The sequence below is a fragment of the Pholcus phalangioides genome, unplaced genomic scaffold (assembly GCF_987345545.1).
Source record: "Pholcus phalangioides strain wild (caught in Gottingen) unplaced genomic scaffold, Ppha-v1.0 ptg000024l_1, whole genome shotgun sequence".
NCBI lineage: Eukaryota > Metazoa > Arthropoda > Arachnida > Araneae > Pholcidae > Pholcus > Pholcus phalangioides.
The window spans coordinates 12,385,350-12,457,438 of NW_028301616.1; the positions used below are offsets into that span (position 1 = coordinate 12,385,350).

The 72,089-nt window shown below is 37.9% G+C and overlaps 2 protein-coding genes across 3 annotated transcripts; both read left to right on the forward strand.

Annotated features, from left to right (window-relative positions):
* The first annotated feature begins 2,899 nt into the window (after positions 1-2,899).
* On the forward strand, positions 2,900-40,810 carry stmA (Protein EFR3 homolog stmA). 2 transcript variants are annotated; one of them, XM_089251348.1, is made up of 18 exons: positions 2,900-3,112; positions 10,746-10,822; positions 11,611-11,738; positions 12,043-12,193; positions 14,985-15,106; positions 19,816-19,953; positions 20,611-20,745; positions 22,108-22,186; positions 23,858-24,026; positions 25,632-25,760; positions 27,237-27,376; positions 28,518-28,690; positions 29,794-30,031; positions 30,819-30,944; positions 32,366-32,561; positions 32,880-32,971; positions 33,320-33,478; positions 35,450-40,810. In XM_089251348.1, exons 1-18 carry the CDS (start codon positions 3,106-3,108, stop codon positions 35,633-35,635), a joined length of 2,445 nt encoding a protein of 814 aa, XP_089107474.1. In that variant the 5' UTR covers positions 2,900-3,105; the 3' UTR covers positions 35,636-40,810. The 2 variants fall into 2 exon arrangements, with proteins under 2 accessions (XP_089107474.1, XP_089107473.1); XM_089251347.1 differs by lacking the exon at positions 2,900-3,112 and adding an exon at positions 9,884-10,048.
* A 10,116-nt stretch (positions 40,811-50,926) lies between these two features.
* RpS29 (ribosomal protein S29) lies at positions 50,927-60,948 on the forward strand. Its single transcript, XM_089250956.1, has 3 exons — positions 50,927-51,109; positions 56,996-57,095; positions 60,835-60,948. Exons 1-3 carry the CDS (start codon positions 51,048-51,050, stop codon positions 60,841-60,843), a joined length of 171 nt encoding a protein of 56 aa, XP_089107082.1. The 5' UTR covers positions 50,927-51,047; the 3' UTR covers positions 60,844-60,948.
* The last annotated feature ends 11,141 nt before the right edge of the window (positions 60,949-72,089 follow it).

The following is a 72,089-nucleotide window of genomic DNA, read 5'->3' on the forward strand; positions in this document are numbered from 1 at the left end:
GAAAGAAATGGGAAAAGGAAAGTCTTTTGTAGGCAAATTACCAGGAGGGCAGAGATATTCCATTACGCATGTCTCGAGAGACATCAAGGCAGTCTAATAAGAGGGAACAGTTGGTGGTTGTTCCAAGCTTCGCAACTGTTACGGGTCTCGAGCTCTAAGAGCCGAGAATTGGTGGCGTGCCATGTTTCTCGACGCGGAAAATGGGGGTTGCCAATTTCCCTAGCCGCAAGAAATGTGAAAAGGAAAGTCTTTTGTAGGCAAACTATCAGGAGGGCAGGGATATTCCATTACGCATGTCTCGAGAGACATCATTGCAGTCTAATAAGAGGGAACAGTTGGTGGTTGTGGCAAGCTTCGCAACTGTTACGGGTCTCGAGCTCTAAGAGCCGAGAATTGGTGGCGTGCCATGTTTCTCGACGCGGAAAACAGGGTTGCCATTTTCCCTAGCCGCAAGAAATGTGAAAAGGAAAGTCTTTTGTAGGCAAATTATCCGGAGGGCAGAGATATTCCATTACGCATGTCTCGAGAGACATCAAGGCAGTCTAATAAGAGGTAACAGTTGGTGGTTGTGGCAAGCTTCGCAACTGTTACGGGTCTCGAGCTCTAAGAGCCGAGAATTGGTGGCGTGCCATGTTTCTCGACGCGGAAAATAAGGTTGCCATTTTCCCTAGCCGCAAGAAATGTGAAAAGGAAAGTCTTTTGTATGCAAATTATCAGGAGGGAAGAGATATTCCATTACGCATGTCTCGAGAGACATCAAGGCAGTCTAACAAGAGGGAACAGTTGGTGGTTGTGGCAAGCTTCGCAACTGTTACGGGTCTCCAGTTCTAAGAGCCGAGAATTGGTGGCGTGCCATGTTTCTCGACGCGGAAAAGAGGGTTGCCATTTTCCCTAGCCGCAAGAAATGTGAAAAGGAAAGTCTTTTGTAGGCAAATTATCAGGAGGGAAGAGATATTCCATTACGCATGTCTCGAGAGACATCAAGGCAGTCTAATAAGAGGGAACAGTTGGTGGTTGTGGCAAGCTTTGCAACTGTTACGGGTCTCGAGCTCTAAGAGCCGAGAATTGGTGGCGTGCCAAGTTTCTCGACGCGGAAAATAGGGTTGCCATTTTCCCTAGCCGCAAGAAATGTGAAAAGGAAAGTCTTTTGTAGGAAAATTACCAAGAGGGCAGAGATATTCCATTACGCATGTCTCGAGAGACATCAAGGCAGTCTAATAAGAGGGAACAGTTGGTGGTTGTGGCAAGCTTCGCAACTGTTACGGGTCTCGAGCTCTAAGAGCCGAGAATTGGTGGCGTGCCATGTTTCTCGACGCGGAAAATAGGGTTTTCATTTTCCCTAGCCGCAAGAAATGTGAAAAAGAAAGTCTTTTGTATGCAAATTATCAGGAGGGAAGAGATATTCCATTACGCATGTCTCGAGAGACATCAAGGCAGTCTAATAAGAGGGAACACTTGGTGGTTGTGGCAAGCTTCGCAACTGTTACGGGTCTCGAGCTCTAAGAGCCGAGAATTGGTGGCGTGCCATGTTTCTGGACGCGGAAAATAGGGTTGCCATTTTCCCTAGCCGCAAGAAATGTGAAAAGGAAAGTCTTTTGTAGGCAAATTATCAGGAGGGCAGAGATATTCCATTACGCCTGTCTCTAGAGACATCAAGGCAGTCTAATAAGAGGGAACAGTTGGTGGTTGTGGCAAGCTTCGCAACTGTTACGGGTCTCGAGCTATGAGAGCCGAGAATTGGTGGAGTGCCAAGTTTCTCGACGCGGAAAATAGGGTTGTCATTTTCCCTAGCCGAAAGAAATGGGAAAAGGAAAGTCTTTTGTAGGCAAATTACCAGGAGGGCAGAGATATTCCATTACGCAAGTCTCGAGAGACATCAAGGCAGTCTAATAAGAGGGAACAGTTGGTGGTTGTGGCAAGCTTCGCAACTGTTACGGGTCTCGAGCTCTAAGAGCCGAGAATTGGTGGCGTGCCATGTTTCTCGACGCGGAAAATGGGGGTTGCCAATTTCCCTAGCCGCAAGAAATGTGAAAAGGAAAGTCTTTTGTAGGCAAACTATCAGGAGGGCAGGGATATTCCATTACGCATGTCTCGAGAGACATCATTGCAGTCTAATAAGAGGGAACAGTTGGTGGTTGTGGCAAGCTTCGCAACTGTTACGGGTCTCGAGCTCTAAGAGCCGAGAATTGGTGGCGTGCCATGTTTCTCGACGCGGAAAACAGGGTTGCCATTTTCCCTAGCCGCAAGAAATGTGAAAAGGAAAGTCTGGGGGGGGGGGACCAGACCCCCAAGTCCCCCCCCCCCGAAGTGTGAGAAAATGACCGAAAAAGGGGAAAAAGATGGCCAAATCCATTGTTCTGTCACTTTGGTCCCCCCCATCCCCGAACGAAATTTCTGGCTACGCCCCTGGATCTGTCTATATTGATTCCCTCAAGCTTTCTCAACATGTCGTGGATGACAAAAGTGAATTTTCGCTGTGTGAAACTTTTAACAATTTTGGAGTCTTAAGTAAGTCAACGCTGCCGCCCGATTGCACCGCACCCTTTGCACCCTCGATTAAGCCGCCGCCCCTCCTCCGGGGCCGTGGCGGCCCCCATGAGTAAAGACGGTACCCTTCTTGGTGACTCATAGGAATTTTGGAGATAGGGACAATACCCGAATTTTCACATTTTCATTGATGTCGATTTCATAAAGAAATTTACAACTTTACAACTGTTTTGCATTTTAGTTTATTTCCTCTTCCCTTCCCACCCCCCTCCTTTTAACGAAACTCAAAAACCACGCCTTGTTTGTGACGTCACAGCGAATTTGAACGAATCAAAATCCGATGAATGACGTAACTCTTCTCTACGATCTAGGATCAGAATTGTAAGCCAAAAAGGGCGCCCTGGTGTCTTTTATTGGCAACCTTTTTCAGCTTTGCTATGGGAGTGTCACTTGTCTAGCTTGAGCGAACGGGTGTTATTTTCTCGCTCACCTAACCACCCGTGATGTTGTTGGTATCGGTGATGGGCGATTTTAATAATAATTATCATTGATTATTCCTCGTCCGCCGATCGGCGCCCCTCAACAAACGCTGGCAACGATCTCGGGCACATAGCGGAAATGGCTGGTAAGATGATTATACGTATTATGTATAACTTTATATATAAAATTAGTTTTGTTTTGATTTCAAATATTGTTTTGTGCATCGAGTTTATTAACAATTGACTTCTTGACTTCCTCCTCCACCGCCCCCCCCATTCCTCAGCAATTAAATACTTCGTTTGAATGTATAGTATAAGTAAAATGTACGGGTGTGGGTGTGTGTTTGTAAATATTACATTGCGTGTAGGTATGTCACAGATCACTGACCTCCATTCTGTAATAGATATGTAATCGTTGTTTTTATGGGCTTAGGGGGAAGCCCAGGGTCGTCCTACCCAGGACAGTCTTAAAAGCATCGTGGGGTCCCCGGATCAAGTGATTTTTCCGAGTCCCTTGCCCAGGGGCAGTTCAAGCGAGGGTGAAAGGCGTAGACTTTAGTTTAGTCCAAAATTTAAAAAAAAATTCACATCACACTTTTGAGCCATACCTCGGCAACGGATATTTTGTTGAACAGATATATGTTGAGAAAACTTGAGGGAATAGACGGTGCCTGAGACCGTGACACCAGAAACAAGGAAGTAATCTACCAGGAGTGGTTCGAGACAGAATCTCTACCCGTTGTGGACTTTTTGCGCTTCCTCCTTATCCCCCTCCTTATGGCCCACACATTCTGTGTCAGGGCTCCTAGGCTGGAATTGTTTGCAGGCTATATTTTTCATGGGGGGCTCCTTCCACTGTTAGTTTATAGTGTGGAAAAAAAGAATAGTCCCAGGCTGAATCCCTGTCAGTCCCACCCTCACAACTTAACCCAACAATTCCTAACAAAAGAAACTTTTTAAATTTTTTTTTTTTTACCTTTTATTTTGGATTTAGTCCCTCCAGAGCAGATAGAAATCATTTTCTTTGATTTTTTTAAATTTAATGAAACTTTTTTTCACCCATTCACCTCATAATTAGCACACATCTTGAGCGACCACAACGTGTGGTATGGTCCAAGAGCCGCCCCTGTACTCTATCGTAAGTGTGCATTTTGGAACCCTCACCCAGTATTTTTTCCAGAACGATCAAATGAAGGCGGAAGGAAAAATTCTGCTTCTCACTTGTCTGGTTTCTAGAGCCCAGAAACCACCTTTTGAAATAAATTTCTTAATGCTAAAAATCAACCTTGTTATATATATCATCTTTAAAGGATAGGCGCAAGTGATGATGGCTTATCATTAAGTGCTGTTTCGAGGATTAAGTTATCTGCCATTATTAAGAACAATAAAATGATACTGTACCAAAAAAAGCAAGAAATTCAGCTATAAAAGTAGGTCGCGAACATGTTGCACGTTCAGCAATGGTGGGCGGCTTTCATCTGGAAAAAACAAACAGATTTATCTTGAGGTCTCCCGCTTTAGGGGCGGCATATGAGGTTTTGCACCCGGTGGCAAGTAATCCAGAACTGCCCTTGCCTGGCTATTCATGCCTGCCCACCAATTTACAGGTTTGCTGTCGAAAATTATAACCAGATCTTATTATCATGCTTCCTGAGCACTCGAGGCCTCCAGGCCAAGACAGCACTGGTCCTACCTCATAGGGGCCCACTCAGGCATGGAAAGTTGGCCTCATGATAATGAGCAGATGCAGATTTATGGTTTTGTTGCCAACACAAATCTCACTTCCATTCTATCCTAATTTTCCTCTGTCACTCATTCCTCAAATTTGTCACTTTGGGCTATAGCCTGCTTAGGCCCCCACCCTGTAAATATGCCTGTGTCTCTAAGTTGTTCTTTTCACTTACATATTTACACGCTCTCTAGATCACTCTTTTGATTGCTCACTGACCTACTACTTCGTCACACACCAACTCCGGCCATATTACTATAGTGCAATTTACTGGTCGTAATGAGTTGGGCTGGAAATGATGATGACCATCTATCATAGGTCACCTCAAGCTTGTTAGGGAAAATGCTTTCTTACTCATTAGTGTCTTACTGTATTCTTACTGTAACCATGAGATAGCAGGTTCTAGTGAAGGGCCATAGGGACAAATTTAACCCTTCAGCATTACAAGGAGGCACCAATGCTTGCGTGTGCATACTTACCCCAGCAGACCAAGCATCTAGTTGCGCCCCTGCCTGCTCCAGGTAACCCTTTTGGTCACTCACTGACCTGGATTCTTGATTTCTAGGTCACTTTTTTTTGTTCAGTCACCTGCTTGGCCTATCACCAGGTTGCTAGTTTGATTTAGTCCCTTGCTCTCTATGCAGAGGTTGATCCATTCTTTCGTTATAGTGGAATTCTTGTTATAAGCCCATTATGTCAAAATTTTACTATATTGCTATTATAATATGGTTGGGCAGTCTTGGCAGAGCACGGAGGACAAAGGTTCTGAGAGATTCCTACTCTTCTAATCACATGCTTGCACACTTTTCTAATCGCATGTTTGCACACTTTTCTGATCATCCACTGACAAGGTTCCTTGCTTTAGAGGTCACTCTTTTGGTCATTTACACGTTTTCCGGTATCTGTCCAGCCGAAATTCTGGCCCACTTTTCTAGTCACATGTTTGCACACTTTTTCGGTCACTCATTGACAAGGTTCATTGCTTTATAGGTCACTGACACGTTTTCCAGGGGAAATGTCGTTCCATTTTCCAGATCCTTTAGAATTCCAGATCTGAAAAATGAACCCTTCACAAAATACAAATTAATGAAAACATACATTTGGTATTTCTTTTGTGATAAATTAACTAGATTATTTCGCTTCCTACAAAATTTTCACAAAATGAGCTAAATTTTTGCAAAACAGGACCCTGTCAAAAAGTCTGTACAGGTCCCTGTTTACACATATTAGGACATTCTTTTGGTTACTAACATCTTGCACATGCCCTAGGTCATTCTTTTAGTCACTCGATGACATGGTTGCCTTATACGTCGTTTGGTCCTTTACATGTTTACACCTGTTGGGTCTTTATATTTTGGTCATTCACATACCTGCGCACGCTCTAAGTTACGGCTTTGGTCATTCACAAGCTTGCGCACACTCTAGATCACTCTTTTGCTCACTCCCTAACCTAGTCCCTTGTCTGAGCAGAGAAAGATTTATTGAGGTTTACTATTATTACTATACTTAACTGTACATGCACCTCGTACACATTCCTCCACGGAATTTCTAATGAATCAGCACATACCGGAATGTGTGTTCTGAGTGTACGTGTGGCCCTAACTAACGTATTTATGTTGTCGAGATGTGCTCATTTTGTGTTCTTGCTGCCATCTAACTTCCATTTTCTGAAGTAAAGATGGGAAATGCTTGAATCTTCATGTTATGTCAGTATCGTGTTGTAGATCTGCCTGCTCTCTGCGGAGAAACTTTTCAGGAGACCAGCTCGCATTTGTGCCATGAAGCTGAAAAACCGCAGAAAACCAAAAAAGGGACTATATAGTAAATACTCTATACTATATATATTCCATATGAAGGTCTTATCTGTGATGGGTGTTGGCTCCTTCTGGATGTGTAGAAATGGAAAATATCACTGCATGTTTCTGCATGTGTCCGTTGCTTAGGGAAAAAAACAATTAAGAACAATATCCTGTATTGTAACCCATCCACCCATAGCATCAGTCCAGTCTTTGCTTTGATTCCCAGTCTCCTTCATTTGTGCCCGAGTGGCATGGTGGTAAGATGCTCGTCTACCATCGTGAAGTTTGTTGTCAGGGTCCCAGGTTCGAACCCAAGGGAGGATATCGATAAGATATTTTCCCTAACGAACTCGAGGTGACCACCGATAGACAGCGCCTTCACTTCCAACCCATCTCACTAATGGCAGTAAATTGCAATATAGCGATGTGGCCAGAGTTGGTGTTTGGTGAAGTAGTCTCCTTCATTTGTGACAATGAGGCTTTTTGGATCATGTGATATTTCCTTTTTTTTTTAGGGACATACAAGGTAACCAATTTGGCGACTTCCTGTGCAATTTATGAAAGAAACAAATATAAATTAAAGAAACATAGAAATGAATAGTTTTTCTTTTTAATGGGAGCTAGAAATTTCAATTTTTTTTTTAACTTCAAGTTATCAATCTGCCTGTTTGTCCTTCAAAACATGCTTGATTAAAGCTGCGGAATTTCTTCAATGTAATTTACATGGACCCATAATTAATTTCAAAACATCCTAAACTATATGGATTGATGCAATTGGATAATATAAGACAATATGGAGACATTAATTCTCATATTCCTGCTTGAGAAGATATAAATAAAAATTTGAAATCAATGTTATTGCATGGATATCTACCTCAAAAGTGGGTCTGGCTCATTATATTTAATATTCTAGGCTTTGTATCTCTAAGGGAGCTCAATATTTTGAAAACCGAAGATTCAATTCAAGTTTAAAAATTATTGATGTGGTGGGAAACTCCAGTGAATTTCTGCATTTCTATGCTAAAATCAGCAATTTCAACATCGATCTCCATGTGGATCATCCAGTGTATGGCCCTCATGAGTGATGCTGATGATGATGTCTATTCAAAAAGCCTCATGTCTTGTCCGCATCTCTGTTGTTTTGTGTGTGCAATGTTGTTGCAGTCAAAACGAAAGCATAAAACATTAACTCCTGTTAAAAAAATTATATAATTAAAAAGCTTGAGAAGAAAGAAGTTGGGTTGAGTTTACTTCTCCCACTCCCCCCTAGTTTTTTTTTCTTCTCCAAATGGAATAATACAATTAACAGAGGTATAATTTTTTTTTTTTTTTTTTTTTTTTGCGAGAAAGTATTATACACATTTATTATATGCAGTAAAAAATATTTACAAAATAATATTATTATATTATTTACATAATCTATATTAATTCTTATTGAAAGTTCAATTCATTTGTGACTTTAAATGACATTTTGTTAACAAAAATCTGGCGTACAATAATTTTAATAATTAAAATACATTGTTTTTTCAAAGACCTTCCAGTAGTCTGCTTTTTTCCGTAATCCTGCTTACCACTGGTATGATATGTGCCGGATTACTGAATTGTAGGTCCCACTGGACCTACTTTCCCTGAGGTCCTTAATATGAACAACGTGTTTGCCAATCAAATAAGATTCTTCGACTCTTGTTGGGAGGGGACTACTTCAGCCCTGCTTTTCCCACAGTTGTGACGTCCTCTCACTTGCTGGGCTAGGACACTCACCCAGCAAGTGAGAGGATGTGTGTTTGATTCCCACAAGAGCAGTTGAATTTTCTCTTTCCTGAATTCATCTTTATGGATAGTGATGAGTGACATCATCATTAGATTGAAAAAATATTTTCACTCCAGTTTTGACCACTCCAAGTGGCCAAAACTGATATAGACTAGATTGGTTAAAACCACCCATGGTCAAAACTGACTTGAGGTATGTTTTAAGGGTGCCCAACTCAAATCGCAATAGTAAAAATATCGATCAAAATCTGTTAATTTTTATTTTTAAAGGGCATTCTGGCATACAATAAACACAAAAAAAAATTTTTTTAATGTTTAATTTTGGCTCAGGTTTGAAGAGGCTATACACCCAAATATACTTTATCTTCAAAGTAGCAAAATTTGCATCTGTGTGGATTATACACAGGAAAATATGGTACTTTTAAAAGGGAGGAAAAATACCTTTTGGAACAAAATAGAATGTATTTTGCACATTTTCTTTTAAAGTTTTATCAAATACAATTTTTTTTTAAACTTTATTTTGTTGTCAAAACACGTTAAAAGTGAAAGTACCCAGGTCCATTTAAATTTTATTCATGCATGAATGCAGGATGGATCAACAGCAAGTTATTGAAAGTTATCAAAATACTGTCCATTAAGACACACATACAAATAAAAAAAAAACTTAAGCAAAAAAATAAAATTATGGTCATTTGAAGTTTTCCTCCCCACCTGATTATATTTCATAATCCAGGAAATTCCCCGTCTTTTTTTTTTGTTTCCTTCATCTTTTTTCCCTCACATCCATTTGTTCCCACCCCTATGTTGAAATGGCTCCTACCCAAGGACCAATCAATAAAATCCTTGCTACTGTTTGAATATTGGAGAGGCATGACACAGAAGCCCTCCAAGGTGAACCCATTAGCAGCTCTGCTCTCTAGGAAGAAATCTTCCTCTGCTCGGTTAAAAGAGGGAAATTTTTTTTAAAGAAAACATATATAAAAATGGAGTGTGACTTAAATTTCTAAAACAGCAGGAAGGAAAAAAAGAATTCTTTTTTATATACACAGATGAATATCAGATAAGATTGAGAAACTGGTTATTCAGAAGTTCCAGGAACATCTGATTGGGAGACTGGAAGCCTCTCTCTGCCTCGCAATACTGGCTCGAAATTCCCAAGTGCTTTGGATCGTACAGCAGAGGGGAGCAGTCTGTGTCCATTTGGTAGCAGCTGTACCGTGAAGGAAAGCATGAAAAAAGTGAAAATGCCAAGGTGCAGAGCAGAAAATATCCCTAATAGAACGACGAGGCCACAAGCATTATCTTTTATTGATTCTCTGAGAGCGGCATGGAAACTTGGCAGCCTCTTGCATTAGCCATGTAAATACCAGTTTTAATAGGTTAAATACCATAATGTCCATTTAGAGAAGAATTTTCATAGGAATATATATATATATATATATATACATACATACATCTAATGTTATATATCCGTATACAAAAAAATAAGTACCTGCACAAGAGGAGTATAGGGGAAATATATTCTATCTTAGCCACACATTGTGTCTTCCAATATTTTTTCTTCGGGGAAGACACCAGTTGTCTAGGATACAGTAATTTCTAAAGATAATCAAATTATTTATCAAAGATAATCACCGTTATATATAATCGAGAATATATATATATACACAAATAGTCTTGCAAATTTGTTGATGGAATCATGGAAGTTGTTGTTCAAAGTTTGAATTGTTGTGTGCATCCTAGTTGGTTTACTTCGTTTCTTCCTAAGTGTGAACCTCCTGATTGTAAGTATTGTGATTAATTTATTATGTTTTGTTTTTTTTTAACTATTTTATATGGTCTTTCATTATTTTCAGATTTTAACTAAGCCTAGGTCAAGGCCTCAGCAATTCCAGGTGCCAGGTCACCATAGCAAATAAAATATTAGTATTGCCATTTAAAATTTTCCCTATGTCTAGTCACTGAGTGTCCAAGTCTGAGGGAAACACAAAATTTTTAAAATTTATGTTAGCATGTCAAAACCGACATGGTAAGGGTCACTATGTCCCGAAATATTGCAAAAAGAACTTTGGACTGTTTTTCCTGGGAAAAAAGGGAATGCTTAGCTCTTAAAAATTTGCTTGGCCATTAATTTCTTTTTGAGTTGTCAAGTCCTGATCTAGGTACATTTCGGTTTAATTTGGATCAGGAGCAATGCCAGTTATTAGTTACATTGTGAACTATATAGTTTTCGATTTTACTTTTCAGACTTTACTCAAAAGTGTGTTGGTCTTGAAATCATTAATCTCTCTGTGACTGAGTCTAGCATTTTTTATTTGGCTTTGTATGATCCTAACGTATTTGTTCTTGGACCTTAAGAATATTGAAAACTCTTTTTAATACCTTGCACACCAGATAAATTTCTTTTTTGTATTGTAAATGTCTGAAAATAATCAACATTCTCCATTATTTACAACTCCTTGTCACTTTTAAAATTAACAGGTTGTTGTGGTTGTTGTTCTGCTCTTCGGCCTCGTTATAAACGGCTTGTTGATAACATATTTCCAGCTGTGCCACAGGTATGTAGATCCATCCGGTTATAAGTTTGTTATTCAAGATTCAATCTCTCTTCTTGATAATATGTCACTGTCTTTTCATAAAAGTATGGAGTTTAAAGAGGGAAAAAAATCTTAAAGTCTGTTCAACTGTATATTATATACGGGTGAAAAATAAAAATTTTAGAATAATTACTGTCTGTAAATAAAATTATTTACAATTTACTTATCTACAATTGACTTTATGTGATGGGAATCAAGACACCCAGGCTCTGTCACACTAGGTGATGTAAGCACATTGCATCGGGTAAACTTGAGTGCCTTCAGGAGAGATGTCGCTTGAACAAAATATATGTACATGGGGGAGGGGGAATGCATAAACCATTCATGCACATCTCCAGTAAACAAGCTTAAAAATTAATTTATGATTGCAAAAATTATGATGGGGGTGGGGGGTAAATGAATCTTCATAATCGGGAATAGTTCTTAGTAATCGATATGATTTGATAAGGTTTCCAAGGCTTAATAACAATCTTCTTTTCTGAGATCACGCTACATAGTGAAGAGGCGTGCCAATTGCCGAGCATGCACATTTATCACTGGGAATAGGTTTGAACATATGAAGGTTAGCGGGAAACGGCCATAATCATCTCACGTGCCCACTTATGGTTCTGTGGTTCAACAATTAACTTTATGTGAATCAACTGATTATAATTTAACATTTCTTCAAATTAGTTTAGTTTATTTTAGTTATCTTTCTATTGTAGTTTTAATTGTTACTAATCTCACAATTCTCATGCTTTTCCCTTAAGGATGGACTTGTACGTAATAACATGGAAAAACTCACTTTCTATGCTCTGTCTTCACCAGAGAAACTTGATAGAATCGGCGAGTATTTGGCTTTGAAGGTATCCCGTGATATTTCCAGGCATAAGCACGGGTAATTGTTAATTGAACATTTTGTGCTCACATTGTAATTTTAAAAAAATGTTTTTTAAATATGCAATATAGCAAACATTTTTTTATTAATTGTGACACTTATTTTGAGAAATACTGCATCATATTTCATTTTAATTAGGATATGATATTGCAATATTTTGACAATTTGTATTTTTTTAGTCATTTTTTAACTTTAAGATATTTCAACTTTTTCAATTTTTGCAGTTTTTTTTATAGCAATTGCAATTTAAAAATTTTGTGATTTTTGTGAAAATTTTATTTTTTCCCCTCAATCTATTTATCAGGTTTGTTGTGATAGCAATGGAAGCCATGGATCAGTTACTTGTTGCGTGTCATGCTCAAAGTCTTAATCTGTTTGTGGAGAGCTTTTTAAAAGTGGTGCAGAAGCTTTTAGAGTGTCATGAGGCAGAAATGCAGCTATTGGCAACCCAGTCTGTAAGTAGGCTATACTAAGTCTGGTCTTGTTGGTCGGTTTGATCTACTGTGTTTCACTATAAAATGTTAAAACTCTACATCCACCTTGTAAACATGCCTCTGGGGAATTTCAAATAAATTGGTACATGCCAGAAATGTGTTCTGAGTGTATATTAATGTGGCCCTAACATATTTATGTCATCAGAGTACATAGGTGTAAATTTTTATCTGGTATTTGGGTCCGAGCCCTCCCCATTCAATATTTTTGTTCTCCTATAATACAGTGATGCTTTGGCTAATGAATGTGGATGCGGGTAATAGACATTTTCCTTGATGTGGATGCACATGCTAATAAAAAACAGCATCGTCGTGAGCTGAATTTTTCTGCGAATCATCACATTAGAATTACTCTCACTTGAGTGCAATTAACTCATGTCCACCTCTGGATCTTTTTCCGGGTGTAAGTACACTTCTCTTTCTGAATGTTTTATAACCATTTCATATGGAAATGGTTATAAAACATTCTTATAAACATTCCATATAAAATGGAAGATTCAGCTGATAGAAAATGCATTAAAGAAATAGAAACTTATGTTTGCAGAGCATACTTTCTTTCAGTGCAAGACTGAGCATCAAGCTGAACAGTTTGTATACACTCTACAATCTTTTTCATCTGCATGTGCGAGACACAGAAATGAGCTGAACAAATCAGAAATGAATGAAGAAACCAGACTGGGTTGTGTCAATGCCAACTTTAGTCTATTAAAGCTTGGTGTTGGTTGTGTGTACACTAGTATAAAAATAAAAAGATCTTCAATATCTCTCATCTTCCTGTAGATTTTCATTTTTTTCTAATTTTAAAGCTTCATTTTAGACTTCAGTCAGTTTTTGTCTTTTTATTGCATTCCTCCATGTTTTAAGAAACTTGTCTTCATATTTTGGGCTGAACCTGGAATAAATCAAACAATTTTTCATAGAAACCTATGAGAAATAGATTTTCGGCTTATGAAGATTTTGGTTATAACGAATGTGATTCAAGAACGAATTATCTTTTGTTAGCCGAGGTATCACTATGTTTCCAAATAACTTTGTGCCAGAGTTTTGAATTTTTTATATTCTTTGTCACCCATATTTTAAAGGAACAGTGGCGGATGTCAAAATGTTATGTAGGTATCCTGTTGAAGGTCTGCCTGCTCTATCGGCAGACCTCTATAGGCCACCTCATTGGGCATTTTGCCTGTTGTGGCATTGTATTTGTATACAGAGACTTTTTCAAATGGACGGTTGGCTCACACATCAGTGCCTCGAAGAACTAACTACTAACTGTTTAAAAATTTGAGATACTTCTAAAAATAGGGCCAGAGAGATGAGATTTCATCTATTGGAATTTATAGTTTAAAAAATGAATGCAATTTTCTTATGCTCATTATTTTTCTTTCACAAAGTATGATGAGCTCTAAATGATTTTTTTTCTCATTATACTGAGCAGAAAAATTGCAAATTTTAAAAATATGAGTGTGATTTGATTATTTAGCAAAAGAAGCATGCATAATAATCAAAATATCAAGTTATGTGTATAAATGTAGGTAGGGATAGGGGATATCTATTTTGAATTTGAAATTAGAATTACACAAACTAAGTGTGAAAAGCTTAATTCAGGCACTAAATTTCAAAAACCCATCACATGGAAAAATTGTCAGGGGAAAAACATCCTGGCGTTATCTTTAGAGGCTGGTGATAAATGTGATTTCTCTCGAAGTAGAGTGGTTTTATATCTTCGGTTTCCCTGGAATCCAGATTGTTGGCGGGTCTTTAAAGAGTATTAGACTGTGTCATTCGCAAGTTATACTTTCACATGTCCTTTTCCAAAACCCCACGTATGTGACGTGCTATAACATGTCAGTAACATCACTGGATTCAGATGAAAACATTAGAATAATCGGGGTAGGGGGATTACTTTTTGCATCAGTTGAAATTCATGTTTCTGATTTTGTAAGTTTTGTGAGAACTTTAGTTGTATACATACAACTGATGCTACTTATAGAGCATCTCTCGTCGTCCCAAGAAAAATGATGATAGCTATGTTGATATAAATGTTGAAAACTATGACACCTATGTTGTTCAACAATAGACAGTTATGTTAAATGAATGTGAGCAATAAAATATTCATTTTCAGCATGAAAGTCCACTTGTCTATATATTCTTCTCTTATCTAAAAGAAAGTGATTCATCATGAATGTCTATTGAACAACATGCACTTATTCATGGTCAGAACCTTTCATACTCATTCTTTTCATTCAAAATTCTGAGAAACCCCAACCTTTAAAAATGAAGGGGGTCAGTCTTGCAACAGTCACATATGGGTATTAAACATCCAATTGTGTTTTTGTATTTTTTTCGATTGTGCTTGTAAGCATATTATACCGAATTTGACATTATCGAATACAAAGGGTAACAGACAAATGCCCAATGAGGTGGTTGAAAGATGCCTAAAAGTCAAGGTCAAACACACTAAAGGACAACATTCATTTTTTTGCAAAACAGGGAGGGGAAAGAGCACGGTTCAGACATTCTATTGGATTGAATGATCTTTGTAGGTCCTTATATTAGACACAAAATAACATTGGATGGATAGGAAAGCATTTGGAACTTATTGTACCTGCCATTATATTAGAACGGTCGCAGTAACGCAAGCTGATTATAATGAGCTTTGACTGCATGTATTGATATTCTTTTATTGAGAAATTATACAAAAATTGAGGTATATTATACTTCATTAGATAATAATGATGGTGTATTTGTTTTGCTACAGTTTGTAAAATTTGCAAACATCGAAGAAGATACTCCCTCATACCATAGAAGATATGATTTCTTTGTTTCAAAATTTTCCTCCCTTTGCCACAACTGTCACGATGATTTAGAAACTCGTAAAAAGTAAGTCTTCCTTAAATATTCTTTTTAAATTTTTGCTAAAGTTCTGAGCATTTTTTATTTAGCCATGGAAAGGTCTTAAACCACTTTTCATTTGGGTACATTTAATATTATAGCATTATTGTATAGGCTTGTGATGGCTGTGTTGTTTATACTCAGGCGACTGATTTTACCTCTATTCTTCAAAGTATCCTCTGTTTCCCCTACACATAACCTTGAGGTGTTTTTCAGGTATTTTCTCAAAACCTAGTCCCTGTTAAGTTTAGCTGTTTTGGAGGCAAAAAACCATCTACGTAGGTTTTTAATAATTATGCACTTCAGCATATGATTGTCCATATAATGAATATTCATGGGAAAGCAACAAATTGCGATGGTGGAGAAGTTGGGTCAGTTAGGGGTAGATGCAATAAAGCAGTTGATTTGATTAAATGGGCGGAAATATCCAATGATAACAAACGTAATTGGACAGTATCAATCTGGAATATTTTTAATGAATGTTGATTGAACTTTTTAAAGGACATCCAGGATCCCACTATACTTGACAAATATATCCCACAAATACTCAGAGTTCTCTTGTGACCAAAGTATACAATATGATTATTCATACATTTATTTGTATGTATTTATTGTATTCATACATTTATTTGTATGTATTTATTGTATTCATACATTTATTTGTATGTATTTATTGTATTCATACATTTATTTGTATGTATTTATTGTATTCATACATTTATTTGTATGTATTTATTGTATTCATACATTTATTTGTATGTATTTATTGTATTCATACATTTATTTGTATGTATTTATTGTATTCATACATTTATTTGTATGTATTTATTGTATTCATGCATTTATTTGTATGTATTCATACATTTATTTGAGTTACTTCCCAGTATTAAATCCTCAAACAAGATTTCTGTGTTGATAAATATTTAAAATGCCATAAAAATTTAAAATCTAAGAGAATTTATGCACAGTTATGGCTAGGATTAAACAGAATATACATCCGCAGTAATACAGTGAGTAAACTTTTCCATCAATGCAGTATACATTTTGTAATGAAAATGCTTTTATTACAAAACAAGCTTTCATTACAAAGCCCTGGAAACTTGGGAACATATCTTCCTTTATTGTCAATCTTATAACTTCCATAAATTAAAATATTTTGATTTAAATGCCCATTCACAAACAATGACAGAGAATTTCTTAAATACTGCGACTAAAGAACTAATTATGAAAAATATTTTTCTTTCTGTCAGGTATTGTAAGATATAGAAATTTATTTGAATTGCGAGAGATTTGATTTGTGTAATGTGCATTGCTGGTCCATATACTTGGTAAAGTCAGTGCATATATGTGATTTGTATATCATTTGTACATAATGTGAGCGCAACCTACTGAAGAGCTCAAACCATTCCCAAAATGGTCTCTATAGATGGTCAGTGGTCATGTCTGCCTGTCTGTACATATAATTGAACTAATATGTGAAATTTATGAATGTGTGTTATAAATGGTTTTGAAGTTTTGCCACATGGTTGCTTTGCGAATGGTATCAAACCAAGAAATAAATATTCTAGATGCATTAAACCATCCCAGTTCCTATTTCACATAATTTGTTTCAGGTGATAAAAAAAATATTAGAGATAGACATCTTTTTCTCAGCCCAATATATCAAGGGAACTGGATTTTATGCCGAGGTGAACTCTGAAAGAAAAGTCATCTGGTGTCCCCGGAACGTGTTTCTAGTGGTGTAAATGGTAGCATGCTTGACCAGAATGGAAGAGGATCTGGGTTTGAGTCCCGGCAGAGATCCTATGACTTTTCTTTCCAAGTTCACCTCGGCATAAAATCCAGAGAATGTGTTTCCTTGAAAAAAAAATTGTTTTGAAAAAATGTATTTTTGCATTAAAAAAATATATATATCACCCACTAAATATTGATCTACACTGTTTTTCTCAAACTATGATTGTGAACTGCTCTTTTATTATAAGGACCCCCAAATTATGGTAGCTTTGGGTAAATATTCCACTTTTCTACTTGCAAATCATACGTGGATTACATTATAAAAAAAAAACACACAACAAAAAAAATGCCACAACAGGCAAAATGCTCAATCTGGAAAAAATATGGATGTCAAATATATCTAAAGAATGCATTGACCCAAAATAAGAGCAATTGTCATGGAAGACTATGAAAAAAAAATACACTACCTATGTAATGAAAAAATTATGATTTTCATCTAAGTGTGGATAGCTTCTCAATTGATTCCAATATGAATTCTCCCTACCACACTATAATTTACAGTTGTTGCTTACCAATAGCATAGGTGTCAATGCTTCGATTTAACCGGAAACCTTCCAATTTTTTTGCTTTAAAATCTTCCAGTTGGAAACTCAATTCTTCTGATTTTTTTGTATCTTTATAAAAAGTTCCTTGGCAACAAAATCCCATAACATCCCTCAGTTTTTGTAATTTATGCTGACCATGTCCCCTTGATAAAAAAAAAAATACAGGAAATTTTGGATTTAAAAAAATTGGAAATCGTCGATTGTTGCCAAATATGATGCAAAGTTGCAAATTGTTGCTATAATCTGCAAGGGTGGGAAATAAAGTGCTATTGCAAAATCACAGTGATTGAAATGAATTCAAAAAAAAAAAATTCACATGATAAATATGTGAGGATAATTATTCGTATTTATAGTCATAATTATCATGATACAAGTTGAAAAATAATTTTAATCCTTGATTTTAGTAAAGAATAAAAATTCAAATGGGTTTCATTGAAAATGCAGGGAAAAACAAAACATCTCAAAATAATAATAAGGATAATGTCGGGAAAGCAATGATTAGGGAAATACCGAATTGTCCCAGAAAAACAAATCTGGCAAAACTTACGTAGCAAAATAAATTATCCAACCAGCTAATAAACTCAAAATGTGAAAATGTGTGCACATTTATAGTTTATAGCGGAAGGGGTTTTTCAAGTATTTCACCAGCAGATTTTATTTTTAGCTATTTTTTACCCCCCCCCCCTCCCCCTTTCTTTGTCAGCAAAAAAAATGTCTACCCTCCATCTCTTACTGCATATTGAGATCAGAGGCGTATGCAGGGGAGCTCGTGTCTCGTGTCTCCCCCAAAGCCAATCAAAAATGTATTTTTCATGCCAAAAAACATTTTCCAAAAGCATTAAAATATTGAAAGAAAATGCCTTTGTATACTGTTGTCAATTTTTGTTCATTTCAATGTTATTTGAAGGCTAATAACTAAAAAATGTTTTTCTATAAATCATTGTGCCCCACCCTCTAAGCCTTTTGTGCCCAAAGATTGATCTTATTCAATGATTATTCCCCCCTGATCGGGATTGCTGTTTGAGAATATACATAGTGAGTCCAACCACCACTGTCTCACACTCTGTAGTGAACTTTGCTATGAATGTACAAGAATCATTTTTCACATGGTGATAAACTAAACAGTTAACTCACTATAGTTTTTGCTTGTGTTTTAAGATTTGAGTATTAATTAATGGAGTGGTATAGATTGTCATTGCTAATTTGTAACGAATTACAGTTTTTGCTTAAAAACAACCATTTGAGTGATTTTTTGGATAATTCCTTCCTGTTAGCTATCGATGCAATTTGATGAATTATTGTAGATGTGATGTTTCTGGTCTTGACTGTAGAAGGCTTTGAAGGTTGGCCTGCACCAGTGTGGTCAAGTTTTGCAGGGGAATGGTGAATAAATACACACAAATTATAAAGATATCATTAAGAATATTTTATATTTTCATAAAGGGTGGTTGAATGGCCTCTTAAGATGATACAAAGCTAATTTTAATTTTTTTCATTGATGAATTGCAGGGCTTGCAGCAAGAAAGGGTTAGCTCCACTTTTTTTTTCATTGGGCCAAGAAGGAATCTGCCTTTTTTTTTTCCCATTAAGCTGATTGCAAAGATACAAAACTATGTGTTTATAATGAATCACAAAATTTGGAAGCATTGGCTGTTACTAAAGTCTCAAATGCCAGATTCTTTTAATGTCCCCTACGAGTTATACTAATGAGATGAATTGCACTGCAACTATAGCTACACATGTTACTCTTAAATATTTCACACCAATTTGCAAACAAAACAGGTAATACTCACATTTCGGCTTCATTACATTTAGATTTTATTCATTTCCAGTGTCTGACAAGGTGCATTCATCTTTCACTAGCCAGGATATTTCACCAGAAGTTAACTTATGGTTTAGAGTCGTTTCTGAATAGTTGAAGGCAATCAAATGCAAAAAAACCATTGTGATGAAACTTTTTCAGATGGGCAGAAAGATGTTGATGAGTTCATGGACTCTGAATTGAGCAGAGAGCTGATTATTGAAAATTTGAATTTTTCAGACGGTTGAATATACATTTTCAGAATACAAAATTCCAGAGGAAAGCGTTTTGTAAAATAAGCTGCTTATTATTAGCATCCTGTTAAATTGCAAATATTAGAGTGATATGATCTAAAATAACATAAATTGTAGAGCATATTTGCTTTATCTAAATTATTACACTTGACGAAGCAAAAATATTTGAATTCGCTTATATATGAGAAGTCTTTTACAGTGAAAATTGTTCTGGCAATCATAAGCTCTCAATATACTGAACTTTTAAAGTGTTTTGTTGTTTATAAGTGAACTAAAAAAACTTTTCCCTTGTATCTTATTCAGGTTGAGAGTTGCTGGTTTGAAGGGGATCCAAGGAGTGGTAAGGAAGACAGTGAGCGATGATTTGCAAGTCAATATATGGGATGAAACTCATATGGAGAAGATCATCCCTTCATTGCTGTTCAATATGCAAGGTCATTGGTAAGATACTCATCACTGCATTGAGATAAAATTGTTTTGGGTTTTGCTGGTATTTTTGCTTCTCATATAGTTAACTATCAAAGAAATTCAAATTCTTCTTCAGTAAACTTAACTTTTACTTTTCTCTTCAAGTGGTTCTCAAGCTGTGAAACCCCAGCTCTCTGGGGAAAAAGTTTTGTTAAGGATTTTGTGCTAAACCGAGGATATCAATTTGTGCCTACTTGGGCAAACTCAATTTTCTTTTAAATCAACCAACTTTATCAAAATTGTTCTTGTTATAAGGGCTTCCACACATCCACAGGTGTATTAACCCTAGGGTAGTGTTTTTAAGCCTGTGCTCTGCAGACTCCTGGGAGAGGGGTATGTTAGTACATAAAGGGTCTGCTGGATCATTTTCATTTATTTCCATTGCAAGAATAAGGCATTTAATGCATTTAGCAAATTATGCATTAACAAATGGCGGTGCCATTAAATTCTTTCTACAGTGGGATTTGGGGTGCATTGACATTCACCAGAGGTCCACAACATCAAAAAAATTTGGAAACACTGCACTAAGGCAACGGGCTGTGAATTTCAACAGTTTGAGAACTTACTTTATACTTTTGTTTGACAAATAATTGTTTCGAAAATTGTAATCATGTAATTCCACCTCTCTAGTGGTGGTCTTTCTGAAACTCCAGATTCGCCTCAAGAAGAAGCTAACCCGTGGGCCCTTGCAGAAAATTGCATCAGGGAACTGATGGGTAGAGCGACATTCGGCAATGTTCGATCTGTTATTAGACCTGTTTTGAAGTGAGTGAAAAATAAATTGAAAAAAACATTTAATTCACATCTCTCTCTCTCTGTCATCAACAGTAAAAGTCATGTATTGACATATATATACAGTGAAATACCTACATAACAATACTCAAGGGACCAGTGTATCATTATAAATACAAATACAAGGCCACAACAAGCAAAATGCCCAACTAGGTGGCTGAGAAAAAGATGCCCATAACAAATATAGATGTCCTATATTTCTAAAATATAGCAATTCAGTTCAAAATTCAATTATAAAGACTAAAGTCTATATACACATGATAAAATATAATGCAATGCTCACATAAAAAATTTGTTTGTCAAGAGTTATCGTTATAAATAAAGTATATAAACACTATGAAAACTGCATCAGGATCAAAGAATAACATGGTTATATAGGCTGTTATCGTTGTAAAGGGTATTGTTGTATAGAATTTTCACTGTATTGTGTGAGTCAATTTTATTATGACCTTTGTCTTTATTTTGCATAAATTGGAAAAATATAGTTTTTTAATGCACTTGAAATGGCTGAAGCAATATTTTTTTTTCGAAGTGGGGAGAAAAAACTTTTTGATAGCAAAATAAAACTGTAATTTAAACAGGAACTTATTGGTTTTGTAGGATCATCACTGTGACCATAAGTATATTGTAATTTATAGGCTCAATTACATTGGCCAAGCTTAGTAGATATTTTCAGACGAGTGAACTGGCTTCATCTTGCAATTATCTCATCTTTCAATAGTTACACAAGGCTTGCAAACTCACTAACCAGATTCATAAGCATCTCATTTTGTTTACCCTTTCCCATATTTTTTTCTTTCTCTTTTATTGTTAGCCAAAGTAGAAAGAAAATTATCACTGCCAATATTGCATCCTCAAGACAAAAATCATCAGTGAATAGTGAGAAAAGTAGTCCACCCTTCAACTTTGCTCACACTAGCAGAGTGAGCAGTGAGACAGTATTATTACTTGAAGTGACATTAGTAGCAGCGAGTGACTAGTTAACTCATCCATTTGAAATTTCTTACTTAGAGAAAAATACTATATCACAAAAGACAGATTGTTTGTCGAGAAATAAATAAAATTGGATTATTGAAATGAGAAATGACACTTGTGAAATGAGAAGCCATATTGTTGCTGTTATCACAATTTCTTAATTTTCAGTATTTGATTGAAGAACAGCTATATTTGAGCATGGGCAGCCTTTAGATGTGATTCATTATTATTATAAACGGAAATTTGGGAATATGTGAATTCAAGTGAAACTGAAATCAAATTTTCAGAATCAGATTCGAATTTAATTCATGATTTCTAACTTTTTTTTTTTTTTTTTTTTGTTGCTAATTTTACTCCTAGGCATTTAGATAACCATGAACTTTGGGCTCCAAATGATTTTGCAATTCACACTTTTAAGATTATCATGTATTCGATTCAGGTGAGTAAAAGATTCAAAAGTAAATCAAAGCTTAATTTTAATCCAAAATTGTTTGTTCAAAGATTCTTCTAGAAATCATGTATTTCACTGATTGAGTTAAGAATGTGCTTATTATGTACACATCTTTTTTTCTATTTTGCTCCATTTGGATATGAATCAATGAAATCGGATATAAAATTTTGCAATAAACAGTTGTAATCCATCTTTCTTGAAATATTTTTTTCCACTTGAAAAACTGTCTTTTTTGAAAAATTTAAGGGACATATCATATAATATGATTTTAAATCACAGGTGACTAAAGGAACAAATGAAAAATTCAAACGAAAGAAAATTTTAAAATAATTTCTGTAGAGAGGAGGAAAACATCCTGAGAGAGAGAAAAAAATATTTTTTGAAAAATGTCAACAGATGTTCTCGTTGACTGCTTATTTATAGACTGGTCCGATTAATCGGGTCAGTTAATTGGTCAATCATTTATCATTTTTGTCGCACCACTGTCATTTTCTGCACACGATGGCTAATTAGACCGGGACCTACAATTTATTGCCGATTCCGAACGGCAGGCTTGTTTTTCATACTCATCGAGAGGTTGGTGCGCTAACCCCTCGATGGGGGACTCCCTGCGGTAGCAATTTTTGCTGCGGTCAAATCGCCGTTTTTTGTTGTACCCCTGTGTCAGGAAAGTTTTCTGACAAGGACGAACTGGGTATCGAACTCGCGACACCTCTAAACATCCTTTGGTACTTTAGGCGAGCATCTTATCGACCGGGCTACCGCGCCCTAATTGGTCAATTGTTCAATTGTTAAACAATTGACCAAATTAATTGGTCAATTGTTAATCACAGTCAAAAATTTTAGTTGAGTTAATGGACTTGATAAATCTGATTAAAATTCAATTACAATTTTTGTTAAAAGTTTGTATAATAACTTGATTTGTTTTTTAAAAAAATGGATTAGATCTTTCTTTGGTCTTTCAAATTATGATCCTATACATAATATTTCAGATAAGTGACCATAAAAATATTTGAATCAATATTTTGATCAAATTTTTCGACATGTCAATTGAACGAAAACCGATGATTCCAGTTTCAAATTTGAGTTTGATGGGAGCTTTAGGAGATCAGGCAAAATTCATTGTCCCCATCATGAACAGTACTTTTTCATATTCGTGGAAGCATCAGCTCCTCTCCTCACAAGTACCATTTGAGGAGTTTCTAGGAAAGCAAGCAACAGTACGAAGATTGCAAATAGTTTTGAGATCAATGACCAACCTAGAATAATCAATTTTAAAAAAAGACAAGATCCAAGGGAAGAAATTGCAGGTTTTGACAAAATTATATGCACAGCATATTCAATTGTTTCAAGCCTGCAGTCTTAATTTCTTAGTTATTCCTATATTTGTTTACATCTACCGAATAGATGCGTGAAATCGATAAAGCGTTTTTTTTAAAGCATCTATCTTAATTTTGGTTACAAAAATATTTGATTAAAATTTGATTTATCATTTTTATTAGCCAGTTTAAAAGTTTTAATCGATTCAAAGCCCTACTTATTTATACAGAAATTTGGAATTTTAAGAAAGCAAAATCTTTGCAGTAATAGTTGTGGTAACCCTTGTACATCGTTAAATTTAACTAAATTGCAATAAAAATTTATTTGCTCTTTTTCCAGGCTCAGTATTCCTATTCTGTTATTCAAATACTTATGACTCATCTTGATGAAAAATCCCGCATTGGAGAAGCTGATAAAAAGAAGAAGAAACCTGGTGATGCTAAGGTCCGCACCGGTATTGTGAATGTGTTGGCCAACATTGTATCCATAGCCGCTGGAGACAGCATAGGTAGCGATCGTTCCAGTCGTAATTTAAAATTTATGGATCTTATAGCAAATGAATTAAGAATCACAAGTATAGCTTAAAAATAAGAAACACTATTGATCAGTCAGTAATATAAAAACAGTATGATGTAAAAAAAAGTAATACTTGTTATTGATGTGGGGACATGATGAAGTTACATGTTTCAAAGACTTTATACTAAGACATAATATCACTATTTTCTGTTATTCACAACACATGATACAAGCCAGGGTTGCAACTAGAGGGACAGGTGGGTCTAGTGCCCCGGCACTGGGCTGGAGGGGGTACCAAATCTTTTACTGCTCCTTCCACATCATATGAAGGTAGGGCCTGACTTTGACTTGATGGGGGCCCTGATCAAAAGAAGTATTGCCCCCTCCCAACTGTGGTCGAAGAGGTTACAGGTACAGCAAATACAGTACATGCTTGTAAATACATTGTAATGTAAAATTTTCCACGAAATATCTTACAATAAATGCTTTTTCCACACTCATATGAGCAAAATAATTGATAATATCATCCAAATCTAATTTTTCAGTTATCTCAGCTTCAGATGACAGTTTTTGTTGTAAAAGACTTGAGCGAACTAATGATTTTATCCTTTTTAATCACAAGAATGATCTTTCACTAGATCAGTTTGATTTTTCGGTTTTGTTTTCAATGACGATTCAATGCTGTCTCAACGTTTGGAAACGTTTCTACTAAACCTCTAGCATTATTTCACATTTGTGACATTGTGTCATCAACCTGAACCAAGGATAAAAATTGTTGCAGCTTATTCTGAAAAAGTGTTTCCAAGATCAGTTTTGCATTGCAAATATATAGAATCATGAAGATTTAACGATTTCATGTTGATCAAACATGAAAATGTTCTTGTAATCGCTTCATAAATCATTTTTATTTTTACGGTACAATCATTTTAAAGATGTGAAATTGAGGAATTGAACAAAAGACTGAAAGACTGCCACACATTGAAACATATGCCATGGAGTTAATATTGCAATAGGTGCATTGTACATACTGTGTAAACTCTATTATTAATTGTATATTAAAATTGATATTTTTGATAAGGTTTGCTAATAATAGGCACTTTGGATATAGTATGATGTAATTTAAGGGAACTTTTGATTTTTCAAAATTTTACCTAATAAAATTTATAAAAATTTGAGTAAAATATATACTATTATAAATTTATTGGAGGGCCCAGGGCAAATGGCCATGTTGCAAATTCGGAAATCTGGTCCTGCATAGAAGCACCAAAACGCATGCTTGCTTCAGCTGACAAAGTATCTGGTTGCAGCCCGATACTAATAAATGTCTGAAAACACATCTTTTTACAGTCCAATATGTTGGAAAATAATTAAAAATAGAGAGGGAGCAAAATTGAGTCAGAAATTTATGTCAAGTTTGTGGTAGATTGTAAATGTCTGACCATGCGATCCCTTGACAAAAATGGTTGCTTTGATATGTCCTACTGACTCTTAAAGTTTGAAACACCCAGTGTATAAAAATGCTTTCAATAATTAATGCACATGATGTGCAAATAATAATTTGTTATGAGTGAATAATAATTCATTGTATTTTTTATAGGTCCTTCTGTATTAGAAATTTTCAACTCCTTGTTGAATCACTTGAGACACTCAATAGATGTTAGAACTACCACCGAAACTGACAGGAATGATGAGAAGCACTTCCAAGAGAGCGTAATTAACACATTAGGTAATCTTGAATTTGATTATCTTCAAATGACGAGTTGATTAACTTTTGAACTGTTAATCAATTGCATTTTATCAACTGAAATCAGGGAATAATAATAAACATGTTTTTGCATGGTAAGCTTCGATTCTAATCAGGAATCAAATTCAAAACTGTATTGTAGTACTGGTGTCAATTCTGTTCCAATTCCACATTGTAGCTCAAAGCTATTCATTCACATGTGAGCTTAAGCATATGCAAGCACTGTTTGCAGATAATACAGTTGCACTTGCAATGCGCCGAATCTCATGGAAACTGAAAGCATTTGTTAAATATTAGTAACTATTTCTGATGAATACGAGATAACATGCAAGATAATACACTACTGATTTAAATTTTTTCCAATTCTAGAAACCTATTTTATTATTTTATTGATGAATTGAAGAGCTTGCAGTAACAGGGGTGTCTGCTCCATTTTTTTTTCCATCAGACCAAGAAGGAGTCGGCCCCCCTTTTTTTTGCCCCTTTCTTGTCCCAATGTTATGATGGTGTTATCATAACCTCTATCTATTGAGAAACACAGGAGCTAAATGCTGCAGTTGGCTTTGACTACCACCAAACGAAGGAATTTTTTTAACTGGACTTAACTAAAAAATTACAGAAATAGAGCTAACCATTTTTTTGCTGCAGGCCTTTTAATTTTCAGATTTCAAGAGCATTCAAGATGTTTTTTTGAAGCAAAGTTACATTTACCTCTTAAACATCTATTATCATATTGTTAACATAACATTTCAAAATTTACAGTATACCTATAACTATATAAAATAAAAGGATCTTCTCACAAGAAAAAGAACGCGCTTGTCTGATTGGTCATTGGTCAAACCACAGCCCTCAAAAACTGATTAATTGCAGTGCAAATGTCCTTTATCCTAGTAAGTAATAACTGGGGAAAGTTTTACTACTTTATATTGAATTTGATAAAGAACTCATTTTTCAGAGAAATGGCCTAAGCCTAAAACAAAAGACTATCTTAACATATATTCTTCATTTTGTTGGCACTAGAAGTTTACAATTGGGGATAGCAAGGGAATCAGAAAAGACGCTTTCTGATAACTAGAGAATCTTATATTGAATGCCAAAAAAACTTATTTTTATTGAAAAAAAATGGTAATGCAAAGAGAATTCTACAATAATTCAAAGCTTAAGAAACTGTTTGTAATGTAGTAGTAATGTATTTGCCGATAAAATTAAGAACTCTGCAAAGAAATTGCAAAGGTACTTGACCAAAAACCAAGTGGAAATTTTCTTACATGCATACTCTCCCAAATTAAGCGGTCCAAATAGCATAGGCAAGCAACACAAAATCCAAGTGGCATGGGAAAATTTGGTTATATTTGAAACTTGGTTATATTTGAAACTGGTTATAATTGATTCCGACTGTATAATATAGTACTGAAAAAATCCTAAACTGTTTTTTTTCTCCCTTCTTTGATATTGAAGGTGAGTTTGCAAATAATCTGCCAGATTTCCAGAAGATAGAAATTATGATGTTTATAATGAACAAAGTTCCTCCTCCAATGGACGAATCTCGTGAAGTAGATGTGTTGTTGCAAAAAATTCTTCTTAAAAGCTTGTTGAAGGTAAGAATACTTTTGAAAATTCTAGGACAATATGGGTATATTTGTTTTTGAACACATATGTTCATGAGCGTTGTTGAAAAACGTTTACAGTTATGTCACAGTTATGAGTGCTTGTTTCGTTATATCATGCTGAGGAAAAAGTTTGATAACTGTTGTAAAATTTTTCAATACAAATTTAATTGCGTATGTGAACACCTTTTGAGTTTCCTAAATCTAAATAATGACATAATTTTTCAAGCAGACAATTATTGCTCTAATTTACTATATGAATTTCAGAAATTAATTAGTAACAATTATTTTATTTGTGAATACACATGCATGCAGGGCATAACACTGAGCAACAAATTTTGACAAAGTTTTTGCATTCAAAACAAAAATAGACATTTCTATTGTAATTCAGTGTGCTGAACACAAATTTGACCATAAAAAAACAGTATTGGTTTTTTTGTCACCGAGCGTGCTTGCCCGGTATGCAAGAGGGCCTGGGTTCAAGTCCCGGCGGAGACGTGATGACTTTTCTTTCAGAGTTCATCTCAGCAAAAATATCCGGAAAAAAAATAACTGTTTCTTTGTATTGATTTTCTCTCAAATTGCACATTCAATATAATAATAGTACACAATACATGGAAACACAGCATAAGCATATAATAGAAAACTAAATATATACAAAAAAACCAACACAAATATATAGAGATTTCACCAATATGTAGATGCACAACATTAATATACTTAGAATCACAGCACAAACACATAGAAATGCAAATTTATTACATCATAATTGTTCATTTATTAGCATCTGACACATATATATATATGTACGTTTTTTTCCATTGCACTTGACATAAGGATCTTAAAATTGTCCTACAGAAGTCAGCCAGAATCGAGGTTGATCATTTTCTCTGTTAACATTCTATGGTCCTTTCTATTTTTTCACCATATAATAATGCTCGTAAAGCACTTTGTAACTGCTAACAGGTTAATATCTCAAAACCAAGAGCCAATAAAACATTTTCATGGAAATATTCATGTTGAGCAGGTCAAAACCCTTCAGGATTGCATATATTCATGTCTGAAGTAATTTCATTATTATCCAGTGTTATAAATTAACTGTGGCTAAGGAGATGAAATTTCTTCCTTCCAGGTTGGAACTAAATATCGTACAGTCCAGATGTCGCAAGCCTTCCCATCTGCATTCCTACAGCCTCTGCTACAAATGTCTCTAGCCCCAGACACTACCGTCAGGATATTTGTTCAACGGATCCTTCATACGTTGTTGGATCGGCATGATAATTGCAAACATTTCTCCAAACTATAGTATGTTTGTTATTTTGTCTTTTTTTTTATCTTTCAAATTTGCAATTTTTTTAGACACTGATATATTTGAGTTTTTCAATGATCCGAAGAAAGTCCTTGGACTTGTCCTTGTCTTCCGCACCGAAAGATGTTGAGAGATTTCATGTGAATTCTATACTAGTCCTTGTCAGAATCTTTCCTTACATGGGCACAGCCCTAAGCAGATACAGGCTCCTTGAACTTTCAAACACAGCACTTCACTATACTCGTGATAATCACCGATCATGAGTATAGGGAGGGGGGCAATTTCTCACCTCTGCCAATAATAAAAGTTTTTTAGTGAACTGGGTGACCTCCCTCCTCCCTGTATCTGCTTATTGGCGCAGCTTCTTTTTTTGTAAAGGCACATATACATTAACGCACCGATCTTGCAACGTACGACCCCCTGCAGCGGTTCTGATCTGTTAGTGAATACACAAACTTCTTTTGTGTTTCTTTCCTTTGTGTTCATTGGAAAAAAATGATTCCAGGTGGGTCCAGTTAAAACAGCTCGACAATCGTTCACAAACAACCATACAAATCACTGAACAACCAATTTAAAATTCTTTCATTGCATGATCTGTATTCTAATGTATAGGTGCCTTAATAGAGATGAAAATATGAATATGACTGCACAGCATATTGTTACTGAAAACTGATGTCTTTCTGTGTTGAAGCAGTTAGCACACCAATGACTTGATAAGAAAAGCTATTTGGAATCTGCTGCAAACAGTAAATCTTATGTTGGACCTCATGTGCATAAAATGACTGGGCTGCAAAAAAAATGATCAAATGATTACATAATTTAAAAGACTGCATTTTTTTATGCTGAATGGCGTAAGGACCTTTAAGATCATGCTGTGTTGTTCATAATTAATTTCTTGTAATGTCTATCTTACACGTTTTCAGTCTCAATACTGAAATTGCCATTAATCGTCTGAAGCCCATCAGTCAATTTTTTTTATACAGCCATTGACAAGAACAAGCCGAAGACCTATAAATGCACATATCACATTCAGAATAAATAAAACAAACTATTCTGATGTATATCTCAAAATTTATTTTTTCACTTTTACTCATTCTAGCGTCTCTGGTCCTTTACCAAACCTGAAAGTCGAAGAAAAAGGATCGAGGCAAGATGTGATGTTTTTCAAGAAAAATGGTCCTGATGTCCTTATACACATATACGACAATGTACAGCAACCCAACAATACAATAGAGAATTTCGAAGCAATTTACACGACTCTTGCCTTGATTTGTATTGAATTCGGTGCCGATAGTGATACAATGATCGAACTGCTACGATTAGTGTTTGCTATTCAAGTAAGTCATTAACTGTGTCACCGCTTATTGTTTCTTACCAAAAATGAATTACTTTAAATCAATTTTGCTACACACCCGAAAGAAGGGGGAAAATAGAGCTAATTGAGCATTGACATTATAAGTACGGCCCAAGATTCTTCGAATGGAGCTCACGGAAAACCATCAAGATTAGATACCCCTGATCTAGAACAGTGGTTCTCAAACGGGGCCCTACAATATTCCAGGGGGACCATGGAGGAAAATATCGCAAAAGGGAGCCATGGCTGCCGATAAGGGGGGGCCATGATGAAATTTATTAAAAGAGTGACCAAAAAAATTTAATTTCAAACAAAATGCATAAAATATTTTTTTGCAATTTTTTTCCTATTTAAGTAACATTAACATAAAGATTTGATTGATTTTTGGTTGGCAGGATATTTCAATGCCAAGCATAAATAAGGATCTGAGTAGTTGAAAGAAAAAAATATTTAACCTGTCCCAAGTTTAAACTAAGGCACTTGAATGTGAAACGACAGACAAAACTAGTTAAGGTACCCATGCCCAACCTAAGACGACCCATCATTTTGTTTTTTTAGCTACTAAACGTATGCCTAAAATTGTCAAATTATCAGTGCAAATAGCCTAGACACCCTTTAGAATGGGGGTTATTTTTTTTAAGTTGTAACGCTTCATTGAGGGGTTTATTTTTCAGTTCAAAGTTCAAAATTGTCCTAAGTATGGACACTTGACTATATATATATTTTAATACATAAATTTTTCTTCATTAAACTTTGTTTCTCTTGTGCAGGAGCTTCCCGTAAAAGGAGTTTTGTCACCGGGACAGTATGCAGCCATGAATATTCTCAATGCTGCATTCTTGTACTTGTTATCTCGTTTGACTGCTATTGAAACATTCTGTGAGCATGTTGATAAGGTACTAAAAAAAAAATTTTTTTTTTTTTGATGCTGTTTAAAGTTTTGAACATTGTGCCATCATTTTGACTATTCTACCTTTAACAAACCTTTTTACAACCTCGAAGTAATTTTCAAAAAACTCTACTCTCTTGAAGGCCAAGCCCAATGATAGTAAAAAAAAACCCACAAAACTTCCTTTCTTTTCATGCAAAAATTCCTTTTCTGGCTTTTCTATGAAGGTGAAACTGATAAGAAAGGATTATTTGCATTGTAGCCCATTGTGCTGACAGATCTTGTTGATCATAGGCGGATACTACAATGATTGACATAGGGGTGGATGCAATGTGTAGATGGCTTGTTCAACATGACAAAGTCAGTCAACAGATAATTCAAAGTTGCTTCAAGGAAGCTACAGGTTTCAAACCAATCATCTCAGCAATGAAGGAGTCAGATCTGGCAAACCACTCAAATTTCAATGAATCTCAGAATAATGTTAAACATTATGGAATTTCGGAATATTTTAACTGAAAAACAATTGAAAAAAAAAATTTGAACGTATTTTAGTGTGCTTGCATATAGTGTGGTTAAACATTGAATGTGTAACTTAACCAGTAAATTTCGTCAGTATGTAGTAAAATATAGTATGGTATGTTTTAGTTTATAAATTACTCAAATTTTTTGGCGTGGTTTTGCTTTTCTTACTAAAAGACTGATTTCACAAATGGTTAAAACTCCATAAGACATAGCCGAATGTAAACCATAGCAAGATGATCCACAAGAGTAGTGATCGGCCATTGGTTGGTTGGCAAGATTTCTAAACATCTCTAGTGTAAACTATTTCCATTCTAATTTATTTCATAAATGAAGACCAGAAATTAAAAATGCAGTAGGTGCCAAATTTCAAACTTTACAGAAGAGCAAAAAATAAGTTTCAGGCCAATTTTAGCAGTTACTGCATTTTTCAGGTCAGGTATGCTTACTGCTGATTAAATGATAATGGCTGCAAGGGTATCATGTTACTACATTCTTCAGGTCACTCCTTGTAGTACTTATATCATTGGTGACGTCAACTAACATGTTCTTCAACTACATAAACTGCATTGGACACTTATATGGTTTCCTAGTTTGAAAACCTTGGTAGTTACTATGTTTTGAAGTGAAAATTTTTTTTTGTTACTGCATTATTGAATTTAATTCAAATTATATTTTACATTTATGTGTGTGAGATTGAATTTACAAGAATAAGTTTTGCTAATGAAGTTGCTCAATGGAAATTAGGATTTTGCACTTATAGCTTTATAGAATATTTCCAAAGTTTTCATAGCTTTCTGATGAATAGTTATGGCTGTAGACAGCTCAGGAAAAAGTAAATTTAATTATAGGTGTGTTGTATATTATTTTCTGATTTTCTAACTTACCTTGAGTGAAATCTCTCTTCAGGTGATAGCAGCTCGAGAAGATAGAGCACCGCACCTTCTTCCTGATAACATGACATTTGGACAATTGAGTTCAACTTACAATAATGCTCAAGAAGATTTGCTCTTCGACAAAGCCATCGTTGCTGAAGCACTTCGTAATAGTGGGCACGATATATCCAGGCTATTGTCACCTTATATTCCTCGTAGACCCACAGCAGGTATCCATTCAATTTCTGATTTTTTTTTTTTTTTCATCATTCACATTTTCTCTTCAAGCATTTTTTTCCCTTTCAAGATGGTAAACCTTACATATCTAAAGTTTTTGCATGTGTAATGGCCAATTGATTTCTTGATTTCTGTCTGTGGTGAAAGATTAGGTTAAGAGAGGTTATTCTTGTATGCAAAAAATTTCCAATTAAAAATTAAAGCTCTTACAGAAGTATTTGCATGGCATCTACTTAAAACACTTTTAGATCTTGAATTCTTCAAAGAATATTTTCAGGATTTTCACTGAATTGTTTTCTTTTTTTTATTAGCAGGCATTGTTACTGTCACTAGGAGTATTAGCGATCTGAATTCCATTAGTGTTGAAGTCGATAGTGTAAATTCTTCTCCTGGAGTGCCTAGGGTAAGGAAATTTTTCTTCATCAGCATTCGTATGATTTGATTGTGATTATCTATTATAGAGAAAGAAACCTTCATACACTCACCAAACAAAAATTTAGACTTCCTATAAAAAAAATTAGCCTGGTTAGGCAGTTACTCCCCTCTTTAAATGTAAATGTTTCAAGCCATGCAGTTTGTTTTTTTTTGTCTGAGGAATATATCAACGCTACGTGAAGATTTGGTTTTGTAATCCTATGTGTGTGTCAATATGAGTTTCATAGTTTGCCCTTACTTGAATTACCACGTGAACTCCTGATGATTTAGTTTGTTTCTAAGTTTTTTGACAGTCGTTTTTTTCCCATGCATGCAGAGACATCCTGAAGAAGAAATCACTGTCGAGTCACTCAAGAAAATGATGGCAGAGCCACCAGATGTTCAGAGACAAGCAGATGATGAGCGCAGACTCCGCGTAATTGAAGAACTTAGCACTGCACCCTTTGAAGATCTAGTTGCGAAAGCTGAGCATCAAGTATGTAATGTTATTTTGTATTCGACTGTAATACAGGGTGTCTAAAAAAAGGATAATTTGTGTGAGTGCCTAAAAAAATTACAAATTCCTTATTTCACAAATTTGTTTTATTTATTTGGTTCTAAATTTCAGTAAATGTTCAAAGTGCCTTTTCTAAACTTCTAGGGCGTAACAATGACTTTTTGCCCGCTGTTTATTTTCTGGGATATTGTGATCACTATAAAACTGCTGGACTGTTTATTTGGTTGGTTGTTGAGTAGCTAGAGCGCACTGTTCACCAAGCTTTTCACAAAACAGTCTTTGTCAATTTGAATGATTTATTGTTCAAAAATAATATAACAATACTGCTCTGGGGAAAACACCACTCTCACATGCATTTCTTGACAAAACTTCTGGACTCAATTCATTATGCCAATTAAGCCATTCACATTTTTTTCTAAAGTTTCTTGTGCTTGTCTTACTAGAATGCAAATTATTTGAATTTCTACTAGCATTTTCATTGGAACACCCTGTACTTCCAAATTCAAATTACATCCCTGTGTAAAGTACAATTGACTGGATACTGCACGAAGATTAATTTTGGAAAGAAAATTCACTTTGATCTGTGGGTAATCAAACTGCCAATCTCTCACAATCCAGACGAGTGCTATCATTAAGCCACAGAGGACAGACATTATTTCCCTTTACAACATATGTTAACATTGGACGGGACTGCACTGCAGACATTGTACAGGTACAACATCCTAACTCAGCAACAGCTCGTAATGACATTAGCCCCAGATGGCAATGTACAACTAAACAATGGACAGGTAATGAAATCTTCCTGAAATTTATCTTGGCTTGGTGTTCAGTCAATTGTACTTTGTGTAATTAGCGGAGAAGTTGATTGTCTAGTTTTACATCCCTATGTTGGTGCAATTCTAGGGCAGTGCATTGAGCAAATTAAGATGAAGGTGTGTGAATATATGTCCTGGTCCGAGACAGACCCATTCTTTCCCCATAAATTATCTTGCTCTTGTAGCGATGATTATGATAACTTAAAAAGACTGAATGACAATGTTTATAATGATTTTACTTGTTTATCATAAGAGACACCGAATTTTGTTATTTCAGAAAAATTGTTCTTCTTTTAAAATAAAACAAATTCACAATTAAAAATGTGATTACATGAAACCATGAAGATGTAATTTTTGTTTTATAATTCTTGGTTTTTCAGTCTTAAGTTTGCTTTGGGTAATAGTTGTTACTGGGAGGGTAATGATTGGGTGTTTTAATTGGCTCACCCAAAATCAGCATGATATGTCTGAAAGTAGGAGTGAAAAAATAACAGGTTTCCACTGTGGATTGACATTGCACCAAATCATAATAGTTTCACACTACCTTGTACCTCTCTTAGTTCCTGATATCTTTCACTCGAACTAGCCAATGCTAATCCTGCCACATCATTTGCTCACTCAGTGATCCGCTGCTCAGACAAAAATTCAGACACTGTGTGTCTACCATTACGGAAAAATCAAGAAATGAGAAAAAGTTATGATTTTTTTAAATGAATCTATTTTCAGATTTTCCCAATCAGTTTCCGGTACTTGATTTTATCGCCAAAATGATAGCCTGTATATATTGGCCTTCCCATCACAAAAATCTGATGAATACCTGCTGTCGTGCTTGGCTGAAGACTTTTTTTCCCCTTCGATTTTCTGATATTAAGGCACAAATGCAAGTCAGTTTTCATTTCATTTAAAAAAAGTCACCATAGTGAGCATCAAAAACAACTGGGCTTTCTACTGTTGTTCGCCAATATCTCAATGAAATGTTTCATCTTGCGAGCAAAAGAGCTATTCCCCCATATTACAAGTGTTAAATCCCCAAATAAGTTACCAAATTTTCCTTTTGGAATGAAGCACGCATCCTGAGATGTTGCCCATCATAAGAAATTGTATTCCTGTAATTAATTTCTTTTTCCTTTCCTAGACTGTTGACCTTCAGAACAAATTGAACGAAATATTTGGGAAAGTACCAGCCGCAGTCGATATTACCAGCAGACCGAACTCGCCGCATCCCAACACTCGAGAGGAAGCAGTAGCCGTGAACCATCGTCAAACGCCGCTCGCTCCACCAGTGTACAATATCAGGTTTCCTGATCATTTTGTGTACTGAGTTTTTTTTTCAGTTTGCTGCTAATTTGAATAGAAGAAAAATAATCGACAGCTAATCAATGCTTTGTTGCCAGTTTATATGTCTGTAAATCTTTTTGTTTTTTTGCATGTTCTTTGTTTCGATGTCCTTGTGAAATGGTTTTTTGTATGCGTGATTTAACCATAGACTGAAATTTGATGTTTTTCCGTGTGCTTTTTATTCAATCGGCTGGCAGCTCGCTTTTCTTTAAATATGTATGGGTGTTGCTTATTGCGTATCAGAAATTTCAATTTTTGTAAATGCTTGTATGCATTTCATTGTCTGTAACCGATTCTAAATTCTGTTGCTTTTTCAATCAATGTATCGGAAAGTTTCGATGTATAATAGTCAAGTTATGAGTGTCTTTGATAAGAGTACACATATGCAATTAAAACTGAATTTGTTTTGGTCAATATGTACCCTGGCATCGCTGAATCTCTATGTAGAAAATGAAATTACGTAATATCGATGGGCATAAAAAATAAGTTGGACTATTCTGTTGCATTAACGGGTAGTCAAATCTGAAATTTGTGTGTATATGGTGTTCGAAGGATGTGCTCAATGATTTTGCAATAAAAACAGTTCTAAAATCAAACAATAGAGGATACTTTTACTGCTACATGCACTTTAATGTGAAAAGAAGTATCATACATTCAAATGACAGTGTAATAAAACCCCTCTTAATGGTCACCCCTGTTTTACGGCCAAATAAAAATGACTGCGAAAAGCCTATTTAAATAAGGTATTTCAGACCCCCGTTTAATGGTCACGAACATCATTTTCATCATTCGTTCCATCAGACTAAAACACCAATGGTTGCAATTTAGATCAAATTATGCTCACTAGATGGCAGCAAAAGTTTAAGTATTTTTAACAACTTTTTTATCTTTGGCTGTTTTTGAATGAAATTTTGGCTTGAAGTTTGTTCATGTTTGGCGCCTGTGATGGCCATTTAGAATCTGAAATGATGTGTTAATCTGATTGTGCTCTTATATTTTACATTATTCCCTGCTGTTTAATATGGCAGCTCTAGTATAATTGTCTGTCTTTATCACTGATAGAAAAAATTGGTCTCAAATATAGCGAAAAATTTGAAATTGCAGTTCATGCTCTTGCAATTTTATTCGATGCATTGATTAAATACATTTTCTTGTAAACTCAATGGCAGAAAGTCATTAAGTTTGGTCTTTCGGCTAAAAATACAGTTAGAATACATTGAAGAACTCGGCAAAACCCACCAAACTGCAATTGATCAGTTTTTCCAAAAGATGTTAATTCAGTATGTAACTTTGTATAATATTTCTTTAGCAATTTTAGTTTCGTGTCTGCAATAATTATGTATTTTCATAAGTTTAAACTTATCTTTATATTGTCAGAATTTCATTCATATTCAAATGAAGAACCATTTCTGTTGTTAATACTATATAATACAATTTATACACTAACCCCTTCCCCTATATGGTTGCCCGTCTTTTATGGACAATTTTTTTGTCCTGCGAGTGTGTGCAAAACAGCTTTTACTGTAATGTTCTCAAATATAAATTTGTCATCTAAATGTGTTAAATTTTCTAACTTGAATGTATGAAAAATTATGAATACAGTATTTTCCCACAATTCTCAAATGTGTTGGAAACCCACATTCTTCTTTAAAATTATGTCTCGTACTATTTTGTATTGCTCTTTGTTTCGGAAATATTTTCCTCAAACTTTGATTCGGTCACACTTCCTTTTGCATCCAATGAAGACGCTGTCATTGACTATAATTGATCATTTTCGTCACACCAGTCATTTTCTGCACACGAGGGCTAATTTGATTGAGACCTACAATTTATTGCCCAACCCAAATGGCAGCCTTATTTTTTATACTCATCGAGAGGTTGGTGCCCTAACTCCTTGATGGGGGACATCCTGGGGTAGCACTCTTTTTCTGTGGTCATATCGCCATTTCTGTTGTACCCCCATGTCAGGAAAGTTTCTGACAAGGACAAACCGTGTATCGAACTCACAACACCTCTGTAAGCATCCTTTGATACTTCAGGCAAGTATTGTATCGACTTGGGCTACTGCGCCCTGACTTTAATTGATCACTTGTAGTATTCTTCATTTCCCATATCTAGCACAATTCAGTCCTTTAGTTAATTTGGCTGATATAGCAATAGTTTCACAATACAGCGCTGAGGTATCTTGCAACCAAAAATTACATTGATTTATGTCTGCAGAAAACATGATTAATTCAAGGACACATATTTTCTGGATATTATGCCGGATAAACTTGGAAAGAAAAAACATCTGGTCTCTCTGCCAGGACTCGAACCCAGGCCCTCTTATTACAAACCGTGCAAGCATGCTACCATCTGCACCACTAGAGACCCTGCCGTCCTTATTTCACAAACTGTGGCATGAGGTACTTAAGCAGAGGCATCAGTAGCCTCCCTTAATTTCAGCAAATGGCCCCCAGGTGGTACAGTAGAGAGAGAGAGATGGCTTTTTTTTACAAGATTAAATACACAATAATTGATGAAATGGTGACGCATACAAAATACTTCCATTTGTGCGGAAGAATATCATCTCCTATATAAGAGAGATGGAATGGAGGCAGGTTTTGTAACTCATATAATGCATGCATGCCATATCTAGCTGCAGTCGAAAAATCTGAAAACCGCTGGCAGTAATTTGTTCATAAAAAATAAGACAAATGTGGTGCGTGAATCATTATCACAGTGGCATATAGCACCTTCTATGGAGTAATTTTTTAACTAATGTTTGTCGTTGTACAATCATGGAGGGCCTCCTTTTGTTAAATTTTAGTATTGAATGAGCTACCTATTTTATGTCCACCCTGTATATCAGTGGTTCGCTTGCCTAATTCATGGTTCATCTGCAGCTCCTAGAACAGTTGGGTACATATTTTCCCCCGTATAAAAAAATCACTTCAAAACACAAATAGACACGCAAACCAATATTCCCTGTCATTGCTTGGCACGAGGGGCATAATTAGGACCGAAAGGCTGTCGACCTCGAATCGGACGAGATCACCCGCTGAATTTAAGCATATCAATAAGCGGAGGAAGAGAAACCAACTGGGATTCCCTTAGTAACGGCGAGCGAACAGGGAAGCGTCCATCGCCAAACCCCACATCACTCCTTGTAATTTTTTTCAAGGAGATAGGCATGCAAATATAATTTTCCCCCCACTCCCTACAGAGTCTGATTTTTATAAGTGTTTCACATTTTTTTTCCTTCCCCTAAAATTTGCTGCCAGGGCAACTGCCCCCCTATAGTTTCAGCTTCGCTTGGCACTCTTGGGTAACATAACTGCTCATCAAATTTCTATAGCTGATGTCATTTCATTATTGGAAGATAGTGACTCATAAAAGCCTTTTGCTGGATTCCCCTCCCCCCAATATTTTTGGGTTGCAATCCTTGGTTGGGCTCCATGCCAAGTTTTCTTCTGTGGCCTTTCTATAATAAATTTACAGCGTCGTTTCAACGAGTGGGCCCATGTGCGCCTCGTAATAATGAGATATATGCAGGTATTTCTAGCCAAGTTGAGGGGGGGGGCAGTGCCGTCTTAATGCATGGGCCCATCCAGGCATCTCAAGTGCAGAGGGGTCTCATGAAAACAAAATCCCGATCAAATTTTTGATAGCTTGTTAATTTGCAGGCAGACATTTCTGGCCAGGTAGGGGGGCTTCAGAAAAATCACTCTGGGAGGGGGGGGGACCATATGATGCTCTTAAATGTCCCTCAGAGGGAGGAGTTCAGAAAAATCACTTGACTCTGGTTCCTATGATGCTCTTAAAATAGCTCTGCATCAGTTTCTTAATTCATGGCTTACAAAGGCTTGGTCAAGAGTCTCTTGTGTGCTTCTAATGACCTTGCATAGCAATTAACAATTGCGTGCATTGACAAGCGAGAGAGGTCATGGTCATCTTAAAATTGTGGGGGAAAAAGTTTACAGCATTGAGGAGATGACTATCGCATGGGAATTTTATAAACATACCGAATTGTAACTTTGCAATAATTGCCATGAAACTATTCAATGGTATAATTTCATGGTTTGCTGGTAGGTGATTGACCAATCATTTCAAGTGTTAATTTCTTGTGTAGCATCTGACTTGTCATTAACACATTAAGTTTTGATTGTGTGTGTGTAATGTTTTCCCGATTTGAGAGCGAAAGGAATGTTTCTCATTCAAATTGCAACAGATTTCACGTAGAAAAGGCGATGCCACACTTAAATTTTGACTCTCAAGATGTATTAAGTATTTAAACTATTAACAGAATTAATTCAGATGTACTCACGAGCATAACAGTCTTTTCTGTATCATTTTTCCACGATTTGTTTCCGCAATTGATTTCCGAATCTTATTTGCATGTCGTCGCACCCATTCTATTTTTCCTTCAAGACTTGCTGTGATATTTGCGAGTTGTTTCCGTAAGAATAGAGTATTATACAAATATTTTATGTGTGTTATTGTATGTAAAACGTGATTAATGACCGTTACATGTTAAAGAAATCAAACAGATTTGTAACGTATTGCCTATGGATATGCAGCAGTGAATATGTTTTCCTTGTTTTTTTTTTTCCTTCCAGAGTTGATATTCGTGTAGCGCTTTTGCGTCAGAGCGGCTGATCATTTCCAAATGTGCATTATATATTATTCTGGATGTTGTAATTGCCAGCAGCGGCAGATCTTTTGTGTGTGTATGTATGTATGTATTTACATCTTGACTGCTGTTTACAAGCAGCCATGGATACATGTTTCGATGTTTTCTCGAATCCAGCTGATCAATGCAGGATGAAATTAATAACGAGACACATATATGCCTTAACTATTATGTATGTTAAAATCTTCAAAAATCGAATATACTGCCCCCCCCCCTCCTTTCCTGCGCAAAAGTCATCGCACAGTTTTTTCGACCAGAGGTAAGTCTGAATCAAGCTATCGGAAAAAATGTCTATGGTTGAACTGACTAGTGATTCGAAGGTGACTTTTGTTGCTCCCTATATATTAATATATTTATTTACATTCGTCAATCCACTAATCCAAAATTATATGTGTATGATACAAAAGCACAAATCGATGAAATTATAAGGATCATAGATCGATATGTATATTTCTGTTTGAAATAAAAATATGTAGAACGTTAAAATCACAAGTGTTTGTTTGTGTTTAGTTCGTAAGCGTACTGTTGTCTAGATATGGTGGCACTTATTTTGTGTGAAATTTTTTTATTCGATGTACAGTGGGGGCCTGTTAATGTAATAAGCTTTGACAAGAAAACAAGGATGTTTTTAACTGGTTTTTACATTGCTATACAGCAAGAGTGCTCAACATTCAGGAGAGTGTGGGGCAACTTCAGTTGGTTTGAAAACATGTTACGGATCACTTAAGTGATCTGGAAACATGTTGCAGTCCGCTTGAGAGATCTGTAAATGTGCAGTGGGTCACTCAAGAGATCCGTAAAATCATTAATTTACAGATTTCGGGTCATTTAAGTGACCTGTTGAGTTTTTCCTCCCTTGTTCACTATCTCTTGGAAGTCAACCTGGTGGGCTCTCCCCCCCCCCCCCCAAGGCAACATATTGAGTCTCCGATAAGAGTATACATATGCAATTAAAACTGAATTTGTTTTGGTCAATATGTACCCTGGCATCGCTGAATCTGTGTGTAGAAAATGAAATTACGTACTCCACCTCAGTGCAGACGCCCAATTGGCCAAGCACTACTGGGGTTAGAACTCCCAACCACTTCAAGTGACCTGGAAATGTGACGGGTCATTCAAGTGATATGTTATGTGCCTCTTAGTTCATTTTTACAAAATTGGGTTTGGGGCCATGGGTTTAGCATACATGCTACACAGGATGTTCCTGTAAGTCCTAACTCAGCCTTTATCTTATCAAGCGTTCATCACAAAGAAATGGTCGAAGTGTATGCTGAAATCATCCCGTACGTACTAGTTTTGAGAGTGAAAACACAGCATGTCAAAATAAATTTTCTCATGGTCCCCTTGTCCTCTAACTTCCAAATAAAAGTTGTAGCCCTGTCTCTAATTTAGAGCCCAAAAAATGTGTTTTAAACCAATATTCGCTGAGATATTTGAATTAAAAAATCGGCGTAAAGTTAAAGAAAGCTAACGGACAATGCTTCTTCCCCCCCCCACACATACGCTGTTCTTTCCCAACTTTTCTCCAATTTTGAAATCAAATATCTCAGCGAACACTGATATGTTGAACCCTCCACCATTGAGCCAAGATTATAGTGTTATTTTGCAGGAAAGAAAGTAAATCTCAAACAAAAAAATTCTGCGTACGCTTATGCATGTAACTTAAAACATGCATAGGCGTAACTGAGAAAAACAGGGCAACAACTTTCTGATTGGATTTTTTAGGACAGGGTGTTCATATAAAAATTTAGATTTTTTTATTTTGTGAGACTATATTTTCACTTTCAAACCTGGTACAGGGTGATTTTTGAACACACATTTTGGGCACATTCCTCTGTGACGAACGCTTGCTGAGATAATGGCTGAGTTAGGACATGTAGGACACCCTGTATGCTGAATATCACATTTCGTAAAGAGTTTATTTTATAGGCACGGAAGGGTGGTGTCTGTTTAAACACGGGTAAGAACTCCTGGCTCAGAAAAAAAAGTGAATGTGTTCTGGTTAAAATTTCCTTATTGGAAAAAATTTACAGATGAATCAGCCGGTGCCGTCTTAACGCATGGGCCTACCCCGGGGCCTCAAGAAGGAAGTGGGGGCTTTGAAAAACGAGAAGTAATTGAATTTTTCGAGAATTTTCCAGGTAGGGTCTCATTAAACTCACGCGGCCCGGGGGCCCATTATGCTTTTAAGACAGTCCTGTGCCGTGCATCTTACATCATTTACACTAGGTCAAAAGTGATTAGCCGTTTTTATTCATTACTCTCCATTGGCTGTGTGTTTGAGCCAGCCTTCGACTAACAAAAATGAATGAAACCGGGCCACGAGCTGGAAAAGGTTGGGAACCGCTGGTCTATGGCACTCACCCGGAAAGTTAGAGGACGTGAGGTTCGAATCCCCGCAAGGCAGTTGAATTTTCTCTCTTTCCTAAATTCTCATCTTCGCATCAGCCCGCTGTTGAAAACCTTCGTATCATTTCAATATCCTACATCACATAGTTCTCATTGATAAAGCTTTGCAGCAAGTGACTTACAGACCATTATGGTTACAGAACCATAAATTCTGTTTGGAAAGAATTGTGGCCAGAATGCTTTGCAGGAAGAAAATTCAAAGGCTTTGACACTGCCATTATAAATGATATTAACGAAACTAGAGATGGCCTCGGTTCTACCCCCCCCCCCCTCCCCAAATGGGCTAGTTACCCAAGTAGTCGCCTGACGTCAAATATGACGTGAAAATTTGGTCATTTTCGCTGAATGACGTCAGTAAAAAAAAAATCAGGTCATTTCAGTCATTTAATGACACTGAGCTATGAGTAAACTTATACTTATAGCTCAGTGAGTAAACTTGACTTATAGCTCAGTGAGTAAACTTGACTTATAGCTCAGTGAGTAAACTTGACTTATAGCTCAGTGAGTAAACTTGACTTATAGCTCAGTGAGTAAACTTGACTTATAGCTCAGTGAGTAAACTTGACTTATAGCTCAGTGAGTAAACTTTACTTAGTATGTGTATGGGTGTTGCTTATTGCGTATCAGAAATTTCAATTTTTGTAAATGCTCGTATGCATTGTATTATCTGTAACCGATTCCAAATTCTGTTGTTTTTTGAATCAATGTATCGAATTCTATTATTATACTACGAAAAGTTTCGTAGTATAGTAATAGAATTTCCTGACCAGGAAATAACGTGATTCTTGATGACCTAACGGCCGTATTCACCAACACAGTTTAAACTACAATCGCAGTAGAAAGGATTGAAGATCGAAGCGGATTGATTAAATTGAGGATTTTAACCAATCCGTGTCGATCGCTGATCTTTTGACCTGCTATTGTAGTTTAAACTGTGTTGGTGAATACGGCCGTTAATGAACTATCAGGTCATTTCACGATCATATTAGCCATGAAGGTCCTGAAATGACGTGATTTTTTTATAGCGTAAATGATTTTGCGTCATAAAAATCACGAATTTCTTTCGAACTGAAAAATTCTTTAACGGATGAAAATATCAAAATTATCCTATTATATTAAATGTTAATGAACCTTCAGAGGGTGTTTCAAAATTTTCCTAGGCCTATTAGTTACTGGTTGTCACAAAACAAATGAAGTACTTCGCGAATTTGAAGGACGATTTTGGTTTTGTAATTGCGATTTTGTTTGAATGGAAATGTAAAATTTTTCAATGAGTAAATAGTTCATATAAATTTATCAACACGTTATATAAATTATAATTGTATCCATATCATGTTTTTTACGGGAGATCGGAGGATCTGTGTTGTCAAATCTCAACAATTGAAAAAGATGCGGCTAGGGAAAACGGCAACCCTATTTGCCGCGTCGAGAAACATGGCACGCCACCAATTCTCGGCTCTTAGAGCTCGAGACCCGTAACAGTTGCGAAGCTTGCCACAACCACCAACTGTTCCCTCTTATTAGACTACCTTGATGTCTCTCGAGAGATGCGTAATGGAATATCTCTGCCCTCCTGACAATTTGCCTACAAAAGACTTTCCTTTTCACATTTCTTGCGGCTGGGGAAGATGGCAACCCTATTTGCCGCGTCGAGAAACATGGCACACCACCAATTCTCGGCTCTTAGAGCTCGAGACCCGTAACAGTTGCGAAGCTTGCCACAACCACCAATTGTTCCCTCTTATTAGACTGCCTTGATGTCTCTCGAGAGATGCGTAATGGAATATCTCTGCCCTCCTGACAATTTGCCTACAAAAGACTTTCCTTTTCACATTTCTTGCGGCTGGGGAAGATGGCAACCCTATTTGCCGCGTCGAGAAACATGGCACGCCACCAATTCTCGGCTCTTAGAGCTCGAGACCCGTAACAGTTGCGAAGCTTGCCACAACCACCAACTGTTCCCTCTTATTAGAATGCCTTGATGTCTCTCGAGAGATGCGTAATGGAATATCTCTGCCCTCCTGACAATTTGCCTACAAAAGACTTTCCTTTTCACATTTCTTGCGGCTGGGGAAGATGGCAACCCTATTTGCCGCGTCGAGAAACATGGCACACCACCAATTCTCGGCTCTTAGAGCTCGAGACCCGTAACAGTTGCGAAGCTTGCCACAACCACCAACTGTTCCCTCTTATTAGACTGCCTTGATGTCTCTCGAGAGATGCGTAATGGAATATCTCTGCCCTCCTGACAATTTGCCTACAAAAGACTTTCCTTTTCACATTTCTTGCGGCTGGGGAAAATGGCAACCCTATTTGCCGCGTCGAGAAACATGGCACGCCACCAATTCTCGGCTCTTAGAGCTCGAGACCCGTAACAGTTGCGAAGCTTGCCACAACCACCAACTGTTCCCTCTTATTAGACTGCCTTCATGTCTCTCGAGAGATGCGTAATGGAATATCTCTGCCCTCCTGACAATTTGCCTACAAAAGACTTTCCTTTTCACATTTGTTGCGGCTGGGGAAAATGGCAACCCTATTTGCCACGTCGAGAAACATGGCACGCCACCAATTCTCGGCTCTTAGAGCTCGAGACCCGTAACAGTTGCGAAGCTTGCCACAACCACCAACTGTTCCCTCTTATTAGAATGCCTTGATGTCTCTCGAGAAATGCGTAATGGAAAGTCCATTTTCATGATTTGCCAGGAAGGAGTAACATTTTATGATCTTCCTTCAGGGAATTCCAAACTCAAATTAAATAATTTCGTTAGAGACATCCTTTTTATGGACAATTTTCATCCAGATTCCTTTGTTGATGTGAAGCCAACAACATATGAGCATTTTTTGATTTCGTGTTTTTTAGTCATTGTTACGCTGAACAGTCATAAGAATGGATTTTTCCTCAGTAGTAGGGTTTGAAATGAAATGAAATGTGGCTCCAGCTGGATTGTTGTCCAAGTTTGATACTTTTTTTATTCTGTAGATTTTGATATGTAGATTCCAAATATCTTAGGTGCCATTTTTTCTTACACATTTTTGAGGTGATTTTCAACATGGCGTACAAGATGGCTACCATTTACTGATTTCCTTAATATTCACGGCACACTATTGACCAGTATGGCAAATGGTATGTTTTTGGTGGTCAAGAAATACGAATTTACAATCAAAATAGGCGTACATGGTGTTCTTATTCTTTTTTAAATTATAGTTTATATATTGTGAAAGCTATCTTTTGAAAGGCACTCACCGTTTTATTACTATAGCCCCGTTCACATGTGCAATAAAACATCCCGGGAAGTTCCCGGTAACGGGAATTTTCACTACAAACCATTCACACGACGTTTAGTTTATGCTGGTAATCCCCCTCTTCTTTCCGGAAGTCTTCACTGGTTACGTGGGTAGAACGGAAGTGGTTGGATGGCTGACGAAGGAGCTTACAGTAGTTTTCGCGGCGCTAAGGATTATGGGAGAGAAGGTCAGTGTCGATCACTAATCCCCCCCCCCAAGAAAGATGGGCTTTTTTTGATGAGCATCTCTCCCACCTTTTTTCCCCCTATGCCGGTAATTATCACCAAAGCGACCCCCAAGTCTGGCAAATGTGAACAGGACTTATGCATAAACTATATATAAAATGTTGCTTTAGTGATTCTCCCAAAATCCACATCGTCGAATGTATAAATGTTATACAAAGCAGTTCCATATATTTCAGTAAACACAATAACTCACTTAATTTGACGTTGGATCCAGTGATATTGAGATATCATCAAGTACGAAGTTAGTGATTTAGCATGCCTCTTTTCCTGTTACTCACACGATGGCATAACCATTCACACAAGCATAGGTGTACGCCGAATTGTCTTGGGGGGGGGGGTTACGTTTTTTCCTGCAAAATAACACTAATCTCAGCTTTGTGTACGCCAATGCACACAAGTATGGAAGTTTCATTTCGACGTACATTGTCTCAGTCATGTCACAAGCAAATAAAGTCACACAAAAATCTGTTCTCAAGAAGGATATCATGTCCTCATGGGCTTCATTATATTCTGCTTCAGATTAAAGAGAATGGAAAGAAGATTAACAAAACACTGTGCGAGAGCTAAAGTAAATTAGTACTGCTGCAGTGGCACCATTAATGAGATTGCCACCTACGGATAGCAATGCATTTTACACAGTTATGTGCATGGCTGAGAAGAAATTTCAACCTTAGTTCATGGACTAGCAGCTAAACCCATAACGACGATAGACATGGACTTGCATGAACGTTCTCACGCACTTTTAATTGGGTTGCTGTATTTTTGAAATATATGACATCCATATTTTTATGGGCATCTTTTTCTCAGCCACCTCATTGGGCATTTTGCCTGTTGTGGCGTGGTATTTGTATTTATAGTAACTTGATGACATTGTGTCGTCTTCAAGAGCAGAATTTACATTGATTGAAAATAATTTATTCTATTTTTTTTTTACTGTATTCTATTACGTTTATTTTGCTCTTTCGTTATTATCGTAAATTAAAAATTAATCAAATTAAATTCAAACATATTTACCGTATATACTCGTGTATAAGCCGAGTTTTTTTGTGGAAAAATTTGTTCCCCAAGTTGGGGGGTCGGCTTATACTCGGGTCAGTTTTTGATGAGAAAATATCGACCCCCGCAATCAGTAGTCATTTTTGTAGCAGTGTTCGAGAAACCGGCATTATTGGTATGGAATATGTTCAAACCTCACAGAACTGATAATGTTAAAGCCGAGGCAAAGAAATCGAAAACATCATTGTGGCTGGTGGTGTCTAAAGCCGCGTATACACTAGCGCGCGGATCGTGCAATGCAACCATTCGCAAGCGCTCGCAATGCATTCAGTGGGTACGATTTCCGAAACGAATCATCATCATCAACGACGGCTCCATCCGAGAGCTGTTTTAACGCCATCTGTAGGTTGTGAGCGGCGGTAACAACTATTGAGGAACGTAGATAGGCTAGTGAGTAGTTTTTGTCATAAAAAAAAATGTCTCGTGAGGAAAACTTGGCTTTAGTTGTAATGAGTAGTGCGGTCGTATTAATGGCTGGGCTAAATAAAAAAGAGAGAAAACCTCGACGTTGGTGGAGGACGGAGCTGTATAAAAAACGGTCTGGCGCGGAATTAATGTTGGACTTAAAGGCTCAGAGTATGAGTGGGCAATACAAAAATTTCTCAAGGATGTCTCCTTCCGATTTCGAGGATCTTCTCAAGAGAATAGGACCTTTAATTTCGAAGACGGAAACTCGTATGCGTTCTCCTATCTCCGCTCAAGACAGGTAAGCTCATATTGTTCATACGTTTTGCTTGGATTCCCCCCTTCCCTTCTTTTTCAATTTTAAAAAGAAAATCAAATCATTGCAGACACAAATTCCTTTTGGAGTTTTATAATTGTCATGTTTAATTCTTTTGTTACATTTATTAGTCAAATTAGTTGCTTATAATTGTGCATATCGAGCGATTTTAAAAAATGTGCTGCGATAAATGTGTAGTTCCTATAGAGCGATTTAGACAAGTTTTGGCGTGAATTTGATAGTAATTGTAGTTGCTTGATAGAAAATAAGCAATACGAAGTCAGCCAATGCATAATGCGAGTATGAATTTATACAGGTTGGCTGTAACGCTGCGATACCTCGCAACTGGAGATTCGTATACCAGTCTGCAGTAGCTCTTCAGAATTTCAAAGCAATCAATTGGGCGAATAATTCCAGAGGTTTGTGCAGCACTTATCCAAGAATTGAAAGGATACGTTAAGGTAATTTTAAAAAATTTAGCTTGTTCGATATTTTTTATTGGTTTCTTGTGGCTCCCGACTTCCCATTTGAAAAACAGTAAGCATCAGACCCACAACATATATATAACTTCATTACACGTTAATACGGATAATCTCACCACTGGATTTATCACATTGCGGAGATATCTTTCAGCCCAGCTTCGTGGCAAAGTTGAACACATTATGATGTGGTTGACTGCACTACACACATAACTCGCCTCTTCCATAGGAAATGGTAGTAAATTGCAGTATGGACAGTTTGAAAAAATTACTCAAAAATGTTTTCTCAAAAATTTCAGTTTAAATATATTTATTGACAAAAGAAAAAAAAATTACACATAATCATCGAAATCATCATGTGACTGTTGGCTATGACTATTAAAATGACGATAAATGACTATTAAAAATGACAAATTTATTAGGACTATAAATGGCTTTCGCGAAATAAGACGAGGAAAAAAAATTGAGGCTCTAGATAGGCTCAGAAGCACGTACAAACACGCACACCGATAATGACGCCGTCCAAACTAGAAGGAAGAATCCCTTTGTGTTCGTCGAAAAAACCGACTCCCAGTGGACCGGTTCAAACAGATCAAGAATGATTCGTTAATCGTTCGCAACACCGTACAAATTACTGAACAACCGATTGCGAACGCTTGCATTACACGATCCGCGCGCTAGTGTATACGCGCCTTTACACGATCCGCGCGCTAGTGTATACGCGCCTTTACACGATCCGCGCGCTAGTGTATACGCGCCTTTACACGATCCGCGCGCTAGTGTATACGCGCCTTAACGTTGATTGTACAGCCTTTAGATGTGAGCATCAACAAGCCTCTCAAAGACTATTTGAGGAATTTGTATATCGAATGGATGAGTTCCGATGATAAACTACAAAAAGTGGTGACTTGAAGAAACCTGACATTGGCCTAGTATGTCAATGGGTACATGAGGCGTGGGATTCTGTTTCCTCCGAAATTATCATCCGATCCTTCAAAAAGTGTTGCATTAGCAATGCGATGGACGGAATTGAAGATGATATCCTCTTTGAAAGTGACAATGGCAATGAGACAGCCCAGATGAAGATAAAAACGAAGATGCCGCACTCCCCTATGATGATCTGATGGATTATCATGAGCTTGGTGACTTAAAACAAACGGACTAAAAAGTTTGAATCATTTTCTATTGTAAATTTCCGCGAGCTATTAATTTTTTACATGAAAATATAGTAATTTTTCTCTAAAATAGTAAAGTTTCTCTAAAATAGTAAAGTTTCTCTAAAATAGTAAAGTTTCTCTAAAATAGTAAAGTTTCTCTAAAATAGTAAAGTTTCTCTAAAATGCACGGATTTTTTGGGGTCGGCTTATACACGGGTTTTCAATTTATTGTTGTTTTGGTGGTCCTGAAGTGTGGGGGTCGGCTTATATACGAACCGGCTTATACACGAGTATATACGGTATATACTTCAGACAATTTTTGAATAACTATCTCCTAATGGAAAAACGAGGGTGGGGGGGATAGAAAATTATTCATGTTCGCAAGAGGGGGGCCATAGGAATGAGAAATGGTTGAAAGGAGGGGCCATGAACAAAAATAGGTTGAGAACCACTGCTTTAGAGTATCCCAGGACCACAAAGGGGTGCATATGGCCCCATGTTGAGAACCACTGATTTAATGCATGATGTTTTCATACAGGGTGATCAGCGAATAAGCCCTTATTTCAAAATTAAATATCTCTACAACAAAGATCAATAGAATTATGCGGTAAACGGTACGTTTATTAGCAAAACTGTAAAAATGTTGTACAGAAATTTCGAAAATTTAGTTTTTTTTTTAATTTTTTAAAATTTAAAAAAAAAAAAACAAAAAAAAAACTTGAGATTTTAGGGTTCCGAAAATCCTCATTTGTGTCAAGAGAAACCACTGCATTCGCCCAAAGTTACTGCATGGGCTGCGATATGCACCATATGTGCTGACAAATTGTTCCAAAATTGTAACGTAACGTTCAGTAGTAATCGCCTCTGGTGCGTACCGCAGCCCATGCAGTAACTTTAGGCGAATGCAGTGGTTTCTCTTCACACAAATGAGGATTTTCGGAACCCCAAAATCTCCAGTTTTTTTTTTTTAAATTTTAAAAAATTAAAAAAAAAAAACTAAATTTTCGAAATTTCTGTACAACATTCTTACAGTTTTGCTAATAAACGTACCGTTTACCGCATAATTCTATTGATCTTTGTTGTAGAGATATTTAATTTTGAAATAAGGGCTTATTCGCTGATCACCCTGTATATCGCTCCCTTTCAGAAAATGCAAGTTCCTTCCGCTAGAGGCAATGCTCACTCCAGAGATGTTTCAGTTCTGCTCGACACGGAATGAGTACCCAAGCTAACTTCCGCACCTCATTAGAAATTTACTCCCTGTCGCAAGCGTCGTGTCCGCAAAAAGCCTCGTGCATCGTGCTGCAATTCGTCCTAATTTCGTTTTGTAGACATTTCAGTTCGTTACATCGGTAATTCGTTAAGTGGAAGATGGGTCATCAAAACATTTGGTTCTCGCATCCAAGGAAATTCGGGCCTGGATCGCGTTACTGGTGAGTTTGAGACTTTTTTTTTTATATATTGAAGAAACAATATGCTATGTAAGAATTGAGGCCCCGAAATTTTTCCCCCGATTTAATGTTTTATTATTATTTAGTCATTAATATCAATTGCGATATGGACTAGAATTGATTTGTTTTCGATTAATTGAGTAGAATTTACTGCTTTTATCCGCCCGGTGTCGAGACCTTTTATCCAGGATCCCATGGTGTGGTTAGGCTTAATGATTACCACTAGTTGCTAAATACAAATACAACGCCACAACAGGCAAATTGCCCAACGAGGTGGCTGACTTAAGAACATCATGGATCCCCGAGCCCCTACCTACTACTGCTACACCACACATGCACCCCCCCCCCCGCGGAACCCCCCAACGAATAGGTACATGCGGGAATGTGCGTGTACGTGTAGTGCAACCTGACGTAAAGTTTGTTTCTGTGTAATGCTTGTTATGTGTAGTGCTGTCATCTGCCCCCAGTTTTACTAACTATGAGTGAAGTGTTATGGCTGAATGATTTACCGTTGTAGGACTGTTGCTCTAGACTGTGGCGAGACTTTTTAACGGGGAGATCGGCTCGTATTTGCGCCTTGAAGTTGGGAACCACAGAAAACCAACTTCAGCCGACCACCACTGTGGGGTTCGAACCCGGATCCTCGCATCACGAGTCCGGCACTATAACCACTCGACCACCACAGCGGCCAATGTGGCGGAATTCTGTACGCGGTGCGGTTTTGAGTATGATGACGCACGCAAAACGTACATAGTGCCAAAAAAAGTGATGCACTCATAACGCCGAAGTTCTCTGAAACGAATGGTGGCGTTGAATCGAGGTTCTACTGTTCATTAACGATCAGGGACGAGATATGATTAGAATTCTGTAATCGGGGTAAACATCGAGTTGGCGAATTTTTTTGGTTGTGATTATGGCCACGTTAGCTATAAGGCAATCCGAAATAAAGGAGTCCGAGTGACATTGCTGACCGGTGTTATTTAGGGCAAAAGAAATACGCCAATTTGGCAGTCACCCTAATTTCGGAATTGTAGGCCCCTTTTGCCGTTGCTTGCAGATGAAGGCATTCCAGTCCTAGAGGTCGGTCCAGAGTTTAACCTGGATGGTCCGCCACTTGGCGATTTTTGGCGCCGAACATGTCTGACGGCGTTGGCGACTCGCCGCCAAGGCCGTCAGACACTACGGACGCCGAGAAAAAAAAACCATCTTCGTGCAAAACATAATAGAAATCACCAAGCATAAATATAGAAAAAAATATCAGTTAAAAAAAATTACATCTGGACCATTTTTTTAATAATAAACAGATCCGGGCATGAAAAATTCTGTAGGTGCATTTTAAATAATAAACCGATAAGACAGAAGGCATGGCAATGGATGAATAAGTAATAAATAGAACGAATTAATAAAACGGTATGATACAACCTGACCAGATAATAAACCAAATGACTTGAGCTACAGAAGGGAGGAATAATAATCCAAGAGAGAGACGTGCTGGAAATGGAACAACGGCTGCTTCGAATTTTTGAAAAAACAAAAGAAAAATCCTGTTCGGTGAAGTCAGCGGCATCTAGTATCACCCAGCGAAAACTGAAAAGATGTTACAAAATATGGCAACCCAGAGCCCATTATGAAGGTCTTGGCGACTTATCGCGAGAAAAAAGTCGTGGCGGACCATACTGCATCTGTTCCGCAAAATGCCCTAATTTGGTGTCTCAAAAAAATGTGTGGAGGGTTAGAAAAAAGTACCTTCTTTTCTGGCAATAAAATATCGAAAAAAAGGTAAAAAAAACTTACTTGCATTTCACGTTCATGCAGAATAAAAATGTGTACAGCAACATAAAAAAAAAGACAAAATAATTAGAAAATGAAAAGATACAATACAGTGTATGAGAACATTATCCATACATCCGTGGAGGCAATTTAAAGTGGTGCCCCCCTACATTAAAGAAAAAAACCACTTCAAAATCCTTGAGCAAACGAAAGGCTATTCAAAATAGCACCGTCTAGGGGGAATCACAAGTAGGAAGAAATCACCAGTGGATAAAAATGATTGTATTCCCCCCCCCCTTCCCCAAACATCCTGTGTCATCCAGATAAATTTTATTTACATTCTGTAGCGCAGCCGCCAAGTCACCTGTGTTGTTTGGGAAGCTCCCAAATTTTGACCATGACATAGCTGCCAAGTCTCCCGAATTTTTCGGGAATCTCCCGAATTTTAGCTTCATCGCTCGACCTCCCGAAAAGTTCTTAAATCTCCCGAATTTTTACGAAAATCATAAAAATCCCTAATTGTCCCTAAAAATTCCCTACTTCATTAAAAAAATCCCCACTTATGAAAACAATCCCTGAGGGATTTCTTGTGGGGCATGAAGCCTCTTTTTTTCCCCTTTCAAAATGACGTCACACGTCGTAAATGGGGACATTCCCTTTTTAAGGAAGTTTTACAAACCCTCTGATGGTAACAAGAAAGTTATTTGTCTTATCGTGCAGGGAAATGGCTTAGCAGCCAATAGTCCTGGATAATAATCGAAGATTATAGTGATGCGCATATGGTCAAAATTTCTTTTGTTGAAGTTACGTACGTGCGATATAACAAAGCATGAATACTGATAAGCAAAAACATATTTAATCAAGTTTAAAGATACTTATTCCGATGAATTTCCTTTCATCAAACGTTCCAGAAGAGGGCCGACTTTTCCTTTTTGTACAAGTTGTGTTACGGACATAAACATCGGTCATGGAAAGACTGCCATCATCACTCGTGAAATGGAAAAAAACCCATCAAGCAAGCGTTACAAAAAGTCAGTGTTCTTCAAAAATTGACGGTGTTTTCCTTCATCTTCCGATAATTTTGGGGTCATTCGCGCAGAATGTTTGTTCGCAGCGTTTCTGAATGAACACAATATTTATTTTTACATCATTGAAGTTTTGGCCTCCAATTTCACTTGTTTTTGCGTAGGGATTTTATTCCCAAGGGTTTAACTTCCATGTGTGTGAAATCCCTATTTTAATTTGACTTCAGTTTTTGAGTAGGGATTTTATTCCCTATGCTTTAACTTTTATGTTTGGAAAATCCCTATTTTATTTGGAAAAATCCCTATTGTATTTATTAGGGAGTGGTTTTAGCATAAAATACAAGTTTGCGCGAAAATCTCCCGAATTTTCATTTTCAAAAGTTGGCAGCTATGCCATGATTTGAAAAAAATCCCTACTTTTAGGGGGGAAATTATTCCTAAAGAATTTATTTTAAAACCGAAAGGATCAGTCTTTTTTTCAATTTCAAAAATGACATCACAAGCATGATGTAAATTGTCACTGTTGCATCAAATAAAAGTATGTAATTTTCAGTGGGGGAAAAGACAATTTGAAAGAACAGCTGCTGTATGGTCTGCCATTTGGAGACTTTTTTGGCGCCAAACATGTCTGATGGCTTGGAGTAAAGTCGCCAAGGCCATCAGAGCCTACAGGCGCCGTGGGAAAGAATCACCCGCGTACAAAACATAATTATGGAAACCGCCAAGGCTAATAGTAGCAAAAATATCACTTGGTGAAATAGCAGTATAAGCACCATGCTTGGCGCGAAGAAGTGCAGGGACTAATGTAACCCCGCGAAAGAGAAATATAAAAAAACTTTTTTTCATCGCTCCCTTTTTTTCCATCCTCCACCACACAGCAATAATCCCATAGAAATGGGAATAGACCTTAAGGCACATACACGTAAAATAATCCTTAGGGTGCACACGTGAAATAATCCAAAATGCATGTAATAAATTGAAATAATCCATGTGGAATGGGCGGTAAACTCATACTACCGAATTTTAAGAAGAATCATGACAATAAGAAATTAAAATCACCAGAAAAATAAATTCTGAAGTGTTTGAAGTTACTAGGCCTCTGCCCAACAGAAGCTATTTAACACGGTCAAGAATTTTTAAAAAAATCTGTGCTGAAACGCGACTGTGAGCAGAATATGCTGCGCCAATGCTCAATGGAAGTGAAATGACACTTATTTCAACACTGCATTAGCGCAGAAAGTGTTTCGTCCATTCGCTAACATAGGTGCGTGCTAATATGCAAATAAGTTGTAAGAGGTAGCATTAAAATTCCTACAGCTATAACCATAGATGTGATTTGCTTTTGTCATGACGCCTCAAAAGATTAACTCCAAAGATTAATTTTCTAAAAAAAGAATACCACAATACAATGTACATTGCAAATATATATTCGTGTATAAGCCATGTTTTTTTGTGGAAAAATTTGTTTCTCATGTGGGGGTCGGCTTATACTCTGGTCAGTTTTTGATGAGAACCTGATGAGAGGTCCTGAAGTGAGAGGGCCAGCTTATGCACGAGTATATATGTAATATATATGCAACAAAAAGTTCCTGAAATACTTTATCAGTGATTTCACCTGTAGGCAGAACTTCATTTGGCGGGGCTTGGGCATCACTCCGCTCCTCCGGCCATTAAAGGGGGCCCCCTGGACTGAAATTATCGACTCTGTTTTCACCACAACCAGAAACATGGCAATATTATTTCATTAAACAGGATTAAAGCCCTAGCAGACAGAGAAGGCACTATAATCCAGTTGAAGCAGGCAAGCGCAACGAAAATAAACAAGCGTTTCTGAGGTGCCACAGTTGGAGACTTTCTGAAGAGGTCTAAACTGCGTCCCACCCAAAAGACAATATAATTCAAGAGACGTGCTGGAAATGGAACACCAGCTGTTTAGAATTTTTGGAGGGGGAAAACATGGCAAAGAAAAGAGGAACCTGTTTTCTGAAGCTAGCGCCACCTGGTATCACTCAGCGAAATCGGGAAGATGTTGAAAAATACGTCAACTTAGGCCCCATCATTACTGTCTTGGCGGCTTATCATGGCGGACTGTATTGCAGCTGTTCCCTACATCTTTGCAAAGGTGAAAATTGCAAATAATTTTCAGACCTGCCAACTCTCCCGATTTTTCATTCTTTCTCCCGCTCTCCGGATTTGTTAAAATTTCTCCGGATTTTGGCAGAAAATTAGATTTTGCGTTTTCGTGGCGTCAATAATTACCGTCGTCGTTAGGGAAAACACCCGTAGAGGACAGCCGTAGTCATTTTCATCGAGCAGCTGTAAAAAAGTCTTTGCGACCGCATTTAAGCAACTGGCAAAGACGTGACTTTGTTTTTGTAGCATTTATCGACAATCATTTATCAGGGGCATGACCTTCGTTGCCGAAATTCCTGTATAATCGTTATTGTATTCCATTAACAGCCGCACAGTAAACACATTTTTTCGTCCGCAGCTTTGTAATTTGAATTTTTTAAATTGTTTCTTCCGATTAAACATCTTCAGAAAGAAAATATAAAACTTAAGCTATATACAGCTAAATATAAAGCTTTTGAGAATTCATATACCCAAGATTATCAATCACTGATAGCATCGACGAAAGGAAACACATACTTTATGAACAGTATGTAGATGTGATTTCTCTATTCTGCATGGAAAGACTGGCATAGAATTATATTCTTCTCAGGGGCAATGCAGAACGTGCCTTGGGGGGGGGGGAAGAATGTAACTTTTTCTTAATTTATTAAAAAAAATTGGAAAAAAAATTTGATTTTTTTTTGATTGAGTCTATGAGTGTCGAGGAGGGGGGGGGGGTACCCCCCTCGGGAGAATCTCTGGATTTCAAAAGTTGGCACGTCTGAATTTTACATTCATTGATGAAAAATCCCTTTTTAGTTTTCACACAGAATTTGAATTTGCATAAAAACCTACAATTCTAATTACCAAAGTTTATCTCTGTGTGTGTTTCTAATTCTTCTATGTTTTCTGTACGAATGTAGCAAACTATATAAAATTGTTTCTTTCACTTCCGTTCCAGCCGAGTGTGCGCAAACCACCATGGCATAATCAGGAAATACGGGCTGAACATTTGCAGGAGGTGCTTCAGGCAGTATGCTGGTGATATAGGCTTCAAGAAAGTATGTAAAAATAAACTTTTTTTTTTAAAGTGAAGATAACACCATTTTATGTGAACAAAAACTTCGACTGGAAAAAGACTATGCTGCTTAAGGCTGTACACATTGTGTGTCTCCCGAATTTTAGCTTCATCTCTCAACGTCCCAAAAAAGTTCTTAAATCTTCCAAATTTTTAGGAAAATCACAAAAGAATCCTAACTGTCCCTAAAAATTCCCTACTTCATTTCAAAAGAATCCCCGCTTCTGAAAACAATCCCTAAAATATTTTTTGTGGGGCAAAAAGTCTTTTGCCTGTTTTTCCCCTTTTCGAAATGACGTCACACGTTGCAAATGGGGGAAAGAGTTCCCTTTTTTAAGGAAGTTTTACAAACCCTCTGATGGTAACGAGAAAAGTTGTTTGTCTTATCATGAAGGGGAATAGCTTAGCAGCCAGTAGTAGTCCTGGGTAATGATTGAAGATTATAGTGACGCGCATGTGGTCGAAACTTCCTCTTTTGTTGAAGTTACCTGCGTGCGATAACAAAACATAAATGTCGATGAGCAAAAAAATATTTAATCAATTTTAAAGATACCGATGAATTTCCTTACATCAAGCGTTCCAGAAAAAGGCAGACTTTTTTTGTGCAAGTTGTGTTAAGGACATAAACATCTGTCATGGTGGAAAGATTGTCATCATCACCCATGTGAAATAAAAAAATAACATCAAGCAAGTGTCACAAAAATTTTCACTTTCAAACGTTGGCAGCTGTGACGTGGTGCGGTGACCAGGAGATATAGGAGTGCATAATAGCAACTAACGACAAGAGCAGTATATTGTTTTCTTCTAGACCACACATACTCAAAAAGAGGCACAAAGAATAGAAAGAGGCCACTCAACATGGTGAGCAACTGGGACAAGCTTGTTTGTTGGTTTTCTGCTGATTGGTTTGTTTCTTTCTCGTCTGTTGAGGGATCGTCATTATCACCACACCCTTACATTTCAGAACTTCTCTGGCCATTTTCTCTATCCTCTTTTACTACGTGCAGACGTTTTTTTCTCTACTTCTATGCATGAGGGTTCTTCCTAGTCACAACTCTTGTAACTTGCATCTCTTCGTTTTGCTATAAGCGCATCCTTAGCATCTAATCACAAAAAAATTTTACATTTCGTAAAGAGAAAAACAGTGTCACTTCAGTCTCGTGACAGTGAAATTGGTAAGATGACTTGTTATTTGACTTTTTGATAATTGGCAATATCTATGATGATCTCAAATTTTTCTGGGGACGAAAAATCCCTTTTGTATGGTGGGTGTTTTTTTTTTTTTTTTTTTTTTGTGGTACAAATATTTTTTGCAATGTCATTCTTATAAGTTCAAACACGATTATATGTAGTCGTGAATGACATTGGCAACGGGAGAACTGCCAAACAAACAGCAACAAATCCAGGATGGTGGATTGGCGGTAGTGGACCTGTGTCGTGGCTTGCACACTCCTCTCTTCCTGGATCCACTGGATTAGTACTTTCAGTGCCATCGCTAGACTCAGCGAAAGAACTTGTTACTGGGATTCTTGTTGCTATACGAAGGTTTTCAACAGTTGGCTGATGCAAAGATGAATTTAGGGAAGAGAAAATTCAAATGCCTTTACAGGGAATCGAACCCACGTCCTTTCACTTGCTGGGTGAGTGCGCTAGACTACAAAGGACTACGCTCAGTGCACATGATTCCTAAGGAAAGATTGAGAATCATTGCCTTTGTAGTCTAGGGCAGTGTTTCTCAACCGCCGGGCTGCGGCCCGGTACTGGGCCGTGACATCATTCATACAGGGCTGCGACTAATCTGCAGTTTCCTTTTCGCCCACATTCATGTTCTGTTAATCGTGTTTGACTGGGCCTTCCACTTACAAAAATGAATGAAACCGGGTTGCTGGCTTCCAAAGGTTGAGAACCACTGGTCTAGGGCACTCACCTGGCAAGTAAGAGGAAGTGTGCTTGATTTCCCGCAAAGGAAGTTGAATTTGCTCTTTCCTAAATTCGTCGTTGCAGCCAACTGTTGGGAAACCCTTGTATGGGAAGCGAAGAGTGACATCCTCCTCAGATTCTTGTTGCTGCTGACAATATCTTGACAACAGGCCTCTGCAAATGGGTGCACCATTCTTTCATCCACCAGTGTCAGTTGTGCAACAGTACCCTTGGAGACTACTTTGGTCTATTACATTTTTGTGAAATCAGTTTTTGATTCAATAATGTTCCATATAGATTTCGTTAAAATTTCCTCAAGTTAGTTCCTGCAGAAACCGCATACTTCGTTGCTATACATTTTTAAACAGCTGCAATCTCAAGTCCTATAATTGAAACAATGGTCCATGTTGCCATTCTATCTCAGTTACTTTCTCAGACAAAAAACTGTTGTTCTCAAAAAAGCGGGAAAAAATTTCCCCCTTTTAACAATAACTTTAATGTCACATCTGTAAAATTTGAAGTAAAAAGAAAACCAACATAGCCTGTTGTTTGCCCTAATCCTTCAAATGTATTTTGATCCGAGGTTCCATAGCAGAAGTTATTTGTCTTGACTTGCACAATCGCCCCTAGAAGTTTGTCTGTGGAGGTCTGGACCACTCTGTATATGAATGAAAAATTAGTATAGGCATCTGCTATTTCCATGATTTTTTTTTCTAATTTTACGATCCTGTCAAGATAGCTGTTTCGTTGACATTGTAGTTTGTTGTATAGGGGACTATCACCCTTAAGTGAGGAAAAAAATACTTTTCCTATTTGCATCGGAATTGATGTGTTTGTCACGATGTTGTCGTAGCATGAAAATGCTACTGCTAATTGATGGTTGCCATAATTTTCTTCTATGAAATTTTACTGGAATACTCACGTTCCCATTGACTTTACATAAGAACTCAACAAATCCTGGGTCATCAGTTCTAGAAAAGGAGGAGACAACTGGTCTTTTCAGCAAAGTTTAGGTTGAAGCAAAAAAAAAAAACTAAAATAATTATTGCCAAAGTGATTGGAATTTTCTGTTATTGAATTGTAAAGAAAGAACATGAAATTTATGTCTGTCTTCGTCAAAAACGTAAATTACTTCAAGCCAAAAAATATCATTTCACACTCCATTTTTTTCTTAAGGAATTTTGCTTGCATACAAAAAACATTTGACTAGTTTTGTAATGGAGGATCGAGGGGGAAAAATGCTTTCAGTCCATAAAACAATGTTTTTCTTTGGAAATCTGGTATCGCTTTATGCACGCATCATAAATTTGTTTCTTCTGCACGTGTGGCTCGTGGACTGAGTGTAACATCTGTGTTTTGTGACCAGTGTTCGCCAATATGCATCTAGGTGCTTGATTCATGCACTAAGTTCAATTTTACTCAGTTCAATTTTTCACTGATGAGTGAGAAAATACTCCAGATTTTTGGTAACTTACGAGTAGGTATATTTCTCACTGCCATTCCTGTGCTGTGTGCAAGAATTTGAATTTAGGTCCCCACTTCCAAGTTGGCCCTGTGCGAGTGCACATGCCTAGTTATGGCCTTGTACAGAACCGCAGGAACATTAGATTTTTGGGAATGGAATCATTCTCTGCCCTTACCCTTCAATTATTTTGTTTCAATTTTTAAAGCCTTGCTCTGCATGGCAAATTATTTCACTGTACCAAACAAGATAAATGTAGCGTTTTGGTGATTTGCAAATTTATATCAAGTTTTCATCTCTTAATAATCTTGGGTTGTTGTTTTTTTTTTTGTCTTTACAGCTGGATTAACAGACTTTGGCAAGAAGATTGGAAGTCGGGAATGGCTTCGGAAGAGAATTTGTTCTGTCTGTTTATGTTCATTCAGTAATTAATAAATTTTGTATGTTAATCTGATCGAATGTGTTAGGTTTCAGGATTATTTCTTAAACTCTGTAATCACTAAATTGTAATCTGCTCTTAAGAAATTTGAAACGTGGCTATATATACATAAAAGTTTTATTTATTTTTTAAGTTGAATTCGTGAGAAGTATAGGTGGGGATGACTTGGAGCCATCAAAGTAACGCTTTAAACAGGAAATCTTAATGAGAATTATCAACCCATAATATGCCGAAACTTATTATTTTTGGCTTAAATCTCGTGAGACTAGTTCTGGTCCTGCCATTGGTCTTGTCTGCATCGGCGATGCACTCTTTTTCTGCTTCTGGAATGTCTCCATCACTTTCCTTGGAGGTACTTCGTTACAACCACATCCGAGCAGTGCGATACGTTCCTTCGGTGTATGCAACTGGTCATTCCTCATGTCCAAGGAAAATATGTGTTTCCTCAAGAAATCCACTCCGATGATGCACGAATCCCTTATGTTTGCCCCGAAGACGATGTGTTGGTGGGTGACCGTGGCGAACCTTAGTGAGACTTTCAATTTTCCTCGCACAGTCAGTCATGGTGGTACGTAGAGAAGTCGTTGCTGAAATTTCCGAGCCAGGTTCGTCCTAACGATGCTCACGTTGGCTCCGGTGTCGATGACCATCCTACACGGCAGTCCATCAATCTCGCCTCTTATGTGGAGTCCGTGGTGTCCTCCGTGCAGCTGTGAGACGTGGTACACTCGGCATGGTGCGTGTACCGTACCAGTAGCTACGACTGAGCATGCGCTCCGCAGGTGGCCTTTTTCGTGGCGTTTCCAGCTTCCCAGCGACATGTCTTTCTGGGCCCAACGATCGTTCTTGGCACACTTCAGAAGTTCTTTCAGCTCTCTGATGATGTCCTCCACAACAGAGCCTCGGACCACTGGTCGTTCTTCCCTCGAAGCTTGACGGGCTGCCTCGTACGTCATGGCATTGACAATAGCACTTCTCACGTCCTTTTACTCGCCCAGACGAGGGAGGGTCAATCCGTCCCTGATATCCGGCGGGCAATCGGGATATGCCAGCTGCGAGACCCTTTCGATGTCCATGGCCAGTTCTTGTAATGTTGTTCCGGTCTTCTGCTGCTTGGTCTTGAGTTGCAGCCGGTGGAAGTCCTTGAGATAGTTTTCTCCAAACCTTAGCTCCAGTGTGTGCGTCAGTGCTTCATAGCTGGAGCGGTCCTCAGCGGCGAGCGTCTGAAGCACTTCGGCAGCTTCCCCTCGAAGAGCGCCGGCTAGGTGGAAGGCCTTGAGAACGCAGTCCCATCCGTTCGCAGAGGTGATCATCTCGAACTGCGACCTGAAGATCGACCAGGATGTCTTTCCGTTGTAAGTCGAGGGCTTGATGTTCGGCCGCATGGCGTCAGCTACGGCTGGCAGTACCTGGTGAGCGTCCGCGGTAAACGTAGGCTCTTGGATTTTCCTCTCGAAGTCCAGTATTCTTTTTGAGAGCTTTTCGTCGACTGCAGTAATGGCTCCTTCCACTGCGTCCATTCTACTTTCAATTGCGGCAATGTAGTTCTTTGCACTGGTGATGGCGGTGGAAATGTCTTGCTTTACGAGGGTGACATCCTCTTTCACGGCAGCAATGGACGTGTTGACGGCGGCCGTAGATTTGTTCATTTCTTCCGCAATGCCCGATTTTCTCTGTTCCATCACAGACATCAGTTGGTTCAGCTGTTCTCGCCTTTCATTCATGGTCCATTCTTCTCGTTTTCATTCGTCTTGAATTATCCCACTTCTGACACCAAATTGTTCCGCATAATTTTTACAAGACTTCGAGATTTTAGAACAAGAAGCGGTTCGACGGACAAACACATTTATTTACAGAATAGCAATTTACAAGCTAATCAGAGAGCTAACAACTTTCTCGCAAAGTTCAATCACAACTGACTTTTCATCGAATCCTCTTCTTTCACTATTTGTAGCTCCGGTCGAAACTTCGAGAAAAAGAATAATGATGGTTGGTTCACTACATCAAGTATAATGGTGTCTGCTTCATGTGTATGGTCAGTTCAATCTGGATCGAAAACATTCGTGTGGTTACTATATGCTTTACTGCTGCTCACTAGCAGCAAAATCCTCCTGTAGTATATAATTTATTCCCAAGATACTCTGCCAATTGTGATTTCGTTTAATTGTGTGAGGGAAACGTCTTCAATGATACCAACGTTAAATAGGTACTATTTGTAACAGTAAATCTAATAGGTTCTGTAAGCCTCAATCGTTTCTTAGGGGTCATTCAAGTATTACGTCAGCATCGAGGGGGGGGTTTCGGATTTGCTGAATTTTGATGACAAGGGGGGTGGGGTTGAAGTTTGCTTACGTCGTCAACCACCCCTTTTTGAAGATATGAAATATGCTGGGGGGGGGGGGGTAAAAAATGGTTGAAAATTTCCTTACGTAATACTTGAATGGCCCCTTACGAGTTTGTTCCTTCAATGAATTCTCAAGGTATTGGTCAAATATTCTCACCTCATTATATCCGCTCATCATTTTCAAATGGTCTTTTGCAAAATCTTCACAAGTTTTCATGGCAGGTGCTTTTTTTACTGATTGTACAATTACCATTCCATCTATAATACACACTTTCACTATCATCGAGGGTTCTAATAATTAAGTTTGGAACAACATTTATGTGTCTCTATTTCAGCGATAAATGAACTTTTATCAGATGAAACAAAGATAACCGTCAGAAGAAAATAATGATCTTGGTATGGCAGAGAGCTCGCAGTTTCTAATTGTATCTTTTAGGTTTGTAGAAATTTTTGAGGTCTGGACTCTAACAATAAGAAAACGAGCAAGAAGTTGCCTATCCTCTCGTCTCGAATTTTAACCAATTTTTCACCAACCTTAAATACGGCCTTATTGCACGTACTGAATGTTCTTCATTGGATCCCAAATTGATATTTTAGCGGTTTCGCGTTCCAGTCTATTCAAATTCGTCGAATTTCAATTTGCCTTTTTGATTTACGATTTCGAATATCATCCTCTCCAGATTCTGGAACCTTCATAGATGATGCAATGTTCATTAGTGTGGTGTTATCTCGGAAAGTGTTTCCTTCACAATGATCACGAATACTCTTCGACAACGGCTGCATTGGGAAAAATTCTTATCGCCATGGAGGTCTGAAGTTTATAGCGATTCCTGGGGCTGTTCAGAGACTTGGATAGTATTTTTCATAGAAACTTAAAAAAATGCGTGATATTTCTGGTGCACATAAGAAATACCTTTCGAGCACACTTTCATTCTGAGTTAAACCAATAACTCCACCAATGTTCTCCAGGTCTTTAATTTTCTGTTCCAATTCTGGTCTGCAAATAGTTTAGTACAGCGGTTCCCAGCCGTGGGTACGGACTTCCACCGCGGCCTTAATATCGAAGTACACACACACACCGAAATCGGATGAAGTTTTTGAAGTTATAAAAAAGTCAAAGCTGTGAAATAGTTAAAATTTGTTTTGTTGTTGAAAAGTTCTCCTTTTTAAAAAAAAAAAATTAAAACGGAATCTCCTCCGATTGCGTGGTTTTTTCGATGATGATGAGCCGTGAGTACGTGAGAGGCCGTTAGGGGGTACCCATCGAAATAAAAAAATTAAAGATTTTAAAAAAATTTTGAAAATAGGTAGGCTTTTACTAATATTGCCAGTTGTAATATATTGACCTTTTTTCCTATCAATAAAATCTATAACGGGTTGCGTCCGCTGGAAGGATCAGGCTTCCCGTCCGCGGCCAACCTATGATCCGGTTCGGGAACTCCTTCCTCTCGGCTACGTTTCTTCGGCGTTTTAGATTGGTTGTTGACACATGCCGGGCTGTGCATAAAAGCGAAGAATTAATTCGTGTTGTGTTTAACTTTTGTTGCGGGCGTGTGCGTGTTATTCCCACAATTTTCTACGTCAACTTTTCTACCAAGCACCTAGTACTCACGTGATTTGAGCTATAGATCAGTGACTAAAAACTGGATCTGTGCGGAATAGGACGAAAACACCAAAATTAAATACCGTGCACCTGTAAACGTGAAAACATATTTCGAATCCGCCAAAAGCGATTCTGTCAAAGCTACCGAGGCCAACTACATTAGCTATCGTATTGTCAGACGAAGAAAAACTCGCATGAATGGTAAAAATTTAATTTCACTGTGCATCAAAGATGCATGCTTGCAAGTACTCTTATGAGTTTAAAACCTATGTCAAATAACACGGTGTCTCGAAGAAATACATGTCAGACTATCTTGAGAGCACAGTCATACGTCACGTCAAAGGTTGTGAATTTTTTCTATTCAAGTCGACAAAGAACTTGTGGCTATATTGCCGATGATGTGGAAAAAAGAGATGAACGACTCGCGAACGTATTAAACATTTTAATCCGTAATTAAACACGACATCACAATTATTAAGGAAAAGAAACATACACGGAGAAAATTGAGAACTAACTATACATGTCGACAATTCAGAGCGAACTGACTGGGGACGCGTCAGCCTCGTGGCTGTAACAAGAAAGAAACTACTCACTCGATTATACAGGCAAAATTGGCTCATTGGCCCAAAACATGCTTTTTACAAAAATTATATTAATAATCCCCACAGTACTCCCCCCTGAGACCGTAAGTCGGTCAGACTGGAGGAATTCGACACCTTACAGTTCGTCCAGAACGAGTTGTGACAGTTCGTGGAGGATCAGTTTTTGTCTTGTTCGATTCGGAACAGTTTGCTTCTCTTGTAAGTTCTTCTGGAGTATTGAGGAAGAAGGACGGCTTGAGACGGTCGATCGACACCGTTTGAGACTTGCCATTGACGTCCAAGGTGTAGAACTTGTCAGTTCGTGCGAGAATCTTGTAGGGTCCGTTGTATGGTGCCTGAAGCGGTCGTCGAACTCCATCCACTCGGACGAAGACGTGGGTAGCTGTCGGCAAAGTCTTATGGACGAAGATGTCGTGCTGACCATGATGACTCGCCGGAACAGGTTTCAGGTTCTGCATGCGCTCTCGGAGATGAACCAAGAATTGGTCAGCTCGTGGGGAGATCCTGCAAGAGTGAAAATACTCACCTGGCAAACGCAGTGTCTCACCATAGACAAGTTCTGCGGGACTAGCGCCAACGTCTTCCTTGAGGCTGCAACGGATTCCTTCCGGCAAGACGGATGGCAATGCTTTCGTCCAGCTGTTGGACTGGAGACACATGATGGAAGCTTTTAGCTGTCTATGGAATCTCTCGACCATCCCGTTAGCAGCTGGATGGTATGCCGTGGTTCTTGTTCTCTCTGTACCCAGTAGACGAGTGAAAGAATGGAACAGCGCAGATTCGAATTGTGCACCACGGTCAGTCGTAACAACCTCTGGGACACCAAACCTTGAAATCCATCCTGCAAAGAAAACTTCAGAAACAGATTCAGCAGTTTGATTAACCATAGGAAACACTTCGGGCCACCGAGTAAATCTGTCAACGCATGTGAGACAGTAGGTGTAGCCTTGCGAAGGTGGTAGAGGGCCAACGATGTCAATATGGACGTTCCTAAACCGAGATTTGGGTAATGCGAACTGTCCAAGTGGTGACTTGACATGTCTGCTGACCTTGCTCTTTTGGCAGGTAATGCAACATTTAGCAAAATGCATGCAGTCTTTTTCCAGAGATGGCCATATGAATCTGCTTTTTACCAGCTTTGCTGTAGCACGTCCACTTGGATGTGACAGCGAGTGCATAGAGTCAAAAACTGCTTTTCGTAAGCTTTCATGTACAAGAGGTCGAATAGCGCCTGTTGAGACGTCACATTGAAGATCGGGACCATCGGAAGAAACAGAAAATGGTTTCAAGTCCAATCCGGAATTTTCAAGCTTACAGGAATGCAAACTTTCATCGCGTTGCTGTTCCTGTGCCATGAGTTGATAGTCAATATTGACTGGCAGTTCTATGCCTGCCATACGTGAAAAAGCATCTGCGATAGTATTTTGCCCGCCAGGAACATGCTGTATGTTAGTAGAAAACTGCGATATGAATTCGAGTTGTCGTAACTGCCTGGGAGAACACTTGTCTGTCTTCTGGCAGAAGGCATAGGTGAGAGGCTTATGGTCACAAAGAATGGTGAACTGCCTACCCTCCAAGAAATGACGGAAGTGCCGAATAGCAGAATAAATTCCCAGTAACTCGCGATCGTAGACACTGTAGTTCTTTTCCGTTGCAGTGAGCTTGCGGGAAAAGAAAGCAATGGGCTCAACTGTAGTTAAATGTTTTTGATTCAGAACGGCTCCGAGACTTGTGTCTGAGGCGTCGGTCATGAGAATCAATTCAGCGTCTTGTTTAGGATAAGCCAACATGGCAGCATTAGCGATCATGTCCTTGCAAGTCTGGAAAGCTTTCTCAGTTGCAGGGGTCCAAGCAATAACGGTTTTGTCTTTCTTCTTTTTACTTTTCACCAGGTCATGAAGTGCAGCTTGTTTTTCGGCTGCTTTGTCCAGGAACCTATGGTAAAAATTTATGAGAGCTAAGAAGCGTCTCAAATCGTACACCGTGGTAGGCTTCGGGTACTCGGCGATAGCACTGACCTTTTCGGGTAATGGCGATATTCCCCTCGAAGATATGAGGTACCCAAGGAAGGGCAATTCGGTTTGGCCAAATACACATTTCTTGACATTGAGGACAACGCGATATTTATTGAGACGTTCAAAAATTTTGCGTAAGTCCTGCAGATGCGTGGTTTCGTCTTCACTAGCCACTAAAATGTCGTCGAGGTATACATAGCAATTGAGACCACGAACGACTTCGTCAATGAATCGGTGGAACGTCTGGCCTGCATTTCGCAAACCGAAAGTCATGCGAGTATATTCAAAAAGTCCTATCGGAGTTATGACAGCTGTTTTTTGTATATCTTTCTCGTTAACTGGAATTTGGTTGTAAGCTCTCACGAGATCTAATTTGGCGAAAAAATTTTTACCATTCAACTCCATGCCAAAATCTTGGATGTGTGACAGTGGGTATCGGTCCGGGATTGTAACGGCGTTGAGCCTACGAAAGTCTCCACAGACACGCCAGGATCCATCTTTCTTCGGAACGAGATGAATGGGACTCGCCCAAGGACTTGAGGACGGGCGAACTATACCCTGAGCCAAGAGCATCTGAAATTCTTGTCGTACCGCGTCTAACTTCTCTGGGCTAAGACGTCTGGCTTTTGAAGCTACAGGTGGACCATCAGTGAGAATACAGTGTGTTGTTGAATGATCAATAGGAACTTGATTCAGGGCAGTCTGCGTAATGTTTGGGAATTCGGACAGTAGCTGATGGTACTGGGAAGTACCAAAAATGGTCTTCAAACCAGGAGGCTGACCGGGCAAAACCTTACCTCGTGCGTTAAGAGATGTCAATTGATCAATGAGTCGACGGTTCTTGATATCAACCAATAACTCAAATCGTTGCATAAAATCAGCTCCCAAGATAGGGCCGGAGACATTGGCGATGACAAATGACCAAGGAAAGTCTCTGCGTAAACCCAAGTCGAGCACTAAATGTTTATTGCCATATGTTTTAATAGCGGTTCCATTGGCAGCATATAAAATGAAGTTTTCGTCCACAACTGGTTTGCGATCACGTATGTGATTCACGGGAAAGACGGAACATGCCGCGCCTGAATCGATCAGAAAACGCAACCCAGTGTTGCGATCTGGAATGAATAAACGGCAGTTGAGTCGGCTAACATCAGATGCCGCTAGTTCTGATGAGCTCGCGCGTTTCCCGAAAAATCACAGGGGCTGATGCATTTGCGAGCTTTCTCGGCGAAACGTCTGTGATACCAACAATGATTTTCGGAGGAAACACGATTTTTAGAACGATTTCTAGTTCTCGAATTCGAACGATTTCGGCTCTGAAAATGTCTTGTCGGGGAACGCCCCCGCGACAAAAGCTCAATTTGCTCGCTGAGAGCTTCTAATTTTTTTTCAAAAGTTTGAATGATCGTGTCTGTAGAGGTAGCCGCGATAACCGGTGAAATGTCGGTAACTTCGGCGATTTTGTCTGCGACCAAGGCCAACTCTGTCAGTTGATCTTTGCTGACTGATAATATTTGCTGCATGTTTACTGGGAGTCGTTGTAAAAACAATGATCTCAACACATCGTCAGAGACATGGTCTTGAGCTAAATCTTTCATCTGTCGCAACAGCTGAGAAGGTTTCTTATCACCCAATTGTAAGTCTTGGAGAAGCGAACGTAATCGCGCATTTTCAGATTCTGCGTACTGGGCGATTATACGGTTTTTAATTGCGTCGTAGGCACCTTCGCTGGGGGGGTTGCGTACTATATCGCTAACAGAAAGCAGTACATCATTATCGAGCACGGCGACAACGTTGTGGAATTTAGTTTGGTCATTAGTTATACCAGTGACTTGAAATTGGGATTCAACCTGAATGAACCATAGTTCGGCGTTATTTTTCCAAAAAGGGGGTGCACGAAATGCGACTCTAGCGAGTTGAGATTGAGGCGTAATCGCTGTGGTTGAAGTTTCGGTTGGCATGACGAAAAATAAATTTAGCGGCGGCCAACAAAATAAGAAACAAGAAACTCACCCCTTAAAACGGCAAACTTGAGCGTTGAAATCCCCCAGCGAAGTGTCGTTCACCCGGTAAATGTGTAGGCGTAAAGAATCAGCATCGGTGATAATCAGGCAGCACCATAGTCAGGATGAATATCGTCGTCCATGCGATGTTGAGTTATCGTGAAGGCAGCGATGTTACAGGATTTCGGGTCACCAATGTGGCTATATTGCCGATGATGTGGAAAAAAGAGATGAACGACTCGCGAACGTATTAAACATTTTAATCCGTAATTAAACACGACATCACAATTATTAAGGAAAAGAAACATACACGGAGAAAATTGAGAACTAACTATACATGTCGACAATTCAGAGCGAACTGACTGGGGACGCGTCAGCCTCGTGGCTGTAACAAGAAAGAAACTACTCACTCGATTATACAGGCAAAATTGGCTCATTGGCCCAAAACATGCTTTTTACAAAAATTATATTAATAATCCCCACAAACTGACGTTTCTTGCGTAATATTCTGTGCTACTTGTAATTGCTTAGTACTTGAAAGAGAATTCGAAGTAAATCTTTTTTATTTATCACCCATTGAAGGGGTCGTACGACTGTTAGACTTATTTTAAGCAATTAATCATTATTTCGTTGAAAAAGAATTCAATGATCAAAATGCATTGGGCTTACCACAGATGGAAGAAAATCCACGGAAGGTTGCCTTTCAGGCCGTCATGCACGCGTGGCAGATGTCGCCCCAAAATGAAATGGACTCACTGCTATATTCACAGACAGATCCCTGCATCGAAACCGTTGCCTCCAAATTTGCGAAACGTTCTTGTTGAAGCGGTCAAAGTTGTCAACTTTATCAAGATGAATCCTACCAACTACAGGTTGTTTAAATAGTTGTATGAAGACAAGGACAGCCTTTTCACAACGCTTTGCTTTTGCACACCGAAGTTAGGTGGTGGTTCCAGGGTTAAGTTGTTCTGGAGCAACTCCCTATTGCATTGATTCCCGATTACCCCCATTAGCTTCACATCATCTGCGAATTTGCTAGTAATCCCATCGATACCCTGATCGAGTTTATCCAATCTCATGTAAACGCTTCAAGAGTTTACCATGTTGGACCCGATCGAATGCCTCCTGGAAATCAAGGTAAACAACATCTACATTTTTGCTCTTACCCAAAGCCTTAGTTACGTGATCACAGAAGCAAAGGAGGTTAGTTACACATGACTTCCCCTTCCGGAACCCATGCTGATTATCCGACAATACATTATTCTCATCCATCCAGTTCACAAACTGCCTTTTGATGATAATTTCCAAAATTTTCGAGAGGGAACTCGTCAAACTCACTGGAAGATAATTTGACACCGCTTCTCTACTACCCTTCTTAAATATCGGAACAACGTTAGCAAGTTTCCAATCCCTTGGGACGATACCCTCAGCAACACTACTCCTGTATATCTGTGCGACTGGTCCCAACAATTCATTAGCACATTCCCTGAGAACCCTGGGATAGATATCATCTGGTCCTGGTGCTTTGCTTGCGTATACATTTCTTAGAAGATTTAGGACCTCCAAATCTTCTACTTGAATATCGTTGAGGGTTTTATTACCCCATGCAACACCCGTATATCGAATATCATTATCTCCATTAAAAATCGACGCGAAAAAGTCATTGAAAGCACTACACATGCCTACATTGCTCTCTAAACTAGACCCTTCTATCGAGAGGGGGCCAATTGAACCCTTACATCCATTATTGACGTATCGAAAAAGTGATTTTGGGTCAGAGATAATGTTATCTGCCAACCTAGATTCAACTTCCTTTTTACTATCCCTTATCACTCTCTTTAACAATCTTCTTTTATCAGTAAACAATGATAGGTCACTTCGTCCACTTTTGTACTCTCTGAATGCTCTTTTCTTTTCGAGATAAAGGTTACGCACGCTATCCGTGAACCATAGAGGGTGCGATGTAGAAATACGCTTTTTTCGAACAAAGGGTATGACGTCGTGCAAAACAGAGGACAGCATCGTACTAAATTCTTCCCATTGACTTACCACCCCTACTGATTCCAACCGGTCTTCGAAAACTTCCGCTAACCTTCTTCTCAAAACATCAAAGGTGGTTCTCCGAAAACAAGGAACCAGTTTTTTGTTATCAACCTTACCCGAGGAAAAGTTACAGTGAAATCTGACGATACGATGATCACTGGAAGAAAATTATTTCCCCCACCGAAACATGTTCAACAAGATCCTCAGAACTAGTAAGAACTAAATCCAAAATAGCAGTACCCATAGTGGCTTCTGATAAATGCTGATACAAAAAGTTTTCGAGCACCAACTTAAGAAAGTCTCTTTCATACTGATCTCTAGATGAAAGGTTCACCCAATCAATACCTGGGTAATTGAAATCCCCTAGTATGAGAACCCTCTTACGCTTACACATGTAGGAAAATTCATCGTGGATGAAATTTGTATTATTTCAAATTAGTTTATTTTTTTGTAAATGATTATGGTTTCGTTGAGAAAATGTCAGTTGTAGCTTCCAAAATACGCATTCTTATAGTGATAAACATCGCAAAAAGTGGTAGCAAGCAG

Coding starts and splice junctions, on each gene's coding strand:
- RpS29 (XM_089250956.1), top strand. CDS start 51,048: ATGGGTCATCAAAACATTTGGTTCTCGCATCCAAGGAAATTCGGGCCT. Junction 51,110..56,995: donor GGGCCTGGATCGCGTTACTG/GTGAGTTTGAGA, acceptor CTTCCGTTCCAG/CCGAGTGTGCGCAAACCACC.
- stmA (XM_089251347.1), top strand. CDS start 9,964: ATGGAAGTTGTTGTTCAAAGTTTGAATTGTTGTGTGCATCCTAGTTGG. Junction 10,049..10,745: donor TAAGTGTGAACCTCCTGATT/GTAAGTATTGTG, acceptor TAAAATTAACAG/GTTGTTGTGGTTGTTGTTCT. Junction 20,746..22,107: donor GTTATTAGACCTGTTTTGAA/GTGAGTGAAAAA, acceptor TTTTACTCCTAG/GCATTTAGATAACCATGAAC.